The sequence below is a fragment of the Pongo abelii genome, chromosome 1, assembly GCF_028885655.2.
Source record: "Pongo abelii isolate AG06213 chromosome 1, NHGRI_mPonAbe1-v2.0_pri, whole genome shotgun sequence".
Classification (NCBI taxonomy): Eukaryota; Metazoa; Chordata; class Mammalia; order Primates; family Hominidae; genus Pongo; species Pongo abelii.
Genome location: NC_071985.2, coordinates 7,066,639 through 7,137,498, shown reverse-complemented (window position 1 = coordinate 7,137,498; position 70,860 = coordinate 7,066,639). Strand labels below are relative to the sequence as shown.

The 70,860-nt window shown below is 46.0% G+C and overlaps 3 protein-coding genes across 3 annotated transcripts; 2 read left to right on the top strand and 1 right to left on the bottom strand.

Moving 5' to 3' along the window:
- The first annotated feature begins 26,785 nt into the window (after positions 1–26,785).
- On the top strand, positions 26,786–28,081 carry BECN2 (beclin 2). Its single transcript, XM_002809250.2, has one exon. It carries the CDS (start codon positions 26,786–26,788, stop codon positions 28,079–28,081), a length of 1,296 nt encoding a protein of 431 aa, XP_002809296.2.
- Positions 28,082–38,408: 10,327 nt separating this feature from the next.
- Positions 38,409–63,152, top strand: LOC100457083 (cofilin-1-like). Its single transcript, XM_054542772.1, has 4 exons — positions 38,409–38,485; positions 48,126–48,300; positions 48,896–49,031; positions 62,662–63,152. Exons 1-4 carry the CDS (start codon positions 38,409–38,411, stop codon positions 63,150–63,152), a joined length of 879 nt encoding a protein of 292 aa, XP_054398747.1.
- Positions 63,153–64,671: 1,519 nt separating this feature from the next.
- MAP1LC3C (microtubule associated protein 1 light chain 3 gamma) lies at positions 64,672–68,552 on the bottom strand. Its single transcript, XM_024235353.3, has 4 exons — positions 68,398–68,552; positions 68,242–68,297; positions 67,979–68,085; positions 64,672–65,839 (listed from the first exon to the last, which is right to left on the bottom strand). The coding sequence occupies exons 1-4, from the start codon at positions 68,453–68,455 to the stop codon at positions 65,617–65,619; spliced, it is 444 nt and encodes a 147-aa protein (XP_024091121.1). The 5' UTR covers positions 68,456–68,552; the 3' UTR covers positions 64,672–65,616.
- Between the last annotated feature and the right edge of the window lie 2,308 nt (positions 68,553–70,860).

Below are 70,860 nucleotides of genomic sequence, written 5' to 3'. Positions count from 1 at the left end.
AGGAGATCGAGACCATCTTGGCTAACACGGTGAAACCCCATCTCTACTAAAAATACAAAAAATTAGCCGGGTGTGGTGGCAGGTGCCTGTAGTCCCAGCTACTTGGGAGGCTGAGGCAGGAGAATGGCGTGAACCCGGGAGGCGGAGGTTGCAGTGAGCCGAGATCACGCCACAGCACTCCAGCCTGGGTGACAGAGTGAGACTGTCTCAAAAAACAAGCCAAAACTAAAAAGCCATATGTACAAGCGCCTAGCACAGGGTAATGAAAAAAGTGAGGTGCTCCGTGGTGTGAATTCTGTCCACCTCTCCTCTCTTACAAATCAAAAGTTTCTGCCCTCTTGGAGACTGTTAGTTTTCTGGTTGTCCTACTTCCCCCGCCCCCATTTCTCCTTCCTGTTTTCTTTTGTATTAGTTGAATATCATGTATAATTCCATTTTAATTTATTTATTGACTTTTTAGCTACCTCTTGGAGTTATTCTTATTTATTGTTTAGTGGTTGCTAAAGGAATTAAAATATACATTCTTAGTCTCTCACAGTCTACTTAGGGGTTTTTTAAAATTTATTTAATTTTTTTTTTTTTTTGAGATGGCGTTTCCTTCTGTCGCCCAGGCCTGAGTGCAGCAGCGTGATCTTGACTCACTGCAGCCTCCACCTTCCGGGTTCAAGCAATTCTCCTGCTCTGGCTTCTGAGTAGCTGGGATTTCAAGCACCCGCCACCACACTCAGCTAATTTTTGTACTTTTAGTAGAGACGGGGTTTCACCATGTTGGCCAGGCTGGTCTCAAACTCCCGTCCTCAAGTGATTCACCCACCTTGGCCTTCCAAAGTGTTAGGATTACAGGTGTGAGCCACCTCGATCAGCCTCTACTTAGGGTTAATAATGTGCCATTTCACATAAAATATAAGAGCCCTGAAACTGTATAGGGCCATTTCCACTCCTTTTATGTACATCTGCCCATATCATACACCCCACAATACAAAATTATGAGTCTTTGCTTTAAATGGTCCTATGTATTTTGTGTAAACAAAGAGGAAAAAGTAGTCTTTTATACTTACCCACATACTTACAATTTCCAGTGCTCTTTCACAGGGGGTTATAATGTACCCTGAGAAAAAGGATATAGTGATAGAAAGCCAGAGAATAATAAAGTCAAGGCACAAGCATTGTAGAATGTGTAGATAGTGGAAAAAGTCCCCAGGAGTTAGTGGAATTGTCTGACTGATTCAGCTCCTAGCTTACACTTCTCCTGGATTAGATTTTATTTCTCTGGGGCCACGTGAGGTGGCTCATGCCTGTAATCCCAGCAGTTTGGGAGGCCGAGGTGGGAGGATCACCTGAGGTCAGGAGTTCGAGACCAACCTGGCCAACATGGTGAAACCCCGTCTCTACAAAAATACAAAAATTAGTTAGGCGTCGTGGCGGGTGCCTGTAATCTCAGCTACTCGGGAGGCTGAGGCAGGAGAATCACTTGAACCCAAGAGGCAGAGGTTGCAGCGAGCCAAGATTGTGCCATTACACTCCAGCCTAAGCAACAGAGCAAGACTCTTTCTCCAAAAATAAAAAAATAAAAAACCAGAATCCAAGAACTAGGAAGGAGGTAGGAGTTAGGGAAAGTAGAAATAGGAGGAAAAAAATGACAGGAATCCAGAGACACACAGATCTCCAAGCAATTATTTGAATTCAAATATAACGCAGTTGGAGAATGACTCCTGCTCTCTGCCAAGGCCTGTCCTCAAATAGATGTAGGCTAAAGCAACATCACCTTTAGACCTCGGCAAGATAAGCCCCTGCCCTGGGCCCTTGATTTAGAGGCCACTGCTCTGGGCCGCCCCAGCACACGCCTCTGTCTCCATCAAGCTGAGTGACAGGCCCACCCAGAGCCATGCCCCTTCTGAACAATGCCAGGGTACTGCGACCCCAGAATGACCTACCAAAATAGGCACAGCCCACTTCCAGGGCCTACATGGGCCCCTTCCCTGCCTGAGCAAGGCACATCAGGCTGTGCTACAGCTGAAAGCCAGAATGACAGGGCAGGTAGGGGGACCACATCTGTGAACTGGCAAGAGCTCCTCCCACAACCCACTACCATATCCCGATGCAGAACACCGAGGACTCTAAGAATTCTCAATTCAAACCTGGCCTTCCGGGTTTTTATGAAGGCATATTATTCAAAGCAGAATCATAGAACATTCTATTTAAATGTCTCTTTTGATTTAAAATATTAACTATAGTTATTAAATGCAGGCTGCTCTTGAATTCCTAGCTTCAAGTATTCCATCCCACTTCAGCCTCCTGAGTAGCTGGGATTATAGGCGTGAGCCACCAGGTGCTCATTCCTACTTTTTTTTTTTTTTTTTTTTTTTTTGTTGAGACAGAGTCTCGCTCTGTTGCCCAGGCTGGAGTACAGTGGTGGGATCTCGGCTCACTGCAACCTCTGCCTCCCGGGTTCAAGCAATTCTCATACCTCAGCCTCCCAAGTAGGGGGCGGACAACAGGTACCTGCTACCACGCCCGGCTAATTTTTGTATTTCTTTAGTAGAGTCAAGGTTCTACCAGTTGGCCAGGCTGGTCTCGAGCTCCCAACCTCAAATGATCCCCCAACCTTGGCCTCCCAAAGTGCTGGGATTATAGGCATGAGCCACCACTCCCAGCCTCATTCTTAATCTTAACCTGGGAATTATCATACTGGGATTGGGGCTAATGCTCTTAAAATCCTTATCTTGGTCAAACAGTAGAACATACAGGAACATCAGGACAGGTCTGAGAAAGAGCAGGCAGCCAGTCTTGGAAATCAGGAAGGGGTAGGCTCCAAAGTTCCCGGAGTTTCCAGCCTCACTCTTCCTAGAGTCACGGCAGCCATCTAGAAAGTTCCAACCAGTAACAGGAATCCAGAATTTTCTCCATGAGTAAACTACAGTGAACCAGGTGGTGCCCACCCAGCATTTGAGGGTCTAGACATGGGTCAGCTGTGGATTATTTGTCAATAAACATGTTAAAGCCCAAACAGCTTTAAAGCTCTGAATAAGTGTATCTGAATCTTCTGAAAAGCCAGCACGGAGGACAGGGGGTTAGGTAGAGATGTGGAGAGAAAAGTGGCTGGGAAAATTAAATGAGTCTCTTTGATGTGAATGCTAACCAAAAAGATCCCAAATCAATCACCCCAGAGGAAAGAGCTGCCGAGACCTTGAAAGCAACATTCCTCCGAACTCCTGGTGCTACCATGGCAACTGGAGGGCTGAATGAGGTCATCTCAAAGCGGGGCAAGTGGCCCAGGTGGCCCACAGGAGCAGAGACTGGGCGTGAGGACTCAAACCACCAGGAGGCAAATGAGAACCACGGCAGTGGAAAGGATGGAATTGCCGGTAACAGAATAAAATTATTCACAGCTGTGAAGCTACAGCCACAACATTTTAGCAGAGCTTTTGGCTGGAAAAGTCGGAAAAAGGCACTGAATTGATTTTACTGTTGCATGTGTCTTTCATCAGTGGATATGAAAACACTTTACTCACACCAAGCACCTTGTTCAGGGAGCAGTTGCCTTCATTTTTAGGAGTGTCACAGCGGAGTCAGTGATTCATGCTAATGAGGAACATGGAATATGTGAATAAAGACATTTCATGGGAAATGGCCCTGGTGCTAAACATTTGCAAACTCATTTGAGTCCCCGAAATCAAACCCTCTGTTTTACCAAATTTGTTTCTGACCTCATAAATAAAAATATAAGGTCAAAGAAAAATTACCTCTCAAAAGCCACATTGATTGTGCAAAACCAAAAAATTAAATTAAAACTGAAGAATCTTAGCAAGGGAACGGTTGGAAACCTGGCTTAGCTAAGGTAGAGGGGCGAAGGCAGGAACAACTGCAGACAAGCAGGCCATGTCCACTCTGCAGCTGAAATCACATGGTTTCTTGGAAGGCTCACAAGACTGAAGTTGCCTTCCCTGACAACTCGGTCAGTCTGCTCAAGGGCAAACGACTCTCCCGGACAGCATTCAGCCTGAAAATGAGGAAAGCAGCCCCTAATACCAAGAGCTGGCCTGGCACACACAACCAGGCTGTGGCATTCTCCCAGCAAACACAATAATTTCATAGAACACTGACAATCAGGTAAGACCACTCTGTGACAGAGGTGGATCAAGACAAAACCAAGACTACTCTGTCACCAAGTTGGAACACAGACAAAAGCAAGAATGTCATCCAGACCACAAATGATCAAGTAGCTTCTTATCCTGGCTAATGAGTGACTGCTCTGACTGGCTACAGCTTCAGCCACAATCTGTTATTCCCATCTTCCAGATAAGAATTATTATCATTATTATTATTATTATTTAAGATGGAGTTTCACTCTTGTTGCCCAGGCTGGAGTGCAATGGCACGATCTTGGCTCATCTCAACCTCTGCCTCCCGGGTTCAAGCTGTTCTACTGCCTCAGTCTCCCGAGTAGCTGGGATTACAGGCACGTGCCACCACGCCCGGCTAATTTTGTACTTTTAGTAGAGACGAGGTTTCTCCATGTTGGTCAGGCTAGTCTCGAACTCCTGACCTCACGTGATCTGCCTGCCTCGGCCTCCCAAAGTGCTGGGATTACAGGCATGAGCCACCACGCCCAGCAGATAAGAATTACTAAGATACCCACTTATAGGCCAGGCTCCTTGGCTCACTCCTATAATATCAGCACTTTGGGAGGCCAAGGTGGGCAGATCACCTGAGGTCAGGAGTTTGAGACCAGCCTGGCCAACATGGTGAAACCCCATCTCTATTAAAACTACAAAAATTAGCCGGGTGTGGTGGTGGGCACCTGTAATCCCAGCTACTCGGGAGACTGAGGCAGGAGAATCGCTTGAACCTGGGAGACAGAGGTTGCAGTGAGCCGAGATTGCACCATTGCACTCCAGCCTAAACCACAGAGTGAGACTCTGTCTCAAAAAAAAAAAAAAAAAAAAGCGAGGCGTGGTGGCTCACGTCTGTAATCCCAACACTTTGGGAGGCTGAGGCGGGTGGATCATGAGGTCAGGAGTTCAAGGCTAGCCTGACCAAGATGGTGAAACCCCGTCTCTACTAAAAATACAAAAATTAGCCGGGCATGGTGGTGGGTGCCTGTAGTCCCAGCTACTTGGGAGGCTGAGGCAGAGAATTGCTTGAACCCAGGAGGCAGAGGCTGCAGTGAGTCAAGATCACACCACTGCACTCCAGCCTGGGTGACAGAGCAAGACTCCATCTCAAAAAAAAAAAAAAAACAAAAAAACCATTACAGAATTTACAGAATTACTTCTACTTTCTGACAGCATCTAATCCAAAGCAAAGCCTTGCTTCCTTAAGCCCTCCCCAGATCATCTAACACAAACCCATATCCTTTAATAAGTCTTTTCTGACCCTTCTATTGCGATGCCTCATAGTTCTCCATGGTGTGTCTTCTCCCTTGTTGCAGGGAGAACAAAAACTCAATTTTGTTTAACTCCAGGTGTGTTCCTGGAGGGCATCGATAAGCTAATTATTTTACATAAGGGGCGGGAGGCGTGTCACTATTCCATAGACTCCAAATGTGCTTTTATAAATCCTGCCTTGCTTTGGTTCATAGACTAATGTTGCTTTATCGTCAAATGATTTGAACATTTATTATAATGGTATATCTTCCTTTACCTTTTATAATGCTCTTTGCCTTAAGGTCAGTTTTGTTGGATATTAATATAGCTATACAGATTTTAGAGAAATTAGTATTTGCTTGATACAGTATATATTTTTCCACCTTTTTTTTTTTTTGAGGCAGGGTCTCCCTCTGTTGCTTAAGCTGGAATACAATGGCACAATCTTGGCTCACTACAACCTCCACCTCCCAGGCTCAAGTGATCCTCCTGCCTCAGTCTCCCAGTCTCTGGGACTATAAGCGTGAGCCACTATACTAGACTATTTTTGTATTTTTGGTAGAGGTGGGGTTTTGCCATGTTGCCCAGGCTGGTCTCAATGCCCTGAGCTCAAGTGATCTGCCTGTCTCGGCCTCCCAAAATGCTGGGATTACAGGCATGAGCTACTGAACCCAGCAATGTGTCTCTTATTACTGAATAAAAATATAAATTTTTAAAAAGTTGTCCTTGAGTTATAGTCTATTCACATTTAGTATAAATAGGTAATATATTTTATCTTCTTTTAATTAATTAATTTTTTAATTGAGACAGGGCCTTGCTCTGTCACCAAGGCTGAAGTGCAGTGGCATGATCTCAGCTCACTGCAACCTCCACCTCCTGGGTTCAAGTGATCCTCCTGCCTCAGCCTCCCAAGTAGCTGGGATTACAAGTGGGCTGCACCACACTCCGCTAATTTATTGTATTTTTTGTAGAGATGGGTTTTCACCATGTTGCCCAGGCTGGTCTCAAACTCTTGGGCTCAAGCGATCCCCCTGCCTCGACCTCCCAAAGTGCTAGGATTACAGGCATGAACCACTGCACCCAACCTATTTTGATTTTATTGTATCATAAATTTACGAATTTTATTTTTCTGTTTTGTGATTTTTTCTTTTTATATATTTTTTACATCTCTTTATATTGTCTATTTACCATTTCTCACTCAAATAGTTTAGAAGTTTGTAGTCAATTTCCATTCTTTTTGTGATGATATTAGAAATTAAAACACATTGAGTATAGTTGTGAATAAATTATTTAAATTTTTTATTAAAAAATAAATTACAATATATTTTATTAACTTAGTATAAATTTCTTTAATTTATTTACTCTCATCCCAGATAAGAAATTTAGAATTTTAACTCCATTTATCAACTCCAGTGTTTCTTTATTATATGCCTTTTAGTTTTTGGTTTTTTTTTTTTTTTGAGATGGAGTTTCACTCTTGTTGCCCAGGCTGGAGTGCAATGGCGCAATTTCAGCTCACCGCAACCTCCGCCTCCCAGGTTCAAGTGATTCTCCTGCCTCAGCCTCCCAAGTAGCTGGGATTACAGGCATGCGCCACCACACCTGGCTAATTTTGTATTTTTAGTAGAGATGGGTTTTGCCATGTTGGTCAGGCTGGTCTCAAACTCCCAACCCCAGATGATCTGCCCACCTCCCAAAATGCTGGGATTACAGGCGTGATTTTCTTTTTCTTTTTCTTTTTCTTTTCTTTTTTTTTTTAAGCTCCATATGATTGATTTTGAGGAGGTCAGAGTCTGTACAGATTTCCCTATGTATATACCAATTCTTCTATTTATTTATTTATTTATTATTATACTTTAGGTTTTAGGGTACATGTGCGCAATGTGCAGGTTAGTTACATATGTATACATGTGCCATGCTGGTGCGCTGCACCCACTAACTTAGAATTTCCTTCACATGAGGGTCTACAGGTGATGAACTCTTTTAAGTTTTGTTTGTTCTGAAAATGTCTGTATTTGGCTCTCATTCTTTTTATGTTTGTTTGCTTTTGTTTTTGTTTTTTGAGATGGAGTCTTGCTCTGTTGCTGGGGCTGGAGTGCAGTGGCGCAATCTCAGCTCACTGCAACCTCTGTCTCCCGGGTTCAAGCAATTCTCCTGCCTCAGCCTCCTGAGTAGCTAGGATTATAGGTGTGCCCTACCATGCCTGGCATTTTTTTTTTTTTTTTGGTATGTTTAGTAGAGACAGGGTTTCACCATGTTGGCCAGGCTGGTCTTGAACTCCTGACCTCAAGTAATCCACCCGCCTCGGCCTCCCAAAGTGCTGGGATTACAGGCGTGCTGGGATTACAGGCCACTGTGCCCGACTGGCTCTCATTCTTGAAAAATCTTCCATTTAGCATAGGTTGGCAGTTATTTTTTTCCTAGCATATGAATGATTTTATACCATTATATCTTAAGGCAATAAGGAAGTCTGCTCTCACCCTAATTACAGCTACTCTAAAGAAGTTTGTTTCTTTTTCTCTGATTTAAAACATTCCCGATTAACTTCTGTTTTACAGTTTTACTATGACATACCTAGGTGTGCCTTTAAAAAATGTTATTCAACTGGAGATTTATTTATCTATGGATTAAAGTCTTTCATCTGTTATAGAGAATTTGCTGTCATTATTTCTTCATATATTGACTCTGTCAATTCTCTCTTTGCTTTATTGGAACTTTGATTTAATGTATGTTAGACTATCTTATTCTGTCACTGACATCTTTTAACCTAGCTACCATATTTTCCATGTTTTCATCTGTGTGGTATTATAGACAACTCCTTCTGACCTATCTTCTAAATCTGTAACTTTCTCTTCAACTATGTTCAATTGGTTTCCAAACTCATCCATTACATTGAAGTTTTAATTTCAGTTATTAAACTTTTCCTTCATAGAAATTCCTTTTTAGCTAGGTGTGGTGGCTCATGCCTGTAATCCCAGCGTTTTGGGAGGCCAAGGTTGGAGGACTGCTTGAGACCAGGCATTCAAAACCAGCCTGGCCAACAGAAAGAGACTCTGTCTCTACAAAAATAAAATAAGTTATTTTTTGTTTCCTTTTCAAATCTGCTATGATCCAATTTATAATATCTTTACTCATATTTTTGATTGTCTTATGTTTTAAAATACAATTATTCTTTATAATAATCTATGTCTGATAATTCCAATTTTCAAAGTCATTGGAGGTCAGTTATGTCATCTTTTATTTTGCCGGTTCTCATTCAAAATGTGATTAGCATCTTTGACTGTATGCTTTTAATTGCCTTTGAACAACTTTTAGGGTTCCCAAAAGCATAGGTTCTTTCCTCTACTGAGATTTTGCATTTGCATTTACTAAATTCCTGGGACACTGCTGGTATCAAACCACTTTAAATTCAGTTCCTAGCAAGGGTGGGCACTAGGTTTATAAAATCAAAGATGCCCTTTTTTTCTTCATGCCTCCTCCATCTCTCAACAACAAAGACAACTCTTCCTGCAATTCTAGAAAGATGGGAAATGGGGAATGGTTGACTTCTGGTTCCCTTCTGGTTCTGATTATGAGGGAAACATTTGTCATCTTTTCTCTATGTAGAGTGCCTTGGGCCTTCACCTCTGCTAGCCTCTCCCCACGTCTCAGCTCAGCAGCTGATTCATCCAGATCAGCAAATGCTCACAGGGCAAAAGTAAGCTGTGAAGTTTCTGCTCACCTTTCTGCGTTCTTGCCTTCTCCTAGACACTGGCCTTAACATTCCTCACAATATTTTAGTCCCTGTATACTTTAAGAAGTTTTTCACATTTCTTCCAGCATTTTTACCCATTATCAGGATGGTTACTAATATGAATAAAAATCTCCCTACTCCCACCTAAAATGAAAGTCCCTCAAATGATCTTTCTTCCTCTCTCCCCCTTCTTTTGTGTCCTGGCACATCTCAATACCAGCAGCTGCCAAAGTCACTGAGCTTCAATGGCTTCAGTTTCCTCAACTATAAAATAGGATTAATGATTTTCATGACCTCATAGAATCATTACGGAACTCAAAATTACTCAGATAAAAGTTCTCAACAAACTATAAAGTACCAATTTTATATACATATATTCACACATCTATAATAAATTATATAAATGATAAATACTATATTTATATATATGTGTATATGAACAACTATTTTAACAGCAGTAATGATAAACATAGCAGGAGACACATAAACAGAGAGCTTTGTTTTGTTTTGTTTTTGAGACAGGATCTTGCTCTATTGCCCGGGCTGGAAGGCAGCGGCGTGATCTCAGCTCACTACAACCTCGAACTCCTGGACTCAAGCGATCCTCCCACCTCAGCCTTCAGAGTAGCTGGAACTATAGGGATGTACCATCACGCATGGCTATTTTTACTTTTGTAGAAATAGGGTGTTGCTATGTTTCTCAGGCTAGCCTCAAACTCCTGGCTTTAAGCAATCCTTCCACCTCAGCTTCGCAAGTGCTGGGATTACAGGCATGAGCCACCACACCTGGCCCAATGATTTTTATGGTTACTTCCATTTCTAAAATTACAAGATTCTATGCCTGCACATGAGTAGATCCCATCTCTCATGTTCTCATGTTCTCACGTCCATTCAGAATATTTTATGTTCTGAATATTTCATGTTCTCATGTCCATTCAGAATATTTTGTCCCTCTTTTTTTTTTTTTTCTGTGTGAATCTACAGATATTTCAAGACCCAGTGCAAGGACATCTTCTATCTTCTGGTTCTCAATTCTGATTGTACTCTGGGTCACCTAGGGAGCTTAAGAAAATGCAGATTCAGTGTCTCAAACTAAAGAAATTGAATTAGAATCTAGCAAAGGCAGGGCACATTTTTGTTTTGTATTTCTGACGGAGTCTCGCTCTATCACCCAGGCTGAAGTGCAATGGCGTGATCTCCACTCACTGCAACCTCCACCTTCCAGGTTCAAGCGATTCTCCTGCCTCAGCCTCCCAAGTAGTTGGGATTACAGGCGTGCACCATCATGTCTGGCTAATTTTTATATTTTTAATAGAGACGGGGTTTCACCATGTTGGCCAGACTGGTCTTGAACTCCTTACTTCAGGTGATCTGCCTGCCTCAGCCTTCCAAAGTGCTGGGATTACAGGCGTAAGCCACTGTGCCCGGCCACATCTGTGTTTTTTTAAGTCCTCAGTGATGGGCAGCCAGAATTAAGAATCACTAGTCAGGCCGGGCGCGGTGGCTCCTGCGTGTAATCCCAGCATTTTGGGAGGCCGAGGCCGGCAGATCACCTGAAGTCAGGAGTTCGAGACCAGTCTGGCCAACATGGTGAAACCCCATCTCTATTAAAAATACCAAAATTAGCCGGGCGTAGTTGTGTGTGCCTGTAATCCCAGCTACTCGGAAGGCTGAGGCACGAGAATCGCTTGAACCCGGGAGATTGCCAAGATTGCACCACTGCACTTAAGCCTGGACAACAGAGCAAGACTCTGTCTCAAAAAAAAAAAAGAAAAGAAAAGAAAAAAAAAATCCCTAGTCATGTCTTTTTCCCATTTTCCTACTAAGTTACAGATTTTTCTAATTGACTTGTAGGAATTCATTATATATTTTGATACTAATCTTTTAATTATGTATGTGTTTACAAGGATACCCTATGCTGATGATGATGTCACAATTTAATAAAAGTTTTTGAGAGCAGCTATGAACACAGAGCATTTCTTTCCTTCTTTTTTCTTTTTCTTTCTTTTTTTTTTTGAGATGGAGTTTCACTCTGTCACCCAGGCTGGAGGGCAGTGGTGTGATATTGGCTCACTGCAACCTCCACCTCCCGGGTTCAAGCAGTTCTCCTGCCTCAGCCTCCCAAGTAGCTGGGACTACAGGCATGCGGCACCATGCCCGGCTAATTTTTGTATTTTTATTAGAGACTGAGTTTTGCCATGTTGGCCAGGCTGGTCTTGAACTCCTGACTACAAGTGACCTGCCCGCCTCAGCCTCCCAAAATGCTGTCATTACAGGCGTGAACCTCTGTGCCTGGCCAACACAGAGCATTTCAACAGAAATGTATTGCTTTTATAAACTCTCTTGCTGGATACTTACCCAAGAAAATATATACATATATACACACAAACGCATATGTACAAACCTAAATATGCAAAAAAATTAAAAACGACATAACACACAAACATCATGTACTTATTTTTGTGACCAACCAAGCAAACATTACTCTCCCATCATATAGTTATTAGATTGAAAAAGATCACTACAATTATGTGGCAATAGCAGAGGAAGCTCCTTTTGGCAAAACTAGTTTAAGCATTCACTCTTAGGCATAGAAACTATAATAAATATTTATTAAATAAAAATATATTTTTTGAAGTTTTATTTTTTCATCAGGAAGAAAAATCACACCCCTTACCATTTTTTTTAGAGTGGCCAAATTCATATAACTGTGGCTAGAGGGGAGACAGAAAATGTTTTAAAATAAAGCAACCATTAGTCAGCTGGGCGTGGCATGTGCCTGTAGTCCCAGCTACTTGGGAGGCTGAGGCAGGAGGATCACTTGGACCCAGGATGAGGCTGCAGTGAGCTATAATTGTGTCACTGCACTCTAGCCTGGTTGACAACACGAGCCTATCTCAAAACAAACAAAAAGCCTAGACAATATAGGGAGATCCCGTCTCTACAAAAATATTTTAAAAAATTAGTGAGGTGTGGTAGTGTGCACCCATAGTCTCAACTACTTGGCAGCTGAGATGTGAGAAGTGTTTGAGCCCAGGAGTTCAAGGATGCAGTGAGCTGTGATCATGCCACTGCATTCCAGCCTGGGTGACAGAGGGATACCTTGTCTCAAAAAAATAAAAATTGAAAATTAAAAAATAGAGGCCAGATCCGGTGGCTCACACCTGTAATCCCAGTACTTTGGGAGGCCAAGGCAGGTGGATCACCTGAGGTTGGGAGTTCGAGACCAGCCTGACAAACATGGAGAAAACCTGTCTCTACTAAAAATACAAAAATTAGCTGGGTGTGGTGGCACATGCCTGTAATCCCAGCTACTCAGGAGGCTGAGGCAGGAGAATTGCTTGAACCCGGGAGGTGGAGGTTGCAGGGAGCTGAGATCACGCCATTGCACTCCATGCTGGGCAACCAGAGCGAAACTCCGTCTCAAAAACAAACAAACAAAAAAAAAAACCCTAAAAAATAGAAAAAAACAAGAACCACCAGTGACATCATGACATAGTCAGAAAAATATGGGCCGGGCGCAGTGGCTCATGCCTGTAATCCCAGCACTTTGGGAGGCTGAGGCGGGCAGATCATGAGGTCAGGAGATGGAGACCATCTTGGCTAACACGGTGAAACCCCGTCTCTACTAAAAATACAAAAAATTAGCCAGGCATGGTGGCAGGTGCCTGTAGTCCCAGCTACTTGGGAGGCTGAGGCAGTAGAATGGTGTGAACCCGGGAGGTGGAGCTTGCAGTGAGCCAAGATCACGCCACTGCACTCCAGCCTGGGCGACAGAGCAAGACTCCGTCTCAAAAGAAAAAAAAAAAGAAAAATATGAATGCTTCAGGTTTAGCATTTCATTCATTCAATTATTATTTAATGGGAAACCTATTATCTATTAGGTACTATGATTAAGCATTCACAGAGGACAGGTGATTGAAAATTTTAGTCCTGTACTCAAATAGGACTCTCAAGGAAAAATCATGTGTTTTTGATAACATTCCTCACTGAAATCCTGCTAGCAAATTTATATAGGATGTGATCTAAGATTGGTGCTGGTCAGGACATCAGAGTAGAAAAAGAACTACTTGATGAATGAGCTTTTCAAAATATCCTTAAGTCAAAAGACACCCCAAGAAATGACAGAGGAAGAAAAAGACTGAAAGCACTTTTCGGGGCATTTTGTCTAAAGATTTGTGTTGGATTTGGCAAGTCGGAGTATCATTACCTTGCAGCAGAGGCAGTGAGTCTGCCCAGTGCTTCAATGCTCAGTGATCTCTCAGAAATAAACCAGAGAGGTCACAAAGACTCAGGATTAGGAAGATGTCAAAAATTTTTCTTGGCTGGGTGTGGTGGCTCAAGCCTGTAATCCCAACATCTTTGGGAGGCTGAGGTGGGAGGATGGCTTGAGTGCGGGAGTTTGAGGTTATAGTGAGCCATGATCACACTATTGCACTCCAGTCTGGACGACAGAGCAAGACCCTGTCCCTAAAACAAACAAACGAACAAACAAAAATGGTTTCTTACCATCTCTAGATCTCCCACTGTTTCAAATTCAGCTCGGCCTGTGTCAGCACTGGTTGGAGAGACTGAGGACTCCCAGCCTGAAACTGCTGATTAGTGCATTTATGAGCCCCAGGAGGTACAGAAGCACTGAAGTAGGCTTTTATTGAAGATGAATTTCCTCTATATTAAGGATTAAACACTTTGCTACATTGTGGAATTCTCAATCCTTAGAGTGAGTTTCTGATGAAAGAAAATTACAAAATAATAATACAGTAAAACGAACTTGTCCAAACCAGCTGCGGAAGCTAAAGCGACTCCATGTTGGATGCTAATCCGCCACTTGACTTCTGATTCACTCTCGTTCCGGGAATGCCTCTACGATTTCTACTTTCACTTTCACATACTTTAGGTAAATCTAACCCTTAGGCAAACTCCTTATGTATATGAGCCCTGGGTCTGGAGGTAAGTGTGGAGTTCCACCATCTTATCTTGCAACCACCTGAGGCATCATTTCTGTTTGTAAGTGCCTATTAAATGTTTCTTTCCCAGAAACTGGATTTGTCAGCCTCTTTCTTTCTTTCTTTTTTTTTTTTTTTTTTTTTTTTTTTTTTGAGACGGAGTATCGCTCTGTCGCCCAGGCTGGAGTGCAGTGGTGCGATCTTGGCTCACTCCAAGCTCCGCCTCCCGGGTTCACACCATTCTCCTGCCTCAGCCTCCTGAGTAGCTGGGACTACAGGCACCCGCCACCACGCCCGGCTAATTTTTTGTATTTTTAGTAGAGACGAGGTTTCACCGTGTTAGCTAGGATGGTCTTGATCTCCTGACCTCGTGATCCACCTGCCTCGGCCTCCCAAAGTGCTGGGATTACAAGCGTGAGCCACCGTGCCCGGCTATTGTCAGCCTCTTTCTTTGGCTTCTCAGCTTCCTTGGCCTTTGGGGGCAGATTTGCATAGACCTGCTCACTGTGGAACACCAGCTTCCATTACCCTTTATTCAGTGAACCAGCCAATCTTGGTAAATTCTGCTTTAGGATGACAGAGCTAATTGCAAAATATCAGAAAGAGATAAACCATAAATGCTTGCTTACCTTATGTTAGTTTTCCACCCAGAGAACATCGGTGGAAAAAATCGTGGTTCATCTGTAATAAGCACTATGAGAAGTGCTTACTACAGTAATGACTGGGAAGATTCCAGTCATTGTTAAAGAAAAATAAAACTCATTTATATTAAAGGATATCTTGTATGTACACAGATATGTAATAGCAGAGAAAGGAAAAGGCTAGAGAAAAGAGAATAAGAACATTTGTAAGTGGTTGCCTTTGGGGGCTGTTACTGTCTTCCATTTCTTTCTTTTTTTTTTTTTTTGCCCAGGCTGGTGTGCAGTGGCCCAATCTTGGCTTACTGCAAGCTCCGCCTCCTGGGTTCACGCCGTTCTCCTGCCTCAGCCTCCTGAGTAGCTGGGACTACAGGCGCCCGCCACCATGCCTGGCTAATTTTTTTTTTTTTTAAGTAGAAACGGGGTTTTACCATGTTAGCCAGGATGGTCTTGATTTCCTGACCTCGTGATCCGCCCGCCTCAGCCTCCCAAAGTGCTGGGATTATAGGCCTGAGCCACCGTGCCCGGCCCTGTCTTCTATTTCTTTAGAAGTGCTTCAATCTAGGCTGGGTACAGCGGCTCACGCCTGTAATCCTAGCACTTTGGGATGCCAAGGCAGGAGGATCACAAAGTCAGAAGTTCGAGACCAACCTGACCAACATGGTGAAACCCCATCTCTACTAAAAATTCAAAAATTAGCTGGGTGTGGTGGCATGTGTCTGTAGTCTCAGCTACTCAGGAGGCTGAGGCAGGAGAATTGCTTGAACCCAGGAAGCAGAGGTCACATTGAGCTGAGATGGCGTCACACTGCACTCCAGCCTGGGCGACAGAGAGAGACTCTGTCTCAAAAAAAAAAAGAAAAAAAAAAGTGCTTGAATCTTCTGCGGGAGCAAATCTTCATATATGGCTTATGTGATACAATTAAAGCAACATTTTAAAAGAAAAGTCTAGACGGATTTCAGCAGTTAATAGCAAAATTATACTTGCCTTTCAGAGTTGATACAAGGAGGCACGCATTCATTCATTCACATGTATTCATTCAAGTCACTCATTGTCAAGCTCATAAGGGGCCAGGCATAAAGGCCTGAGCAATGAATAAGACAAATGCAGTCCCTGGCTTGACAGAGCTCACATCCTAATGGAAAGACAGATGATAAACAGCTGAACAACAACTAGCGACAGATGGTGACTAGTTTGGTAAAGGTACTCTAACAGAGGGTACCTCAGAAGACCCACTTACACAGAATCGTCGGTTAAAGCCCCCTCAAGCAAGTGAAGTTTCAGCTGGGGCCTGAAGGGTGAGAAAGAGCCAATTGTGCTTGAAGAGCTTTCCAGGAAAAGGAAGAAACAGACTCAAAGAGAGATCTCCATATGTTCTAGAGAGGAGAAGAAACTCCCGAATTTTGCACAGCTAAGAACAAACATTCTGAGCCTACCAACCTGTGTGACTGGTCCAGGCTGGGTGAATTCTCAAGGCACCAGAGCAGCAGGGCACTGGTAGAGGCTGACCCTTCCTTCGCTCCCTGACCTATCAGAGAAGTTTCTCAGGAGGCTCCAGGGCCATGTTCCACTGCTCAAGGGTCCAGGCTGACCCTGATGCGGTAAATATGAAAAACCGAAAAATTACTCAGGATCTTTGAAAAAATATATTTGAACTACCTTTTCTGGCTGACTCCATGAAGGTCTGCTGTCCTTCCCAAACCAATTCGCAAACTGTCTTTCCATCCCGTTAGCTGTTTTTCCCTTTCCTACTTTCCGGTGTTAAGGGATTAGTAAGCCCTGCAGTGCTTCTCCATGCCAGAGCATCATTTTTCATCCCCGAGGGTCCCACACAAACACCTGCAAGGTTGACTCATGAAAGGACAGGAGCCAGGGCTTTCTGGCAGACGAGTGCAGGAGTGTGAGACAAGGTCATAGTTGTTTTTACTCTCACCAAAGCTATTGGCAGCAGCCTGATCATCTTCACTCTGGGATGCTGGTCTGTCACTAACTACACTATGTATGTGAAAGTACATAGGGAAAGAAGGAGCTCTCAGCAGCTGACCATTTGCATCCTGGGGGCATCTGAGGCTGATTTGTTGATGTAGAATTCCTATTATGAGATCTGTTCAGCAGGAGGGTCTGATAATTTTTTTTTTTTTTTTTTTTTTTGGAGACAGAGTTTTGCTCTGTCACCCAGGCTGGAGTGCAGTATCTCGATCTCGGCTCACTGCCACCTCTGCCTCTCGGGTTCAAGCAATTCTCCTGCCTCAGCCTCCCGAGTAGCTGGGACTACAGGCGTGCACCACAACGCCTGGCTAATTTTGTGTATTTTTAGTAGAGACGGGGGTTCACTGTTGGCCAGGCTGGTCTCAAACTCCTGACATCAGGTGATCCACCTGCCTCAGCCTCCCAAAGTGCTGGGATTACAGGCATGAGCCATGCGCCCGGCCAAGAATCATGTACCTAGGGCTACCCCAGTAATACTCAGTTAGCATTTCTCTAAGGTCACTGTTTTATTCTGTCAACTTTTGTTTTACTCATCAAATCCAAGAGTTGTCATGTTCTCATAGAAAGCACAAAACTTTCAATGTCAAATATACATGGGTTCAAATCCTAGAACCTGAGAGTTCCTGATATTCAGCATTCTGATATCCTTTTGCCTGTTTCAAAATTAAAATGAGAAAATATATGTAAGGTAATTGTATCTATTAGTCAGCCTTTGCTGTGATAATAACCCTCGGTTTTAGTGGTTTATGATCCAAGCATTTATTTCTCAGTTTTGCAGGCTGGCATTGGCTGCGCTGGGCCGGGCTGTAGGTGTCTTCTCATTTGGGGAATGAGGCTGAAGGAGCAGCTGCTACACGGAGTATGATACTCTCATGGAATACAGCAGGACAAGAGGACTAGATGAAAGGTGGCCTTGGAACTAGCATGCTGTCACCTCAGCCTAGTCCATTGTCCAAAATACGTTCCCATGTAGAGGGAAGGAAGGGTGAACATGTGCTTAATAATACAATTGTAACATTAAGGCCGGGAACATGTTATGTTAGGTGCTTAACAGATGTTAGCCTCCACTCCTTCCCCAATGCCTACAGTAGAATTTAATAAATGAATAGTAATGACCATAAGCCAACTCTGTTGCCAGCCCATATCTTTGCTTTAATGACAGTCTAAGTGCCTGGATTCACCTCCCTCAGCTTCCTCACCATTCTCAGATCCATTCCTGAATTCCTTATTCCAGACCCTTGCCTCACTTTCCTTTGCAGCACCTCACTTGGCCTTGTGCCCTGAGACCTGGTGATGTCCACACACTTTCCACCTTCGTGCTAACTCTAACAAGCCCCAGGACCACATGGCTTCCTGCTGTTCTAGTCCACCCTGGTCTCTGTTGGCTAGGCTCACTGTGACTTTGTCGATCGAGTATGGCATCAATCACCAACTTCTTTTTTTTTATATTTTATTTTACTTTAAGTTCCGGGATACATGTACAGAAAGTATTACATAGGTATACGTGTGCCATGGTGGTTTGCTGCACCTATTGACATGTCCTGTAAGTTCCCTCCCCTTGCCCCCAACCCCCCAACAGGCCTGGTGTGTGTTCTTCCCCTCCCTGTGTCCCTGTGTTCTCGTTGTTCACCTCCCACTTATGAGTGAGAACATGCAGTGTTTTGGTTTTCTGTTCCTGTGTTAGTTGTTTTTTTTTTTTTTTTTTTTTTTGTGAGATGGAGTTTCGCTCCTGTTGCTCATGCTGGAGTGCAATGGCACGATCTCGGCTCACCACAACCTCTGCCTCCTGGGTTCAAGCGATTCTCCTGCCTCAGCCTCCCGAGTAGCTGGGATTACAGGTGTGCACCACCACTCCCGGCTAATTTTTTGAGTGCAGTCATGGTGCCTAGAAGCCCCTCCATAGGAAGGAAGGGAAAAAAAAGAAAGAATGAAATAGATGTGGAGGATGCAAGATGGTTTTCAACAATGTCCTCAAGAGGTGCACAGGCTAGATAGAGTGGCTCACAGCTGTAATCCCAGTGCTTTGGGAGGCAGAGGTGGGAGGATAGCTTGAGCCCAGGAGTTCAAGTCCTCAGTAAACTCCGATCATGACACTGCACTCCAGCCTGGGTGACAGGGCAAGACCCTATCTCTAAAAAAAATGTTTTTAATAAAAAAAAAAAAAGGCACACAATCCAGCAGGTGGGTGGACATATGACAAGTACCATCTGCTGATATCAAGGGACACACGTGCAAGTGCATTGGTGAAAGTGGTGTCAACCCAGGGCTGGGCGCGGCAGCTCATGCCTGTAATCCCAGCACTTTGGGAGGCCGAGGTGGGCGGATCACGAGCTCAGGAGATCAAGACCATCCTGGCTAACACGGTGAAACCTTGTCTCTACTAAAAATACAAAAAATTAGCCGGGCGTGGTGGTGGGCACCTGTAGTCCCAGCTACTCGGGAGGCTGAGGCAGGAGAATGGTGTGAACCCAGGAGGCGGAGCTTGCAGTGAGCCGAGATTGCACCACTGCACTCCAGCCTGGGCGACAGAGTGAGACTCCATCTCAAAAAAAAAGAAAAGAAAGTGGTGTCAACCTTCACAGGTTTGATTGGCTTGCAAGAAGCTTCTGACCTTCAACTGGCATTAACTCCCAACATTTCAACATTGATTATAAATAGTTAATGATCTGGAATACATACTAATCAAAGATCCCTCTGTAGAAATTCTGTGAATCCTTTTGCAAATAGATCGTATTTGTTTTATGTGTATAATTTCCCTAAGTTAGCTCTGTTGTAAATTTATATTTTATTTTTATGGCATGGTATTAGCTAGAAATGAGTGCTCTGGGAAGAGGAGGGAGCTCCATGCCTTTAGGCTGAGTGCTTCTAAGCATTAGTCATGGCATGTGGAATCAATCAATCATTTACTGAACACTTACTTTACGCCACCCACTCTGCCAAATACTGAGGAGGCAACGTGTATGTGGCCTTGCCCACGTTTCTTACTATGAGCAACACCTAATTGCTAGCATTAAACCCATTTCACAGAGACTAACTAAGCAGACTGTGAGCTTAAATGACTTCCTACATCAGCAGCTGAGTTGGGACAAAAAGTCAGAATCTTGGCTCTTTTGACAGTTTGAGCCTTGAAAAAATACTCTCATTCCAGCTTGATCCAATTAACTCATCTACAGTCTTTTGGCAAAGAGAATCTGAAAGGATACCTGGTTAGCCTGAAACCAAACAAAATAAAACAATGCTTGACATTCCTTTTTCACTTTTTTTTTTTTTTTTTTTTTTGAGATGGAGTCTCGCTCTGTCTCCCAGGCTGGAGTGCAATGGCGTGAGCTTGGCTCACAGCAACCTCCACCTCCCGGGCTCAAGTGATTCTCGTGCCTCAACCTCCTGAGTAGCTGCGATTACAGGCTCCTGCCACCATGCCTAGCTAATTTTTGTATTTTTAGTGGAGACGGGGTTTCACCATGTTGGCCAGGCTAGTCTCTAACTCCTGAACTCAGGTGATCCACCCGCCTCGGCCTCCCAAAGTTCTGGGATTACAGGCATGAGCCACTGCACCGGGCCTCCTTTCTGACTTTTTTAAACATGAACCACAAAGCTGAGCATCTCTGTTTTTAGGAGCATTGTCTTCCCAAGCTGTGTGAGGCATGTCTGGCCTAGGTTTCTGGCCTCTGCAGCAGAAGAAGCTCTTCCTCAGATACCTGACATCTCTCACACTGAACTCTGTGAAGCCACAGGCAAAGTCTGCAAAGGTTTGTAAAAGAAATAGGGGATACTCTGAGGCCCAAAAGCCAGGGGAGCCTAGAGGTTTTTAAAAATTGTTGTATGAGGCCAGGTGCAGTGTCTCACACCTGTCATCTCAGCACTTTGGGAGGCTGAGGTGGGCGGATCACCTGAGGTCAGGAGTTTGAGACCAGCCTCACCAACATAGTGAAACCCTGTCTTTACTAAAAATACAAAAATAAGCCGGGTGTGGTGGTGCACGCCTGTGGTCCCAGCTACTTGGGAGGCTGACTGAGGAGAATTACTTGCACTCGGGAGGCAGAGGTTGCAGTAGGCTGAGATCACGCCACTGTACTCCAGCCTGGGTGACAGAGCGAGACTCTGTCTCAAAAATTAAATAAACAAATAAATAAAAATCGTTGTATGATATACATTGGCTGGGCACGGTGCCTCCCACCTATAATCCCAGCACTTTGGAAAGCTGACTTTGGCAGTCGGAGGCAGGAAGTTCACTTGAGCCCAGGAGTTTGAGGCCAGCCTGGGCAACATAGTGAGACCCCATCTCTAAAAAAAATTGTAGTATACATAAAATGTACCACTGTAACCATTTTTAAGTGTGCAGTTCCGTGGCATTAAGTGCCTTCACATTGTTGTGCAGCCACCCCACTATCTGTCCCCAGAACTCTTCATCTTCCCAAACTTCAACTCTGTACCCATTAAACATTAACTCCCACCCTCCCTTCACCCCAGCTCCTGGAAACTTCTGTCCTGCTTTCTGTCTCTGTGAATTTGATGAGGTACCTCATATAAGCGGAATGAGACAGTATTTGTCTTTTTGTGACTGGCATACTTCACTTAGCATAAGGTCCACCAGATTCATCCACTACCTATTATTGATCCATTCATGCATTGATGGGTACGTGGGTTGCTTCCATGTTTAAGATACTGTGTTTTTGTTTGTTTGTTTGTTTCTTTTTTGAGACAGAGTTTCGCTTTTGTTGCCCAGGCTGGAGTGCAATGGCATGATCTCAGCTCACTGCAACCTCCACCTCCCAGGTTCAAGCGATTTTCCTGTCTCAGCCTCCTGAGTAGCTGGGATTACAGGTGCATGCCACCACACCCAGCTGATTTTTGTATTTTTAGTAGAGATGGGGTTTCATCATATTGGTCAGGCTGGTCTCGAACTCCTGACCTCAGGTGATCCACCCACCTCGGCTTCCCAAAGTGCTGGGATTATAGGCATGAGCCACGGCGCCTGGCCAGATATTGTTGAATAATACTACTATGAGCATGGGAGTACACAGGCTTGAATTACCTTATTTATTTATTATTTTTAAATGTTATTTAATTTTTTATGCCTAAACTGCAAACAACGTAGCCTGACTTTTTAATGGAAGCTTTTATTCACATTTTGCAAGCTTCAGAAAAAGACAATTGTTCCAGCCTGGGCAACAGTGAAACCCTGTCTCTACTGAAAATACAAAAAGTAGCTGGGTGTGGTGGCCCACCTGTAATCCCAGCTACTAAGAAACTGAGTGGGGAGAATCACTTGAGCCCTGGAGGTCAAGGCTGCAATGAGCCAAGATCACGCCACTGCACTCCAGCCTGGGCAACAGAGCGACACCTTGTCAAAACAAAAACAAAAACAATTGTTCATATCAAAACTAGATTTTTGGGGGGCTGGGTGTGACGGCTTACATCTGTAATCCCAGTGCTTGAGGAGGCCAAGGTGGGAGAGTTGCTTGAGCCTAGGAGTTTGAGATCACCCTGGGCAACAAAGTGAGACCCCCATCTCTACAAAAAAAGAAAAAATTTAATTAGCCAGGTGTGGTGGCATGCACCTATAGTCTTAGCTACTCAGGGGGCTGAATCAGGAGGATTACTTGAGCCCAGGAGTTTTAGGTTGCAGTGAACTATAAGTGTGCCGCTGCACTCCAGCGTGGGTGACACTGCGTAACAGAGACAAGACCCTGTTTAAATCAATAAATTAAAAAAATCGATTTGAGAGTTTTTTTAAATGCATAATCTCTTGGCCAGATAAGGAGGGAGAGCCAGTGGGTCAAAATGGAAGCTCAGAGATCTAGAAGAATCTGAAGCAGCTATTCTCTGGAATCCAAATAAGAATGTCTCCCCTCCCCTCCCCTCCCTTCTCTTTTCTGAGACTTTATTTTGAGACAGGGTCTCGCTCTATGACGCAGGCCAGAGTGCAGTGGCACGATTCCACCTCACCTCAAGGCAGTCTTGACCTCCGGGCTCAAGCAGTCCTCCTACCTCAGCCTTGCAAGTAGCTGGGACTACAGGTCTGTGCCACCACACCCAGCTAATATGTTTGTTGTTGTATTTTTTGTAGAGACAGGGTTTCACCATGTTGCCCAAGCTCAGTCCTTGTCTTAATCGACTTTTCTTTCTTTTTTTTTTTTTTTTTTTTTTTGAGACAGAATCTCACTCTGTCACCCAGGCTGGAGTGCAGTGGCATGGTCTTGGCTCACTGCCAGCTCTGCCTCCTGGGTTCACACCATTCTCCTGCCTCAGCCTCCGAAGTAGCTGGGATTACAGGCGCCCGCCACGACGCCCAGCTAATTTTTTGTATTTTTTTAATAGAGACGGGGTTTCACTGTGTTAGTCAGGATGGTCTCGATCTCCTGACCTCGTGTTCCGGCACCCGCCCCCCCCCCGGCCCATCGGCCTCCCAAAGTGCTGGGATTACTGGCGTGAGCCACCGCACCCGGCTGGCTTTTCATTCTTAAACATTGTAAATGGTTGCCATTCTTGCCTCATTAAAAAAAAAGAAAAGAAGGCCGAGCCCAGTGGCTCACACCTGCAATCCCAGCACCTTGGGAGGCCGAGGTGGGCAGATCATGAGGTCAAGAGTTCGAGACCAGCCTGGCCAACATGGTGAAACCCCATCTCTACTAAAAATACAAAAATTAGCCAGGTGTGGTGGCGTGCACCTGTAATTCCAGCTACTGAGGAGGCTGAGGCAGAAGAATCACTTGGACCCGGGAGGTGGAGGTTGCAGTGAACCAAGATTACGCCACTGCACTCCAGCCTGCGGGACAAAGTGAGACTCCATCTCAAAACAAAAAAAAAAAAAAAAAAAAAAAAAAAAAGAGGAAATGTGCACAGAGGAATTGGAGACAGTGAGTATAGACAAATCCCTCCCAGGGTTTTGTGGCAAATGAACCCAAGGGAATAAGTAAAGTTTGGAAGGAGAGTTGAGGGTCAAGATAATTCACCTAAGTGCTGGCAACACAGTAGTGCACAAAAACCCTGGCCCACATACACTTCAATCCATAGGATTCTCCCTCTTGACTCCCCCAACCCATCAAGAATGAGATCTTGGGCTGGGCGCGGTGGCTTATGCCTGTAATCCCAGCACTTTAGGAGGCTGAGGGTGGGGGTGGATCACCTGAGGTCAGGAGTTCGAGACCAGCCTGGCCAACATGGTGAAACCCTGTCTCTACAAAAAATACCAAAATTAGCTGGGTGTGGTGGTGCATACCTGTAATCCCAGCTACTCAGGAGGCTGACACAGGAGAATCGCTTGAACCCAGCAGGCGGAGTTTGCAGTGAGCTGAGATTGCACCACTGCACTCCAGCCTGGACAGCAAGAGGGAAACTCCGTCAAAAAAAGAAAAAATATGAGATCTTGGAAACAGAAGGCAGGAATTGATGTCTATGGCCATACCACCCTGAGTGCACCCGATCTCGTGAGAAGGCAGGAACTGAAGGGGGAACTCTCCAGAAATAAGAAGGGATTTCCTTTCCAACTGAGAGCAACTCTTCATTCAGCTCCACTGATTCCCTTCTTCGAGAAGGACTCTACACATAGATTTTGGAGTATCCTGGAGGCATTATTCAGTTGGATAACTTAGGGTCAGAAAGAATTCCCACTTTCCTTCCCCACTATATTCCCTTAGCCTGTGGCATTGTCCCTCTGGGCTGACTCCAGCTCAAAAGCCATGTGGCTCCATTTTTGTTTGGTTTTCACGAAAGCATAATTAAAATAAGGCATAGCCATTACCAGCGAATTTACTTTGCCATTCTACTTCCGGAGAATGAGTCAGGACTCAGAACTGACCATGGCATTGAAAGCAGTTTCAGCCTCATTCTGCTGCTCCTCGACCCTGTAGAGAGAAGTGTCAGGGTGAGGAAAGACAGATTCTGTGAGGATCCCTTCCAACTGGGACCCCAGGGGCTGGGTGCGGTGGTTCACACCTGTAATCCCAGCACTCTGGGATGCCAAGGTGGGCAGAACATTTGAGGCCAGGAGTTCGAGACCAGCCTGGCCAACATGGTGAAACCCCGTCTCTACTGAAAATACAAAAATTAGCCAGTCATGGTGGCATGTGCCTGTAGTCCCAGATATTTGGGAGGCTGAGGCAGGAGAATCACTTGAACCCCAAAGTGGAGTTTGCAGTGAGCCTATAATTGCACCACTGCACTCCAGCCTGGGTGACAGAGGGAGACTCCACCAAAAACAAAAACAAAAACAAAACAAAACAAAAATGAAAGTTAACTGTGGCCAGGTGTGCAGTGGCTCATGCCTGTAATCCCAGCACTTTGGGAGGCCAAGGGAGGAGGATCACTTGAGGGCAACAGTTCAACCAGCCTGGGCAACATGGCAAAAGCCCAGCTCTACTAAAAATACAAAAATTTGCCGGGCGGGGTATTACACGCGGTTAGTCCCAGCTACTCAGGAGGCTGAGATACGACAATCACTTGAACCCTGGACACGAAGGTTACCGTGAGCTGAGATTGTGCCTCTGCACCCCAGCCTGGCTGACAGAGAGACTCCATCTGGAAAAAAAAATAAATAAATAAAAAGTTTGTCACAAGAGCAGACAGCCTTAAATTGGGGGCCAGGGAAGTTTCTTGGAGAAAATGGCCTCTCTGAAATATTCCTGAATCAATAACAGAAGCATCTTCTAGCAGTTGACTGCAGACTCCTGAATCAATAACAGAAGCATCCTCTAGCAGTTGACTGCAGAGCCCCTACCCCTTTTCAGGTCCTTCATTATTCCCTAGAACCTCCAAGTGCGCCAAACATGAGAGGCAACCACAGTTGATTAGGAGACAGATCAATCGTTCAAAAAACATAAAACAATAATCTACTGTTCACTGTGGATTTAGCAATTAATCAGCCCTAGAGGATGAGTGACTTGGCCAGGGGGAGAGGTGAAGGAAGAGTGTTCCAGTTAGAGGGAACAATGTTACGTGCTGGAAGAACCGAAATGTAACTAGCATGCATGTAGCTAGTAACACAGAGGAGCCCACGGCTCAGGAGAGCAGGAAATGGGCAGAGAAGAAGCCAGAAAAATGGGCCCCGGCCTTGGTGTTAGGTTAAAATGATTGAACTTTCCCTTTTTTTTTTTTGAGACGGAATTTCTCTCTGTCACCTAGGCTGGAGTAAAGTGGTGTGATCTCGGCTCACTGCAACCTCCACCTCCTGGGTTCCAGCGATTCTCCTGCCTCAGCCTCCTGAGTAGCTGGGATTACAAGCACCGGTCACCATGCCCGACTAATTTTTGTATTTTTAGTAGAGACGGGGTTTCATCCTGTTGGCCAGGATGGTCTCAAACTCCTGACTTCAGGTGATCCACCCACTTCGGCCTCCCAAAGTGCTGGGATTACAGGCGTGAGCCACCGCGCCCAGCCTGAACTTTTCTTTTTTAAAAAATCTGTGTGTGTGTGTGTGTGTGTGTGTGTGTGTGTGTGTGTGTGTGTGTAAAAGGGGCATGGGGATGAGAGGGTCGGGGTTGGAGACAGGGTCTCACTCTGTTGCCCAGGCAGGAGTGTAGTGGACCATAGCTCACTGCAACCTCAAGCTCTGAAGCGATCCTCCCACCTCACCCTTTTAAGTAGCTGGGACTGTAAGCGGCCACCCCACCTGGCTAATTTTTTCACTTTTTGTAGAGAAGGGGTCTGCCTGTGTAGCCCAGGGTATTCTGGGACTACTGGCCTCGAGCGATCCTTCCGCCTCGGCCGCCCAATGTACCGGGATTACAGGCGCGAGCCAACGCCCTGGGCCAAAGCTGATTGGACTCGATCTTAAGGTTAGATAAGGGTGTTAAACATTTTAAGGAGGGCAGTGCCATGATGAGATTTTAGTTTTAGCAAGATTACTCTTAAGGCGTGCGTTGGACGTGGTACAGGAGGAAGAGGAGATGATCAGATTTTCCTTGGAAATAATCCCTGGTCTGTGAGGAGCTGAAGGAGGTCTACAGGTACCGAGGGAGGGTACCATTGTAGGGTTTTCAGTAGGAGAGTGATAAGATGACATGTGCATTTTAAAAGAATCGCTCTTCTAGAAAGACCTGAAAAGGTACAAAATGATAAGTAACTGGGAGCCAGAGGAAACTTAGACTCAAGGCGGGAGTCAGGCCCTCAGCCATGTCTTCCATCCGCTTCCTGTGCCAGCGCTGCCACCAGGCCCTGAAGCTGAGCTGCTCCTCGGAGTCTGGGAGCCTCCCTGCAGCCCCGGCGCCCACCTCCGGGCAGGCTGAGCCCGGAGACACCCGGGAGCCCGGGGCCACCACCAGGGAGGTGACAGACGCTGGGGAGCAACAGGACGGTGCCTCTAGCAGACCCCTTCCAGGCGACGGCAGTGTGTCCAAGGACCATGCCAACATCTTCACCCTGCTCGGGGAGCTTGGCGCCATGCACATGCTCGGTAGCATCCAGAAGGCAGCTGGTGACATTTTTGACATAGTCTCTGGCCAAGAAGTTGTGGACCATCCCCTGTGTGAAGAATGCACCGACAGTCTTTTAGAGCACCTGGACATCCAGCTCGCTCTCACAGAAGCTGAGAGTCAGAACTACCAACGCTGCCTGGAGACCGGGGAGCTGGCGACCAGCGAGGACGAGCCGGCGGCGCTGTGGGCGGAGCTGCGGGACCTGAAGCTGGAGGAGGCCAGGCTGGTGCAGGAGCTGGAGGATGTGGACAGGAACAATGCAAGAGCAGCGGCGGATCTCGAGGCAGCCCAGGCAGAGGCTGCGGAGCTGGACCAGCAGGAGAGGCAGTACTACAGGGACTACAGTGCCTTGAAGTGGCAGCAGCTGGAACTGCTTGACCAGCTGGGGAACGTGGAGAACCAGCTGCAATATGCCAGGGTCCAGATGGACCGGCTGGAGGAAATCAACTGTTTCACCGCCACATTTGAGATCTGCGTGGAGGGCCCCTTGGGCGTCATCAATAACTTCAGGTTGGGCCGCCTCCCTACTGTCCGTGTGGGCTGGAATGAGATTAACACTGCCTGGGGACAGGCGGCTTTGCTGCTGCTTGCCCTGGCCAATACAATTGGACTGCAGTTTCAGAGGTATCGACTCATCCCCTGCGGAAACCATTCGTATCTGAAGTCTTTAACAGATGACCGCACTGAGCTGCCGTTGTTCTGTTATGGGGGGCAGGATGTTTTCCTCGATAACAAGTATGACCGCGCGATGGTGGCCTTCCTGGACTGCATGCAGCAGTTCAAGGAAGAGGCTGAGAAGGGTGAGCTGGGCCTCTGTCTGCCCTACAGGATCCAGGTGGGGACAGGCCTGATGGAGGACGTTGGAGGCCGAGGGGAGTGCTATTCCATCAGAACCCATCTGAACACGCAGGAGCTGTGGACAAAGGCACTCAAGTTCATGCTTATAAATTTCAAGTGGAGTCTCATCTGGGTTGCCTCAAGGTATCAAAAGTAGCTTTCTTGAGTCTTGCTCTGTCACCCATGCTGGAGTGCAGTGGCACCATCTCAGCTCACTGCAACCTCTGCCTCCTGGGTTCAAGCGATTCTCCTGCCTCAGCCTCCTGAGTAGCTGGGATTACAGGCACCTGCCGTCACACATGGCTAATATTTGTATTTTTTGTAGAGACGGGGTTTCGCCATGTTGACCAGGCTGGCCTTGAACTCCTGACCTCAGGTGATCCACCCGCCTCACGGCCTCCCAAAACGCTGGGATTACAGGCGTGAGCTACCACACCCGACCTTCTTTTTTTTTTTTCTTTTTTTTTTTTGAGACTGAGTCTCACTCTGTGGCCCAGGCTGGAGTGCAGTGGCACGATCTTGGCTCATTGCAACCTCCACCTCCTGGGATGAGGCAATTCTCCTGCCTCAGCCTCCTGAGTAGCTGGGATTTCAGGTGCGCACCACCACACCCAGCTAATTTTTGTATTTTTAGTAGAGACAGGGTTTCGCCATGTTGGCCAGGCTGGTCTCAACCTCCTGATCTCAGGTGATCCGCCCACTTCGGACTCCCAAAGTGCTGGCATTACAGGCATGAGCCACCCAGCCCAGCTCACTCTCTTTTTTTCTAAACTACTGCAAATATATTATCAGATAAGTCTTCCCCAACACACCTTTGTCCCTTCTTCCTTGTAACTTCCACTCCCCTTCTCCACCCGAACATTCAACATGACAGGAAAAATTAGATTACAAGAGGCTAAGATTACTCCTGCATAAAGGGATAAAGGGACACAGAGGGCAAGGACTAAGGGTGGGGATGAAAGACAGCATGGTGAGGAGCAAGGTGGAGGTTTTCAATTTTTTAATTTGAAAACATTTTGGGCCATGGATGTATGTGATGGAACATTGGAGTCGGGGGCAGGGGAGAGAATACTCAAAAATTTCGTTTTTGTTGTGATGTATAGTGTAAGCCCCTCCTCTTCATCCCTGAGAAACTTTCAATAAATTTCGACATGTTCAAAGTGAAAGGTGAATCTTACTGGACTGTGTCATGATGTTGAGATTAACTGTGAGGTGAGGGGCTGGGGTGGCCAGGAAGTGACTGGTAACATTGGCTGGTAGATAAATTAAGGGGTCTTGAGGTGAACCCTTCCAGAAAGCTGAAGATTGAATCCTAGCACTTTGAGAGGTGAAGGGAGAATTGCTTGAGCCCAGAAGTTCTGAGAGCAGCCTGGGCAACATAGGGCAACCCCATCTTAACGAAAATTTTTTTTAATTAATTTAATTTTTTTTCTTTTTGAGACAGAGTTTTGCTCTTGTCTCCCAGACTGGAGTGCACTGGCACGATCTCAGCTCACTGCAAACTCTGCCTCCCAGGTTCAAGCAATTCTCCTGCCTCAGCCTCCCTTGTAGCTGGGATTACAAACATCCACCACCACACATGGCTAATTTTTTTTTTTTTTTTTTTTTTTGAGACAATCTGACTCTGTCGCCCAGGCTGGAGTGCAGTGGCACAATCTCAGCTCACTGAAACCTCTGCCTCCCAGGTTCACAATTCTCCTGCCTCAGCCTCCCAAGTAGCAGGGATTACAGGCATGTGCCACCACAGCCAGCTAATCTTTGTATTATTTTAGTAGAGACGGGGTTTCACCATGTTGGCCAGGCTGGTCTCAAACTCCCAACCTCAGGTGACAGGCCCAACTTGGCCTCCCAAAATGCTGGGATTACAGGCATGAGCCACCTCGCCTGGCCTACAAAATATTTTTTAAAAATTAGTGGTGGCTCACGCCTGTAATCCCAGCACTTTGGGAGGCTGAGGCAGGCGGATCACGAGGTCAGGAGATCAAGACCATCCTGGCTAACACGGTGAAACCCTGTCTCTACTAAAAATGCAATAAAATTAGCCGGGAGTGGTGGCAGGTGCCTGTAGTCCCAGCTACTCAGGAGGCTGAGGCAGGAGAATGACGTGAACCCGGGAGGCAGAGCTGGCAGTGAGCTGAGATCATGCCACTGCACTCCAGCCTGGGCGACACAGCGAGACTCTGTCTTAAAAAATAAAAAAAAATTAGCCCGGCGTGGTGTGGTGTGCACCTGCAGTCCTAGCTACTCTGGAGGCTGAGGTAGGAGGATCACTTGAGGCTGGGAGGTCTAGGTTGCAGTGAGCTGTGACTGGGCCACTGCACTTGAGCCTGGGCAACAGAGTAAGACCCCATTTCTAAAAAATAAAAAGTAAAATAAGCCAACCAGAGAAAGTTTTTAAAATGCAAATTGTGTCATGCCATTCTCCAGCTTCTCCATTGCCCTCATAAAATCTCAAATCCTGACCATGGCTTTCAGCCCCAGAAGATCTGTTCCTGTTGCCTCTCCGGGCCCAGATTATACTTCTCCCAGTTCCTTTCTGTGCCAAAAGGTGCCAAGCCTATCACTCCACCTTTGCCTGTGCTCTTCCCTGTGTGTCAATGTCTTCTTTTTATTTATTTACTTATTTTTGAGACAGGGTCTTGCTCTGTCACCCAGGCTTGAATGCAATGGCTCAATCTAAACTCACTGCAACCTCCGCCTCCCAGGTTCATGTGATTCTCCTGCCTCAGCCTCCCGAGTAGCTGAGATTACAGGCGCCTGCCACCACGCCCAGCTAATACTTGTATTTTTAGTAGAGACGGGGTTTCGCCACTTTGGCCAGGCTGGTCTTGAGCTCCTGACCTCAGGTGATCGCCCGCCTTGGCGTCCCAAAGTGCTAGGATTACAGGCATGAGCCACTGCACCCGGCCTATGTCAATGTCTTCTAACCAAACTATAAACTACTTCTGGAGGGCTAATTTAATTCTGTCATGCAGATGTACCTAGAATAACCTCTACATATTCAGCATTCTATAATATGTAAAGTACAAAGATTAGATTATAAAATATGCAGTTTCAAAACTCAGAGAAGTATTTAGAAGGAAAATGGGCTGGGCGTGGTGGTTCACGCCTGTAATCCCAACACTTTGGGAGGCCGAGGCGGGCGGATCACGAGGTCAGGAGATCAAGACCATCTTGGCTAACACGGTGAAAGCCCGTCTCTACTAAAAACACAAAAAATTATCAGGGCATGGTGGCGGGCGCCTGTAGTCTCATCTACTCGGAAGGCTGAGGCAGGAGAATGGCGTGAACCCGGGAGGCGGAGCTTGCAGTGAGCCGAGATCGCGCCACTGCACTCCAGCCTGGGCGACAGAGTGAGACTCTGTCTCAAAAAAAAAAGAAGCAAAATGTTTCCAATAATATGTATTCCTTGGACATACATGACGGCATTTCATGAAAATTTTGTACTTAAAAATAAGCCAGGGTTGGGCACAGTGGCTCACACCTGTAATTTCAGCACATTGGGAGGCCGAGGTGGGAGGATTGCTTGAAACCAGGAGTTTGAGAACCCCCTGGGCAATATGGTAAGACCTAGTCTCTACAAAAAAATTTAAAATGTTAAAAAATTAGCCAGGAGTGATAGCATGTGCCTGGAGTCCCAGATATTCTGGAGGCTGAAGTGGGAGAATCGCTTAAGCCCAGGAAGTCAAGGTTTCAGTGAGGCCTGAGGGTGCCAGTGCACTGCAGCTGGGAAGACAAATACAGACCCTGTCTCAAAAAAAAAAAAAAAGTCAGGTGAGTTGGCACATGCCTGTAGTCCCAGCTACTTGGGAGGCAGATCACTTGAGACCAAGAATTCAAAGCTGTAGTGGGTAATTAATGTGCCTGTGAATAGCATTATAAAAAACTATACTCCAGTCTGAGCAACACAGTGAGACCCTGTCTCTAAAAAAATTGAAAAACAAATTAAAGCTTTCTGCCTGAGATTAGGAAAGAGACAAGATACCGGCTATCAGCATTTCTAGTTAATAATCCTAGCTAGTGCAATAAATAAAAAAATAAAAAGTATAATAATTAGAGGGGAATAATTAAAATTGTTATTTGCATATGACTTGATCATATAACAATATCCAAAAAATCCAAATAAAATGATTAGAATTAATAGATTATTTAAGAAAGATATTGGCTACAAGGTTAATATAAGAATCAAATGTATTTCTTTTTTTTTTTTTCAGCACAGAGTTTCGCTCTTGTTGTCCAGGCTGGAATGCAATGGTGTGATCTTGGCTCACTGCAACCTCTGCCTCCCGGGTTCAAGTGATTCTCCTGCCTCAGCCTCCCAAGTAGCTGGGATTACAGGCACCTGCCACCACGCCCGGCTAATTTTTGTATTTTTAGTAGTGATGGAGTTTCCCCATGTTTGCCAGGCTGGTATTGAACTCCTGACCTGAAGTGATCCACCTGCCTCAGCCTCCCAAAGTGTTGAGCCGCCATGCCCAGCCTCAAATATATTTCTTTATATAAACAGCCAACTAGACAAAAAAATTAAAATAGCTTATTTATTTTTATTTATTTATTTATTTATTTATTTTGAGACAGAGTCTTGCTCTGCCACCTAGGCTGGACTGTAGTGGTGTTATATCTCAGCTCATTGCAACCTCTGCCTCCCAGGTTCAAGCGATTCTCCTGCCTCAGCCTCCCAAGTAGCTGGGACTACAGGTGCATGCCACCACGCCATGTTAACTTTTGTATTTTTAGCAGAGATGGGGTTTCTCCATATTGGCCAGGCTGGTCTCAAACTCCTGGCCTCAAATGATCCACCCTCCTTGGCCCCCCAAAGTGCTGGGATTAAAGGCATGAGCCACTGGTGTCTGGCCTAAAATGGCTTGAATTACTAAATAACTAAGAATAATCTGACAAAATTAGTGACCAATTGCCTCTAAACAAGGGTTTGGCAAACTTTTTCAATAAAAGGCCAAATGGTAAATATTTTAGGATTTTGGGTCCATGTGGTCTCTGTTGCAACTACTCAATTGTGCCGTTATAGTGTAAAAAGCAGCCATTAGATTTACCAAAAGAGGTGGCAGGCTGGATTTGACCTGTGCGTCATAATTTGCAGACTCCTGCTTTAAATGATAGAATCTATAAGGTCATGGACTCTTGTTTGCAATTAGGTCCCTAACAGCCTGCACAGTGCCTCCTGCAGAGTAGACATTCAATGAATAGTTTAATGAATAAATCACTAAATTATACTGACTGGTGGGAATCTGGGAAATTTTATTGTCTTCCTTTTGGTTTATTAAATACTCTCTAGTATTTAATACTAGATTAGGAGTACTTAATTAAGAGTATTTAATATTATTAATTTCTTTTATCTTTTTTTTTTTTTTTTTTTTTGAGATGCAGTCTTCCTCCTCTTGTCGCCCAGGCTGGAGTGCAATGGCACGATCTCAGCTCACTGCAACCTCCACCTCCCGGGTTCAAGCAATTCTCCTGCCTCAGCCTCCCAAGTAGCTGGGATCACAGGCATGTGCCCCCACACCTGGGTAATTTTTTTGTATGTTTAGTAGAGACGGGGCTTTACCATGTTGGCCAGGCTGGTCTTGAACTCCTGACCTCAGGTGATCCACCCACCTTGGCCTCCCAAAGTGCTGGGATTACAGGTGTGAGCCACTGTGCCCAGCCTCTTTTATCTTAATAAAATATTTTTTTATTTAAATAAAAGAGATTAAGTGGTGTGAATAGACACCAAGTTAGGCAGCTGTTAGATCATTCTGTTTCATTTTAAGACTATCTACCTTCATCCCCTGCCCCATCCCCAAATTTCTCACACAGGCACACATTTTCCACTGAAATCACTTGAATGGCAGAAACTGCTGGGCCAAGATATTTTAGGTGCCTGAAATAAAAGAGATGTCAGCAATCAGTTTTACAAAAGCGAAGTTCAGCTGAGGCTGGAGTACTGTGGCGCAATCATGGCTCACTGCAGCCTTGAACTCCTGGGCTCAAGCAATCCTTCCACGTCAGCCTCCGGAGTAGCTAGGACCACAGGCATGCACCACCGCACCTAACTAATTTTTTATTTTTTATCTTGTACAGACAGGGTCTCCATATATTGCCTAGGCTGGCATCAAACTACTGGCCTTAAGTGATCCTCTGCCTAAGCCTCCCAAAAGGCTGAGATTGCAAGTATAAGCCGCCACACCCATGTAGAATTGTATTTCTTAGCACTAGGCCAGATGAGATCACGTGACTAGTTCTGGTCATTGTATTGTAAGCAGAAGTGATGTGTTACTTCCTGATCAGGGAATTTCATTGTTGATGTAAGACCCTCCAGTGATCTTGTTCCCCTCTGGCATGGTGAAAATACTGGTTACACTGGGTGCAGTGGCTCGCGCCTATAATCCCAGCACTTTGGGAGGCCGAGGTGGGCAGATCACCTGAGGTCGGCAGATCACCTGAGGTCAAGAGTTCGAGACCAGCCTGGCCAACATGATGAAATCCTGTCTCTACTAAAAAATACAAAATCAGCCGGGTGTGGTGGCACATGCCTGTAGTTTCAGCTACTTGGGAGGCTGAGGCAGGAGAATCACTCGAACCCGGGAGGTGGAGGTTGCGGTGAGCCGAGATTGCGCCATTGCACGTCAGCCTGGGCAACAAGAGTGAAACTTCATCTCAAAAAAAAAGAAAGAAAAAAGAAAAAGAAAATACTGGTTACTCTTTATGGAATAAGTGAATTAAAGAGAAGGGGGATCCCTGATTTTGGAAGTGGGGAACTGGAGCATTTGATCTCTAGTAGTCTTTCATTTGGTCTTCTTCAAACAGCAACCTGCAATAAGTAACATAAAACTCTTAGATCTCATTAAATATTTCTTTTTATAAAAAAAAGTTAGTATTAATTTTAATTGAACATGAGATACAGAGGGCATGAATCATTTTTCTGAGTTTTTTATTTTTATTTTTATTTATTTATTTTTGAGACAGATTTTTGCTCTTGTTGCCCAGGCTGCTATGCAATGGCATGATCTCAGCTCACTGAAACCTCTGCCTCCTCGGTTCAAGCGAGTCTTCTGCCTCAGTCTCCCGAGTAGCTGGGATTACAGGTGCCTGCCACCATGCCCAGTTAATTTTATTATTATTATTATTATTATTATTTGAGATGGAGTCTTGCTCTGTCACCCAGGCTAGAGTGCAGTGGTGTGATCTCAGCTCACTGCAATCTCTGCCTCCTGGGTTCAAGCGATTCTCCTGCCTCAGCCTCCTGAGTAGCTGGGATTACAGGTGCACACCACTGCACCTGGCTAATTTTTGTATTTTTAGTAGAGACGGGGTTTCACCATCTTGGCCAGGCTGGTCTCAAACTTCTGACCTTGTGATCCACCCACCTCGGCCTCCCGAAGTGCTGGGATTAGAGGCATGAGCCCTGATTTTTAAATTTTTAGTAGAGATGGGGTTTCACCATGTTGGCCAGGCTGGTCTTGAACTCCTGACCTCAGGTTATCCACCTGCCTCAGCCTCCCAAAGTGCTGAGTTTACAGGCGTGAGCCACCGCGCCCGGCCCTGAGTTTATTTTTTAGATGAGATCATGGAACATTGACCATATTTCTCTGGAATCTGTGTCTCTCCCAAATAAAAACTTGTTTTTTGTTTGTTTGTTTTGAGACAGCCTCACTTTGTCCCCCAGGCTGGAGTGCAGTGGTATGATCTCGGTTCACTACAACCTCCACCTCTCGGGTTCAAGCGATTCTCCTGCCTCAGCCTCCCGAGTAGCTGGGATTACAGACTCGCACCACCACACCGGGCTAATTTTTGTGTTTTTAGTAGAGATGGGGTTTCACCTTGTTGGCCAGGCTAGTCTCAAACTCCTGACCTCTGGTGATCCACCCGACTCAGCCTCCCAAAGTGCTGGGATTACAGGCATGAGCCATGGCGCCCGGCCCCAAATAAAAACTTTTAAAATGAGATTCTATATTCACTGAGATGAAAATCTAATACATAAACTTTTCCTCATTAAAAGGCATATTTCAATGACATGTTAAAACATGCTAAGTAATAGAAAAATAGTATATACAAGAAGCCTCAGTAAACCGTCACATAGATTGAACAGTTATTAAGATTTTTATTTTTTATTTTATTTATTTTATTTTATTTTTTGAGATAGAGTCTTACTCTGTCGCCCAGGCTGGAGTGCAGCAGCATGATCTTGGCTCACTGCAACCTCCGCCTCCCGCGTTCAAGAGATTCTCCTGCCTCAGCCCCCCAAGTAGCTGGGATTACAGGCTCATGCCACCACGCCTGGCTAATATTTTGTAATTTTAGTAGAGACGGGGTTTCACTGTGTTAGCCAGGATGGTCCAAAAATGTTAAAGGAGAGAAATAGTTGTTAACTTTTTGGTTCAGAGACTCCTTTAAGAATAGGATAATTGGCCGGGTGCGGGGGAAGGTAGATAAAAAACAAAACCATCTTAAACTGTGATGGAGTCGATAAAGAAAACTAACACAACAAACCAGAGGCCAGACGCTTTGCCTCACGCCTGTAATCCCAGCACTTCGGGAGGCTGTGGCGGGCGCATCACCTAAGGTTAGGAGTTCGAGACCTCATCTCCTCTAAAATTACAAGTTAGTCGGGCGTGGTGGCAGACACATCTAGTCCCAGTTACTTGGGAGGCTGAGGCATGAGAATCACTGGAACCTGAGAGGCAGAAGTTGTAGTGAGTAGAGATTGGGTGACTGAGCAAGACTCCATCTCAAACAACAACAACAAAACAAAACATAGGTTGGGGGAAAAGGAAGAGAATAGAACCAATTTTGTGACTTTTCTTTTTTCTTTTTCTTCTTTTTTTTTTTTTTTTTTGAGACATGGTCTCACTCTGTGGCCCAGGCTGGAATGCAGTGGCACAATCATAGCTCACTGTAACCTCAAGTGATCCTCCCACTTCAGCCTCCCCAAAGGGCTGGAATTACAGGCAGGCACCACCATGTCAGGTCTATTTTGTAAACTTTTATTATGGAGTATTTCAAACATACACAGAAGTTTCTAGAAGGATAATAAATATCCACCATGCATCTTCAACAGTCTTCAATAAGTAGCTAATTTTGTACTGTCTACAACCCACTAATTTACTCCTCTCCAATTATTTTGAAGCAAATCCATAACATTTCACCCATAAAGATTTTAGTATGGGCTGGGTGTGGTTGTTCACATCTGTAATCTCAGCACTTTGGGAGTCTGAGGCAAGAAGTTCGCTTGAGCCCAGGAGTTTGAGACCAGCCTGGGCAATATAGCAAGACTCTGTCTCTGTTTTTTAAAAAAGATTTTCGTACGTATATTCTAAGACCTAGACACAAAGTCATTATCATACCAGAAACAGAAACAAACTCCTCCTTTTCTAATCAGTGATTGAACCTGCTTTTGATATATTGGCTCAGGAACACCTCTTTAAGGAGGTGGCATTAGATCTTAGACATAGGGCAAGGCTTCCTAAATTATACGCTGTAAGGACTGGTTTTTCTGTTTTTTCAAATTTCTAATTTGATGTGAAATATGCAAAATGCAATAACAATTGCCTCAAGTAAAATTTTTAAACTTATACAGAGCAGATATTACATAACCAACTATGTCTCTGGACCCAAATCAAGTCTACAGTCTGATTGTTTATAGCTCAGAAGCTTAGAATGTTTTCACATTTTAATATGGTTGGTACAAAATAAAAAGATTTCATGACATGTAAAAATTATGTGAAACTCAGTCCGGGTGCAGTGGCTCACACCTCCAGCACTTTGGGAGGCTGAGGCAGGAGGATCACTTGAGCCCAGCAATTTGCTGCTGCAGTGAGCTGTGGTCACGCCACTGCACTCAAGCCTGGGCTGCAGAGAAAGACCCTGTCTCAAAAAAAAAAAAAAAAAAAAATCAAATATCAGTCATCATAAATAGTTTTATTGGAACATAGCCACACTTACTTGTTCATATTAGGCTCAATTTCATACGTTTCTCACTGTGACAGCAGAGTTGAATATGACAAAGACCGTGTGGCCCTCAAGCCTAAAATATTTGCTGTCTGATATTTTACAGAAAATTATTGTTGATTCATAATAAATCCAAGACCCAATTTTATATTATCATATTCAAGAGACAAAACTACTCTGTCAAATAACTATCAACTTTGCTCTCTTTTTTTTTTTTTTTTTTTTGAGAAGGAGTCTTGCTCTGTCACCCAGGCTGGAGTGCAGTGACATGATCTCTGCCTCCTGGGTTCATGCCATTCTCCTGCCTCAACCTCCCGAGTAGCTGGGACTACAGGCATAAGCCACCACACCTGGCTAATTTTTATATTTTTAATAGAGATGGGGTCTCATGTTGACCAGGCTGGTCTCAAACTCCTGACTTCAAATGATCCACCCGCCTTGGCCTCCCAAAGTGCTGGGATTACAGGCCTAAGCCACCACCTCTGGCCCTAAATTTCTGACTTCATCCACTGTCTTGTCGTTCACCGGTGTCATTTATGATGGGGAAATACTGGCAGAAGAAGAAGGCTGGAGATGATGCTCAGGAAGACGCCCAGAGTGCCATTGTGGACCCAGTGTGAACGGTCTGTGAAATTCAGCAGTGAAGCTGCTATGTGGGTAGTTGGCTAGAAGCATGTAAAGATTGGTAGAGATGAATTCCTCTCATCTAGTCTTAGAGGAGTAAACGTATGTCTTTCTAAAGATCACCAGGCCAGGTGCGGTGGCTCACGCCTGTAATCTGAGCACTTTGGGAGGCTGAGGTGGGCGGACCACAAGGTCAGGAGTTCGAGACCAGCCTGGCCAGCATGGTGAAACCCTGTCTCTACTAAAAATAAAAAAATTAGCCAGGCATGGTGGCGCATGCCTGTAGTCCCAGCTACTTGGGAGGCTGAGGCAAGAGAATCACTTGAACCCGGGAGGTGGAGGTTGCAGTGAGCCGAGATTGCACCACTGCACTCCAGCCTGGGCGACAGACTGAACTCCATCTCAAAAAAAAAAAATAAATAAATAAATAAATAAAGATCACCACCCTCTGCCCCTCACTGCCCCATCACCTTCAACACCCATGGCCACAAATGCAATAAACATTCATGGAAGACCCTCTTTCCATGAGGCAATCTCTGATGAGGTCCAAAAGATGCAAAGATCCCCATCCTTCCAAATCTCCCTGTCTGAGGAATGAATTCCAGGCTTTTAACCATGCATAGCATTATTCTGAGTATTGCAGCTCAACTAACTCCATTACACATAAATGGAAGCTATGCCCTAGGAGGATGGGAATTGTGTTGGAGGAGGGAAGTGTGTGTGTGTATATATATAATCTTTATATTAAACTGGAATATAAATAAAAAGTAATAGATGACATTAGTGTTTTTTTTTTTTTTTTTGAGATAGTCTCGCTCCATAGCCCAGGCTGGTTCAGTGGTGCAATCTCGGCTCACTGCAACTTCTGCCTCTCAGGTTCAAGCGATTCTCCTGTCTCAGCCTCCGGAGTAGCTGGGATTACAGGCACATACCACCATGGCCAGCTAATTTTTGTATTTTTAGTAGAGACGAGGTTTCACCTTGGTCAGGCTGGTCTCAAACTCCTGACCTCAGGAGTTTCCACCAGGCCCCATCTCCAACACTGAGGATCAGATTTCAACATGAGACTTGGCAGGGCCAAACAAACCATATCCAAACCCTAACACCAAGTCAAGACAAAAACAAGACCACTCCATAATCATGTCTGAACACAGACAGATACATGAACATTGTCCAAGCCACAAAAATGACCAGACAGCCCCCATCCTGGCTAGAATGAGTGACTGCTGCTTCTTTTCTTTTCTTTTTTTTTTTTTTTTTTTGAGACGGAGTCTCCCTCTGTCGCCCAGGCTGGAGTGCAGTGGCACGATCTCGGCTCACTGCAAGCTCCACCTCCCGGGTTCACGCCATTCTCCCGCCTCAGCCTCCCGTGTAGCTGGGACTACAGGTGTCTGCCACCACGCCCGGCTAATTTTGTTTTTGTATTTTTAGTAGAGACGGGGTTTCACCGTGTTAGCCAGGGTGGTCTCGATCTCCTGACCTCGTGATCCACCCGCCTCGGCCTCCCAAAGTGCTGGGATTACAGGCGTGAGCCACTGCACCCTCCCCTTTTTCTTTCTTTTACTTTTTTGAGAGGGAGTCTCGCTCTTGTTGCCCGGGCTGGAGTGCAGTGGTGAGATCTCGGCTCATTGTAACCTCCGCCTCCTAGGTTCAAGCAATTCTTCTGCCTCGGCCTCTCAGGTAGCTGGAACTACAGGCATACTCCACCACGCCCAGCTAATTTTTGTATTTTTTAGTAGAGACAGAGTTTTCCATGTTGGCCAGGCTGGTCTTGAACTCCTGACCTCAGGTGATCCACCTGCCTTGGCCTCCCAAAGTGCTGGGATTACAGGCATGAGCCACTGCACTTGGCCTGCTGCTTCTTTTCAATTGAAGCCTTTACCTCCCTTTATTCTTCTCTTATAGATAAGAATTATTAATATATCTAATTAACCCTGCTTCCTGACAGCATCCAATCCAGAGCAAGACCATTTCTCCAAACCCTCCCAAAATTACCTAATACAGACCCAAACCCTGTACCACCTTTCTATCACCCATTTCCTATAGCACCTTGTGTGTATTCTCCCTCACTGTAATGGGTAATAAACCCAACTTATTCAACTATAGGTGCATTGCTGGTGGCCTTTGGCAGGAGAGTATTAGCACATGTAGTTTTGTTTTTTCTTTAGAGACAGGGCCTCACTCTGTCACCCAGGCTGGATGCAGTGGGACGATCATAGCTCACTGCAGCATCAAACTCCAGGGCTAAAGCGATCCCCCCGCATCAGCCTTCCGATTAGCTGGGATTGCAGGTGCACACCACCACGTCTGGCTAATTTATTATATTTTTGTAAAGACAGGGTCTCGCCGTGTTGCCCAGGCTAGCCCCAACTCCTGGGTGCAAGTGGTCCTCCTACCTTCACTTCCCAAAGCACTGCAACTACAGGTGTGAGCCACCATGCCCAGCTGCAATAACACACTTCAAGCTAAACTATTCTTAGGAAAATGAACGAAATGGCCAATTGCAAATGCTTTTTGTCTCTCACCAAGACGCTTTCTTGAAGTAGAATGTAGTTACCTGGATACTTGTGCAAATGTAGATCATTTAACTCAGCATCTTAAAGTTTAGAGATTCCCTGTGTGTTGTCCAATACACATCATAAAGCCTAACATTTAAAAAAACCTAAACGAGTGATTCTGAATTGTCTGAAAAGACCTCCATCAGTCTGGGGATGGGCGTCGGGTTTGAGAGGGCAGCAGTGTGCAGCATACGAGAAAGTGGACTGCACAAGTCTGGAGGCTCCACTTCCACTGACCACAATGAGATTAGAAACTCCTGGGTTGGGCACGGTGGCTCACGCCTGTAATCCCAGCACTTTGGGAGGCCAAGGTGGGCAGATCACTTGAGGCCAGGAGTTCGAGACCAGCCTGGCCAACATGGTGAAACCCCATCTCTACTAAAAATGCAAAAATTAGCTGGGCATGGTGGCGGGCGCCTGTAGTCCCAGCTACTTGGGAGGCTGAGGCAGGAGAATCACTTGAATCTGGGAAACAGAGGTCGCAATGAGCCAAGATGGTGCCCCTGCACTCCAGCCTAGGTGACAGAGCGAGACTCCATCTCAAAAAAAAAAAAAAAGAAAAGAAAAGAAAAGAATAGAAACCTCATATTGTCTCTCCTAAATGAGACAAAAGAATTAGATTATACATGTCTGGTGCTTCATGAGGTGAGGGCTTTCCGGCCGTTGTGTCCCTTGCATTGTGCAACATGGCTCTCCTGAATGAGACAAAATGTTGGGGGAAAAAGTAGCTAGGCAAATTAAAAGAGTTCCAATAGGACACGAATATTAACCACAGGGCATCAAATTGTCGGTCAGTTCAGAATGCTGAACCGCTGAGATGAGGAATGCAGCCACCTTCATAGAGGAAAACAGCCACCAAACCCCTCATGCTGCCATGGCAACGGGAGCTCACAAATGATGCAATTGCAAAGGCAGCTGGACACATGCACATGTGACTGTTGGAAGCTGGGGCTGGGGTTGGAGGGGAGAGTGAGGGCAAGATCCCACCATGAGGGAAGTGGAAACCAGGCAAGGAAAATGTACGCTAATCCTAGTAATGAAAATAAAATTGGTCACAGCTGTGAGCTGTAGGAGAAGGGAAAAGGGAGCAAGCATATTTCATCTGTGCATGATGTCTTTCACCAAATATTATTAAAATACACTTCACTATCATTAATTCATTCCCCTAGCACCATGCTGAGGGTGCAGTCACCCCATTTTATAGGCAATATGGTCAGCTCAGTGACTCATAATTAGGAAGAAAAGGAATTGTATGAATAAAACATTCCACAGCAACTGGCCACAGTACTAAATATTGCTAACTCATTTAAATCCCCAAAGTTTTCTTTACCAAAATTTCTCTAAACTTGTGCATTAAAGTTTAACATTAGAAGGAAAACTTTCTCTCAAAATGGAGCAAAATGAAATTCATTTGTGAATCTTAGGGAAGGGCATGGGGAAGTTACTCGTACTAATCTTGCAGTTCACCTCTGAGTTGGAAATTCTATCAAAATGCAAAGTAACAACAAAGTAATTAGATTATAAATGCCTGGTGCTTCATGAGGTGAGAGCTTTCTGGCCATTGTGTCCATTGCTATGGCTAGCGCTGTTACAGGAACGGGGTCCTGATCCAGACCCCCAAGTGAGGGTTCTTGGATCTTGTGCAAAAAAGAATTCAGGGCGAGTCCATACAGAAAAGTGAAAGCAAGTTTATTAGGAAAGTAAAGGAATAAGAAAATGGCTACTCTATAGACAGAGCAGCCCCGAGGGCTGCTGGTTGCCCATTTTTATGGTTATTTCTTAATGATATGCTAAACAAAGGTGGATTATTCATGCTTCCCCTTTTTAGACCATATAGGGGAACTTCCTGATGTTGCCATGGCATTTGTGAACTGTCGTGGCGCTGGTTGGGAGTGTAGCACTGAGGATGACCAGAGGTCACTCTTGTGGCTATCTTGGTTTTGGTGGGTTTTGGCGAACTTCTTTACTGCAACCTGTTTTATCAGCAAGGTCTTTATGACCTGTATCTTGTGCCAACCTCCTATATCATCCTGTGACTTAGAATGTCTTCACTGTCTGGGAATACAGCCCAGTAGGTCTCAGCCTCATTTTACCCAGTCTCATTCAAGATGGAGTTGCTCTGGTTTACATGCCTCTGACAATACCAAGCTCAGGGGACTGACCACAGTAGGTGTTTAATCAATGCTTGTTGAGAGATAGCAGGCACAGTGAGTGGTAGGAACTATTAGTAAAGCCAGCTTGCCAATGCCTTCTCAGTAAAATACCAACTAAGCAACCTCAACAAGCCTGCAGTATGAGAAATTCTCCAATGACTTCTTTGGTCACTCATATTCTTTCATTCATTCTGCATGTGTTTTCCAAGTGCCTACAGGTGCTAGGAGCTGTGCCAGATGCTGGGTGTTCAGGATTGCTGAATATTCAGCACACACACTTGTTTATCTGGTAGAAGAAACAAAGGTCAAACAAACAGCTCACAAATTAAAATTGACCTACAGTGGTGATAAGGACTACAAGAAAGCCTGGGGCTGGGAAAAAGGAGAAGAGGAAGTACTGAGCAAAGCAGACAGTGGTGTAAGGTGATGCTAGAGGAGTGAATGGAATAGGCCATGCCAGGGCCTGTGGCTGGAGTCATGGATTTGAGCTATATTGTACGTATTTGAGGTACACAACATGATGCTTGTTATGCATATGCATAGTTTAAATGATTGCTACAGTAATTTACTCTCTTAGCAAATTTCCAGTATATAATGCAATGTTAACAATATTTCCTATGCTGTACACTAGATTCCTAGACATTCATCCGTCATAACTGCAACTTTGTACCCCTTGATCTACAGCTCCCCATTCTTCCACCAAATCCCAACCCTGCCGTTATACTGGTAACCACCATTCATTCTATTCTTTTTCTATGTATTAAACTTCTTTCACATGCCACGTATAAAAGAAATCATGCGGTATTTAATTTAATTAATTTATTTATTTATTAATTTATTAATTTATTTATTGAGACGGAGTCTCGCTCTATCGCCAGGCTGGAGTGGTGTGATCTCGGCTCACTGCAACCTCTGACTCCCTGATTCAAGTGATTCTCCTGCCTCAGCCTCCCGCGTAGCTGGGATTACAGGCACGCGCCACCACACCTTGCTAATTTTTGTATTTTTAGCAGAGACAGTGTTTTACCATGTTGGCCAGGATGGTCTCGATCTCCCGACCTCGTGTTCTGCCCGCCTTGGCCTCCCAAAGTGCTGGGGTTAAAGGCGTGAGCCACCGTGCCCGGCCAAATCATGCCGTATTTTTATTTTTGTGTCTGGCTTATTTAACTTAGCATAATGTCTTCTAGGTTCATTCATGTTACGCATGGCAGGATCTCCTTCTTTTTAAGGCTAATATTCCACTGTGTACATATAAAGAAAAAAGTCTATACATATACATATACACCCCACATTTTTAAAACTAATCTGTCAATGGGCACAAGTTTTCATATTTTGGCTATGTAAATAATGCTGCCATGAACGTGGGGGTACAGATATCTCTTTGAGATGCTGATTTCACTCCCTTTGAGTATATGATTTTTTAATTTATTTTTCTTTTTGATACAGAGTTTCACTCTTGTTGCCCAGGCTGGAGTACAATGACGTGATCTTGGCTCACTGCAACCTCTGCCTCCTGGGTTCAAACGATTCTCCTGCCTCAGCCTCCTGAGTAGCTGGGATTACAGGAGCCCACCACCACGCTCGGCTAATTTTTGTATTTTTACTAGAGACAGGGTTTCACTATGTTAGTCAGGCTGGTCTTGAACTCCTGACCTCAGGTGATCCACCCATCTCAACCTCCCAAAGTGCTGGGATTACAGGCATGAGCCACCACACCGGCTGAGTATATAATTTTTTTTTTGAGACAGTTTCACTCTGTTTCCCAGGCTGGAGTGCAATGGTGCGGTCTTGGCTCACTGCAACCTCCACATCCCGGGTTCAAGCAATTCTCCTCCCTCAGCCTCCCGAGTAGCTGGGACTATGAGCACGCACCACCATGCCTGGCTAATTTTTGTATTTTTGGTAGAGACAGGGTTTCACCATGTTGGCCAGGCTGGTCTCCAACTCCTGACCTCATCATCCACCCGCCTTGGTTTCCCAAAGTGCTGGGATTACAGACGTGAGCCACCGCGCCCGGCCAATAGGTGCTATTTTTACCTCTGTTCTTGCAGACGGGGGTTCTGAGGTAAACGAGATGTTAAGTAACTTTACCAAAGACACAGAGGGAGTGGGGGAAATAGTATTCATGTCCCAGCAGGCCGATTCCCAAACCAGTGATGATGGGAATGAAGGGGCTTAGGATACGTCACCCCAAATACACTGCCTCAGCATAAGGATTATTTTGGGTTGAAGGCACTTGAGAATCAACACATGGAGGAAGAGTTCTCCGCCCTTCCCTTATCTGCCTAAAAGCAGGGCATAAATTTCTCTGTGTGATGTGCTTTCCCCGCCCATCCCCAAAGAGCTACTCTCTCCACTGGAGAAAAAGAGTCAACACTGAGGTAAATTTGCATAAAGAGAAATACCTTGCTAGAATAGCCATTATCTTTCACTGGCCTCCCCATTTATTTCCTAGTCAATTCCCCGTAATTTATTTTCTGTCAAATCCCAAACCCCTTTTTCTTTTTCTTGTTTTTCCAGAGACGGACTTGCTCTGTCATCTAGGCTGGATTGCAGTGGTGTGATTATAGCTCACTGCAACCTCGAACTCCTGGGCTCAAGGGATCCTCCCACCTCAGCCTCCTGAGTAGCTGGGATTACAGGCACACTGACTGTGAGCTTGGTTAATTTCTTTTTCTTGTTTTTGGTAGATCTTGCTGTGCTGGTCGGCTGCGGTGGCTCACGCTTGTCATCACAGCACTTTGGGAGGCCAATGGAGCAGGGGTGGGTGGATCACGAGGTCAGGAGTTCGAGACCAGCCTGGCCAAAATGGTGAAACCCTGTCTACAGAAAATACAGAAAGTAGCCAGGTGTGCTGGCTTGTGCCTATAGTCCCAGCTACTTGGGAGGCTGAGGCACAAGAATTGAATCCAGGAGGCGGAGGTTGCAGTGAGCTGAGATCACACCACTGCACTCCAGCCTGGACAACAAAGCGAGACTCTGTCTCAAAAAAAAAGAGAGATCTTGCTGTGCTGTCCAGACTGATCTCAACCTCCTGGGCTCAAGCAGTTCTCTCACCTCAGCCTCCCAAAGTGCTGGGATTACAGGCATGAGCCACTGCGCCCAGATCGCCTTTATTTTGATAAAATGGCATATAAATTCCCAGAGCCTAACTGCTTTTTCAAGTTTCATTTCTTTTTGGTGAACTTTCATGCAGTACTTATAAACATTAACAAAATGATGTGATTTTTCTCCTGTTGAGCTGTTTTTTTGTTAATTTTATTTGCAGGCCCCCAGACACCGGACCTAAGAAAGCAGAGGAAAAGTTTCCCTGCCTAATAATAACAATGGGATCCTAGATCACAGAAGGATTGGTCAGGTCACACCGCCACATGGCTGCCCTGAGAATCAGACACACAGAGCTCTGGCTCCCATACCACTGTGAAAGCACTTTTGCAACACAAAATGATCGTGAAGTAAAGCACACATCAAACACAATTTACCTTTTATTTTTGTTTTTTGACAGAGTCTCGCTGTGTCACCCAGGCTGGAGTGCAATGGCAGGATTTTGGCTCACTGCAACCTCTGCTTCCCGGGTTCAAGTGATTCTCCTGCCTCAGCTTCTCAAGTAGCTGGGATTATAGGCGCCCGCCACCATGCCCGGCTAACTTTTTTTTTTTTTTTTTTTTTTTTTTTTTTTTACAACAAACACAATTTAAAAACAATCTCGGCTGGGTGCGGTGGCTCATGCCTGTAATCCCAGTACTTTGGGAGGCCGAGGTGGGCGGATCACCTGAGATCAGGATTTTGAGACCAGCCTGACCAACATGGAGAAACCCCATCTCTACTACAAATACAAAATTAGCCGGGTGTGGTGGCACATGCCTGTAATCCCACCTACTCGGAAAGCGGAGGCAGGAGAATCGCTTGAACCTAGGAGGCAGAGGTTCCAGTGAGCTGAGATCGCACCATTGCACTCTAGCCTGGGCAACAATAGCAAAACTCCACTTAGATTCTGTTTTCACAATCTTGGTTTTCCTTGTCTCTGGTGAAGAAAGTTTTTGCAAAATCATGGAGAGATTGTTCCTGGCCCCACACATATCCCAGGCCCCACCCTTACAGAGCCTGCTCCCGACCCTCCAGTGCATTGAGCTGAGGCTGCTGTGAACCCAGAGCTAGGACCCAATCCCAGGCCGGGGTTAGATGGTTGATTCACTGGCACTCCTAGAAGACTCAAGCTGCTCCAGCACCGACTTCTTATTCTCCTTCTGGACCTGCTGCTTGCCTGGATGGGAATACTTCTTTTTGTCTTGCTTCCCTTTTGCCCCAAGGCCCGTCTGGTGGAGGCCCAGCCCTGACTTTCTGTACCACAGCCACAGCTGATGAAAGAGCAGTCCTTATACAATGTGACTGTCATTGGGGTTGGAACCTCAAGCTGTTGAATGAAACAAGACAGCAGCCTTTGTAGAGGTCTAGGCCAGGCTGGGCATGGCGGCTCATGCCTATAATCCTAGCACTTTGGGAGGCCAAGCCGGGTGGATTGTCTGAGCTCAGGAGTTTGAGACCATCCTGGGCAACAAGGCGAAACCTCATCTCTACTAAGATACAAAAAATAAGCCGGGCATGGTGGCAGCTGCCTGTAGTTCCCCCTACCTGGGAGGCTGAGGCATGAGAATTGCTTGGGCCTGGGAGGTAGAAGCTGCAGTGAGCCAAGATCCCACCACTGTACTCCAGCCTGGGTGACAGAGAGTCTGTCTCAAAAAAAAAAAAACAAAAAAAAGAGTTCTAGGCCAGACCTGTAGCAACAGGTCACCTGGAAATGTGTTGAAAATGTTCAGGTTCTTGATGCTGTGAATGAAATGGTTATGGGGGGGTGGTAGGAATGTTGTTCCAGCTCCACCCTACACCCTAAATCAGTGATCCCCAACCATTTTGACACCAGGGACCAGTTTTGTGGAAGACAAAATCCGGTCCGAGGGCAGAGGTGGTGGGATGGGGGATGGTTTGGGGATGAAATTGCTCTCCCTGAGATCATCAGGCATCAGAGTCACGAGGAGCGTGTAACCTGGATCCCTCGCACACGCAGTTCACGACAGGATTCACACTCCCGTGAGAATGTAATGCCGCCCCTGGTCTGACCGGAGCTCTGGCCTTAGTGCTCACTTGCCTGCCACACACCTCCTGCGGTCCGGCCTGGTTCCTAACAGGCCTCTCACAGTTACAGGTCTGTGGCCTGGGGGTTGGGGACTTGTGTCTTAGACATTCTGACTCAGAAAGTCACCCTAAGTGTGAGGCCTGACAATCTTGCTTAAAATAAGTCCTCCAATTCTATGAGTTGTAGGCTTCAAATAAATAAATGAAATAAGCCCTCCACGTGGATGCTGATGAGTACTGATGTTTCAGAGCCATTGATCCAGCCGAGGTCAGCAAACTGTGGCCCAGGGACCAAATCCACCCTATTACATATTTCTGTACAGCTCTTTAAGAATGCTTTTTGCATTTTCAAATAATTGGGAAAAAACAAAAGAAAAATAACATTTCAGGACATGCGAAAAAGTTTAAATTCAACTTTCGGTATCCATAAAGATAATTTTATCCTACAGCCGTTTATTTACTTATTGTCTCTGGCTGCTTTTGAACTACAAGGGCAGAGTCGGTGAGTGGTGGCAGACAACTTTGAGTCTAAAATATTTATGATTTTGCCCTTTCCAGAAAAAGTTTGTGGACCTCTGCTCTGGGCAAAGCTGTTTTGAATTCTCAGTGTTTGCTGAGGTGCGGCAGCTGTCAGCTGCACCCCAAATACAGGCCAGCTCCACAGAGGGAAACCAGTCATCCCAGGCTCTGCCACGTAGAATCCATTTCTGTGCCACCAAGTTAAATTATTTTGCATCTCTAAAAGATGCTAAAAATGGCACTGAGGTTTAGAAAAATTTCCAAAGGCCCATCCTGTCCCATATCCAAATAAATAAATCTGGTTTTCACAACCCAAACTTGATTTTATTGCTGAAAATGTTGCCAGATATGCCCAGCTGGTGTTTACCTATTTCTCTACAGAGCAAATATGGGGCAGGGAGCTTAATTTTCTTAGGCTCATTGGGAATGTCCTTGGAAGAGGGCTAGTTAGAAGAGGAATTCTCAGGCTTTCATCTGAGGAATTTTTTTTTAAATTGTGACAAGGTCTCCATATGTTGTCCAGGCTGGTCTCCAGCTCCTGAACTCGAGGAATCCTCCCACCTCAGCCTCCCAAAGTGCTGAGATTACAGACGTGAGCCACCATGCCCAGCCTCTGAAGAATGTTAAGTACAAAAAAAGAAAAGAAAAGCCACATGAAGAAGCAGCAGTCACTAAAACATGCTACAGACACAAGGTGCCAGATGAACTTGAAGATAGTCCTTAAACACAAATAAAATCTGTCTGTAGCTTTGGCATTAGAAGTAGAGTCCCAAGAAATGAGGCCAGACAGGCAGTTCATTGAGGACCTCACATAACGTACCATGGATGCTAGTAATTATCCAGCGTACAACTGGGAATCATAAAAGAGTTTTGGCCGAGCATGGTAGCTCACACCTGGAATCCCGGCACTTTGGGAAACTGAGGTGAGAGGATCGCTTGAGCCCAAGAGTTCAAGACCTGACTGGGCAACAGCACAAAACCCCATCTCTTAAAAGAAAAAAAAAAAAGTGTTTCAGGAATAGGAGAGTAGTCTTTACTTACTTTTATTTTTTATTCATTTTTTTGAGACGGAGTCTCACTCTGTCACCCACGCTGGAGTGCAGTGGTGCAGTCTCGTCTCACTGCAACCTCCGCCTCCCAGGTTCAGGAGATTCTTGTGCCTCGGCCTCCTGAGTAGCTGGGATTACAGGCATGTGCCAGAACACCTGGCTAATTTTTATATTTTTAGTAGAGACAGAGTTTCACCATGTTGGCCAGGTTGGCCTTGAACTCCTGACCTCAGGTGATCCACCTGACTCAGCCTCTCAAAGTGCTAGGATTACAGGCATGAGCCACCATGCCAGGCCAAAGAAGCATGCTTCTGGTTTCCACTTAAACTCAACCTGCTTTGTTATCCATGTTGGGGATCACACAGTAAGGGGTAAAATTGTGTATTCTTCCATCTTTTGTCCTTGAGGACTAAAAGCTTTATGTTAAAAGTAAACCAGAGATCGGGTGCAGTGGCTTATGCCTGTAATCCCTGCACTTTGGGAGGCCGAGGTGGGTGGATCACCTAAGGTCAGGAGTTTGAGTCCAGCCTGGCCAACATGATGAAACACCATTTCTACTAAAAATACAAAAAATTAGCTGGGTGTGGTGGCGGGTGCCTGTAATCCCAGCTACTCAGGAGGCTGAGGCAAGAGAATCGCTTGAACCCGGGAGGCGGAGGTTGCAGTGAGCCGAGATCATGCCACTGCACTCCAACCTGGGCAACAAGAGCAAAACTCCATCTCAAAAAATAAACATATAAAACAAAAAAATAGAAAGGTAAACCAGATAGAGGGCCAAGCATGGTGGCTCATGCCTGTAATTCCAGTATTTTGGGCAGCTGAGGCAGGCGGATCACATGAGGCCAGGAGTTCAAAACCAGCCTGGCCAACATGGTGAAACCCCATCTCTACTATAATAAAAATACAAAAATTAGCCAGGTGTGGTGGTGCACTTCTGTAATTCCAACTACTTGGGAGGCTGAAACAGGAGAACCACTTGCATCTGGGAGGTGGAGGTTGCAGTGAGCTGAGATCATACTGCTGCACTCCAGCCTGGGCAACAGAGCAAGACCCTGTCTCAAAAGAAAAAAATTCAAAAAAAAGAAAATCTCTTTACATTTGTGCAAAAGCTTTATACTCTGAGATTTGGCTTCTCTTAAGTAAGGGATTTGGAGTTTACCAAATACCCAATTATAATGTAATTAGTCCTGAAAAAAAACAAAGTCGGCGGGGTGGGCCAGGCGCAGAGGCTCACACCTGTAATCCCAGCACTTTGGGAAGCCAAGGTGGTGGATCACGAGGTCAGGAGTTCAAGACCAGCCTGGCCAAGATGCTGAAATCCCGTCTCTACTAAAAACACAAACAATTAGCCTGGTGTCGTGGCAGGTGCCTGTCATCCCAGCTACTCAGAAGGCTGAGGCAGAGAATTGCTTGAACCCAGGAGGTGGAGGTTGCAGTGAGCTGAGATCATGCCCCTGCACTCGAGCCTGGGTGACAGAGGGAGAATCAGTCTCAAAAAAAAAAAAAAAAAAGGAAAGGCAGCTCTGCCTTCTTCTACTTCACTACACCCACACCCCTTCAGTCTCGGAGCCACACCCTTGCCCCACCCCACACTTGCATGGGTAATTTATTCATGTTCCAACCTGAAAGCCACTTTTTCTGAAAGATCTTCAGAACTGGCTCAGAAAATCTGAGCATGTTATCACCAAAAACATAGTTCTTAATCATTACTTTGCTCCTTTATTTGTTCTAATTTCTGTTTTATGTTTGTTGTCTGAAGGAGCTTTGATCCCAAGTCTTAGTCTATGAGTTATGACATCTGCATTGTTTTTTGATTTCTTCACCTGTGTTTTTCTATTTTAGCAAGCTCCTTGTTATCTGCATATAAATAAGAAGCTGTTTGGAAAAGTAGACATGAAGAAGTCAAGAAAAATATGTTTCCTATCTTTTGTTTTTGTTTTTGTTTTGAGACAGAGTCTCTCTCTGTCACCCAGGCCAGGCTACAGTGCAGTGGTGTGATCCCGGCTCACTGCATCCTCTGTCTCTCAGGTTCAAGCAATTATCCTGCCTCAGTCTCCCAAGTAGCTGGGATTACAGGCACGAGCCACCGTGCCTGACTAATTTTTGTATTTTTAGTAGAGATGGGGTTTCACCATGTTGGCCAGGCTGGTCTTGAACTCCAGGCCTCAAGTGATCTGCCCACCTCAGCCTCCCAAAGTGCTGAGATTACAGGCGTGAGCCACCACGCCCAGCCTGTTTGCTGTGTTATAATGATTATCTGCTGTTTATCTGAAATTTAAATAAGGACCCAAAAGTTAGGTGTATATTTTCTTTTCTTTTTTTTTGAGACAGAGTCTCACTCTGTTGCCCAGGCTAGAGGGCAATGGTGCAATCTCCGCTCACTGCAACCTCTGCCTCCCAGGTTCAAGTGATTCTTGTGCCTCAGCTTTCTGAGTAGCTGGGATTACAGGTGCCTGCCACCAGCCCAGCTAATTTTTGTATTTTTAGTAGAGACGGGGTTTTACCATGTTGGCCAGGCCAGGCTGGTCTTGAACTCCTGACCTCAAATGAACCACCCGCTTTAGCCTCCCAAAGTGCTGGGTTGACAGGCATGAGCCACCTTGCCCAGCAATTTCATTTGTTTAAAAATTTGTGTAAGGAAGAGTTAGACTCCTAAGGGACGGGGCCATCCACAGCCCATGCTTGGGCACACACAGAGTTGCTAGATTTAAAAAGTAAAAATACAGGACATCCTAGTTCAATTTAAATTTCAGATAAACAACAAATAATCTTTTTTGGTGTCTGGCCCACATGGCATTTGGCACACAGGATGATACAAATCTGAATCTGATTGGCAGGATTACTGATTTTGTGCCTTTAGGAAAATTACTTGATTTTTTTAAATCTCAGGTTTTTTCTCTTTAAAATTGAGAATACTAATAATATTAATAAATATTTTCGAGGCCAGGCATGGAGGCTCATGCCTATAATCTCAGCACTTTGAGAGGCTGAGGCAGAAGGATCTCTTGAGCCCAGGAGTTCAAGACCAGCCTGGGCAACAAAGTGAGGCCCCCATCTCTGTTCTTTTCTGTTTTGAGACTGAGTCTCGCTCTGTCGCCCAGGCTGGAGTGCAATGGCGTGATATCGGCTCACTGCAACCTCTGCCTCCTGGGTTCAAGCAATTCTCCTGCCTCAGCCTCCTATATAGCTAGGACTACAGGCATGTGCCACCACACCTGGCTAATTTTTGTATTTTTAGTAGAGGCAAGGTTTCACCATGTTGGCCAGGCTGGACCTCAAGTGATCCACCTGCTTCGGCCTCCCAAAGTGCTGGGATTACAGGCGTGGGCCACCGCGCCCAGCCCCCGTTTCTAAAAATACATACATACAAACATACATACATAAACTCTTTCAAGGACTTAGTGAATATTGACTAAGAGTTCTAGGGCCATTGTAGATCCTAAATAAATACTGAGTCAAATGGAAGGAGCACATAACCAAGCCAAGACATTGCCTTGAACCTTGAAAAATTAGTGGAAGGAGCTCATCCCTAGAGGGAGCACACTCTAGGCAAAAGAGGAAGCACCGTGAGCAATGACCTCAAAACGTTAGAGAAACAGGCCGTGGGCCGGACCCAATGAGCCACTGAGTAGGGCCAGTTCGTGAAATGTTAGGATGTGGCATGCAAAGCCATTGCAACATCTTTGAGGGCCAAAGCAAGGGGCTGTTCCCAGAAAATATGGCACTTAGAAGACCGTGTCATTTAAATCCACAGGACACTGTCCATTTTGTTTTACAATTGGGGCTGGTCGTTTTCAGCAATTGAAACCTTCTGTCTCCTATTGAGAGCATCCCTCTCCTTTAAAAATTTTTTTTAAATACTTTTTTTTTCTGTAGAGATGGGGTCTCACTGTGTTGCCCAGGCTGGTCTTGAACTCCTAGAATCAAGCAGTCCTCCTGCCTCTGCTCCCAAAGTGCTGGGATTACAGGCATGAGTCACCATGCCCGGCCTGCATCCTTCTCTTAATACCAAGTTACTTTATCTTTGAGATGGAGTTTCGCTCTTGTTGCCCAGGCTGGAGTGCAATGGTGTGATCTCGGCTCACTGCAACCTCTGCCTCCTGGGTTCAAGTGATTCTCCTGCCTCAGCCTCCTGAGTAGCTGGGATTACAGGCGTGTGCCACCACGCCCAGCTAATTTTGTATTTTTAGTAGAGACGGGGTTTCTGCATGTTGGTCAGGCCTGTCTCGAACTCCCGACCTCAGGTGATCTGCCTGCCTTGGCCTCCCAAAGTGCAGGGATTATAGGCGTGAGTCACTGCGTCCAGCCCCAGCTTTTTTTTTTTTTTTTTTTTTTTTTGTAGTTTTAGTAGAAACAGGATTTCACCATATTGGCCAGACTGGTCTCGAACTCCTGACATTGAGTGATCCACCTGCCTCAGCCTCCCAAAGTGCTGGGATTATACGCATGAGCCACTGCGCCCAGACTTAAGTTACTTTAGAACCAAGATCAATTCAAGGAAGAACCTTGCCCACCCCCACCCCCTGCCCCACCCACATTTAGACACTTATTTACCGTTGATTCTTATTTCCCGTTGATTCAGGAGCCTACACTGATGAGTTTGAGGTGTTAATATGGTTCTGGAACTGACAAGGCATTCTAATACCATAGCTTAGTGTATCAGTGGCATGGTGGTGGCTATGTTTTCTAGATTTTCAGGCAGTGTTTATCTTTTGGTAAAAGTGGCATATAAAGGTAAAATGAGTCCTGGCGCAGTGGCTCACGCCTGTAATCCCAGCACTTTGGGAGGCCAAGGCGGGTGGATCATTTGAGGTCAGGAGCTTGAGACCAGCCTGACCAACATGGTGAAACCTGTCTCTACTAAAAATACAAAAATTATCTAAGCGTGGTGGTGCGTGCCTATAATTCCTGCTACTCGGGAGGCTGAGGCAGGAGAATCACTTGAACCCAGGAGGCAGAGGTTGCAGTGAGCAGAGATGGTGCCACTGCACTCCAGCCTGGTCAACAGAGCGAGACTCCATCTAAAAATATATATATATATATTAATTGGAGAAAATTAATTAATTGGGGAGAATTTATTTTTATTGACCACAAACTGCTTGGCCATTTCCAAATCCAAAGAAGCCAAGCTGTTGCCACCTGCTGGTTTTTGTCAGCATTGACTTAAATGTCAAAGGAGACACTTCTGAACTAGCTGGAGCTTTCCTGACAGAGGAAGCTATTTCAGGTAGTACAGTCCTGTTGGTTGGAAACTTGGTGCGGTTGAGATCTCATCGCTTGTGAGGAACATATAAGTGATACGAAAACTCTGAAGCTAAAAGTGTACCAGCTCTTCATGATGGGCTGTTCGGAAGGACTTTCTATTCTGAAGCCTAGACTAGGGGTTTTCAGATGAAGAACCTGGTGCCGGGATTAAATGATCCCCCAGGACAGGGCAAGGCAGGGCAGACCCTCCTTTTGAACCCAGGTCTGTCTGATGACAAAGCTCCAGCACTTCCCAGGACACTATGCTGTCTCTAAATGCAGTATTGGGCCAAGGAATGTGCTCAATATGTTGTCTTGTATTTGAACCGGAATCAGGATGAATATAGATGTAGCATAATGATGGCCTTTTTCCAGCGGGCAGGAGGAGAAAGCAGCCGCGGTGTTACCACCCAACACTGTTCGGCCCTGTGCTTTTCAAACACAAAATCTGCAACTGATCAAGCTCCCCAGGTGATTCCTAATGTGCACAGGAATCATAGGCTTCAGATGCAGAATTCCTATGCACATTAGCAATCACCTGGGCAGCTTGATAAGTTGCAGATTCTGATTCAGTAGTTTGAAAGAACTTGAGATTCTGCATTTTTAACTTCATATCAGGTGATGTTGATGCTGCTAGTCTATAGACCACCCTCGGGGTCTAGAGTGAAGTCTAGACCAGTGGTTCTCAGCCGGCGGCAATTTGCCCTCCCCCAACATCTGGAAACATCTAGGAGCATTTTTGATATCACTATGGGGGGAGCAGTGCTATTGGCATCTAGTAAATAGAGGCCAGGCAGGGATGCTGCTGAACATCTTACAATGCACACGGCAGCCTCCCATAACAAAGAATTATTTTCCCAAATGTCAATTGCACAGAAGTTGGGAGACTCTGTCCTAGATGATGACTTGGGTTCACCTGCTGTGAGAAGCTCAGGTCTTCTAACCTGGAGTTTGCTGAGAAATAAGTGTGAACTAGCTATTTTTTTTTTTGGCAGCCAGGTCTCACTCTGTTGTCCAGGCTGGAGTGCAGTGGCACGATCTCGGCTCACTGCAACCTCCACCCTCCAGGGTTCAAGCGATTCTCCTGCCTCAGGCTCCCAAGTAGCTGGGATTACAGGTATGCATCACCATGCCTGGCTAATTTTTGTATTTTTGGTAGAGACAGGTTTCACCATGTTGGCTAGGCTGGTCTGGAACTCCTGACCTCAAGTAACTGGCCATCGTTGGCCTCCCAAAGTGCTGGAATTACAGGTGTGAGCCACTGGGCCCGGCTTGAACTAGCTTCTTTTGTTTGTGGAAGAAAACAATACACACTTATAAATCTCCCATACAGGCAAGGTGTGGTGGCTCATGCCTGTAATCTCAGCACTTTGGGAGGCAGATCAGGATTGCTTGAGGCCAGGAGTTCAAGACAAACCTGGGCAATATAGCAAGACCTCAACTCTGTACTTTATTATTATTTTTTTAATTAGCTGGGCATAGTTGCACACACTCGTAGTCCTAGCTATTCAGGAGGCTGAGGTGGGAGAATCACCTGAGCCCAGGAATCTGAGGCTGCAGCAAGCTATGATTGTGCTACTGCATTCCAACCTGGATGACAAAGTGAGACCTTGTCTCTAAAAATAATAATAATAATAAACAAAAATTTTAAAAACTTGGCCAAGTGCAGTGGCTCATGCCTGTAATCTTAGCACTTTGGGAGCCCGAGGTGGCCAGATTGCCTGAGCTCAGGAGATCGAGACCATCCTGGCTAACACGGTGAAACCCCATCTCTACTAAAAATACAAAAAATTGGCTGGGCGTGGTGGTGCGTGCCTGTAATCACATACTCAGGAGACTGAGGCATGAGAATCACTTGAAACCAGGAAGCGGAGGTTGCAGTGAGCCGAGATCGTGCCACTGCACTCCCTGGGTGACAGAGTGAGAGTCTGGCTCTAAAAAAAATTTTTTTAGATTAAAAAAAATAAAAAATAGAAAACCTCCCGCCAGGTGCAGTGGCTCATGCCTGTAATCCTGGCACTTTGGGAGGCCAAGGTAGGAGAATCACTTGAGCCCAGGAGTTCAAGACCAGCCTGGGCACATGGCAAAACCTTGTCTATACAAAAAAAAGAATTAGCTGGGCATTGTGGCATGCACCTGTAGTCCCAGCAGGGAGCTGTGATCCCACCACTGCACTGCAGCCTGGGCGACAGTGTGACTGAGACCCTGTCTCAAAAGAGAAAAAAGAAAGATTAAATACAATGCAGCCAATATAACTAACACATCAACTTATAAAAAAACCACTTACAGCCAGGCATGGTGGCTCACACCTGTAATCCCAGCACTTTAGGAGGCCGAGGCAGGTGGATCACGAGGTCAGGAAATCGAGACCATCCTGGCTAACATGGTGAAACCCCGCCTTTACTAAAAAATACAAAAAATTAGCTAGGCGTGGTGGTGGGGACCTGTAGTCCCAGCTACTCGGGAGGCTGAGGCAGGAGAATGGCATAAACCCGGGAGGCAGAGCTTGCAGTGAGCCAAGATCACGCCACTGCACTCCAGCCTGGGCGACAGAGCAAGACTCCATGTCCGTGTCAAAAACAAAAAACAAAAAATAACACCTACATAAAAGACCCTCCTGTATGTAGTTTAGCAGCAAAGGAAAGGTGAGGGGATATTGAAGAGACTTGTAAGACTAAGAAGGCCTTTTGAGTTGTGAAGAACTCTGCCTGTATTAACTCCTCCAGGCAAGGGCTTGGCAGTACAGAAATCAGCAAGCCCAGTAGACTTGGCAATGCTTTTCTTCTTATCTCATGCGAGACCAAAACAACAACAAAAAGACCCTTTCTTTCTTTCCTTCCTCCCTCCCTCCCTCCTTTCTCTCTCTCTCTCTTTCTTTCTTTCGAGACAGTGTCTCGCTCTGTCACCCAGGCTGGAGTGCAGTGGCGCGATCTCAGCTCACTGCAACCTCCACCTCCCAGGTTCAAGTGATTCTCCTGCCTCAGCTTCCAAGTAGTTGAGATTACAGGCACGTGCCACCATGCCTGGTTAATTTTTGTATTTTTAATAGAGACAGAGTTTTGCCACGTTGGCCAGGCTAATCTCGAACTCCTGACCTCAGGTGATCCACCCGCCTCAGCCTCCCAAAGTGCTGGGATTACAGGCATGAGTCACCGCGCCCAGCCCTAAAAGACCCTTTCTATTGTGATTTATTCCCCAGGATATCTTGATAGAACTATTACTGTAAACCTAGAACAGAGGTTAGCAAACTTTTTCTGTAAAAGGTCAGATAGTAAATATCTTAGGCTTTGCAGATGTTATGGCCTCTTTGGCAATGACTCAACTCTGTCACTGTAGCACAGAAGCAGCCAGAGACAATAATTACCCAGTGGGTCTGGCTGCATCCCAATAATACTTTATTTGTAAAAATAGACCCCAAAGCAAACGGTCCATGGGCAGTAGTTTGCTGACCTCCAGTCTAGGCACTGAAGTGAATCTCGGGCCGGCAGTAGATCCCATGTTAGCAGTGACATAAGCAGCTGGGCCCCATTTATTTTAGGGGGTGGGGAGAGAGTGACTAATACATTGCAACAAGCCAACTGCCCGCAAAAAAAATAATGGTTTCCCAGCTTGACCCAATGACTAAAAGCAGCCACTCACACCACTGAAATTCAATATAAGTAGTTCTATTTTCTCCCTCTGAAGTTGACACTGCAGGTGCTCTAATTTATCACAAAGTATTAATTAACTACCTAAGATGTACTTAGCATTTCTGGGAGCCATGAGGAATGAAAAAAACATGTCACAGTCCATATTCTTAAGCAGTTTCCTTGGGGTTACTATGGTGCTAAGACGTAGACACACAATCACAGCCCTTTCAAACACCCATGGAGAGATTATTCAGTAAATGTGCATGAGAAATTGGTTAGGCATTTGGAAAAAGATGAAACCTGGTTGGGAGGCCGAGGCGGGTGGATCACGACATTAGGAGTTCAAGATCAGCCTGGCCAACATGGTGAAACCCTATCTCTACTAAAAATACAAAAATTAGCCAGGCATGGTGGCGTATGCCTGTAATCCCAGCTACTCAGGAGACTGAGGCAGGAGAATTGATTGAACCCGGGAGGCAGAAGGCTGCAGTGAGCCAAGATCGCACCACTGCACTCCAGCCTGGGTGACAGAGTGAGACTCTGTCTCAAAAAAAAGTAAAATAAAATAAAAACAACTACATGAGAAAATTTGTATAAACAAGGTCATAATAAATGGAGCCATTCTTTTTAATATATGTGACACATAATGAGTTAATCACTCAACTACAACAATCAATATAAAATTATGAAAAGCCTAAAGAAAAGTGATACTTCACAGAAGTACAAATCACTGATTAATTTTAAGTACCTGAGTAGGTGCTTAAAAAAAAAAAATCCAGACCGAAAACAATTGAAATCCATCCCTTAGGGACAGATCAGCATCTGTCTTGGTTTTTGGGTCATGTGCTCTCTGGCCACTCCTCCTGAGCATGCTCCCTCCTGGAACCCAGCCACCTGCTGAGAGGCCACTTGGAGTCACTCCAGTCTTCAATCCAGCTGGCCCCAGCCTTGAGTCATCCCAGCCCAGGGGCTGGACTTGCGAATGAAGAAGCCTCTGGATGATTTCAGCTCCCAGCCACTTTTTTTTTTTTTTTTTTTTTTCCTGACATGTCTTGCTCCGTCGCCCAGGCTGGAGTGCAGTGGCGTGATCTCGGCTTACTGCAACCTCCGCCTCCCGGGTTCAAGCAATCCTCCTGCCTCAGCCTCCTGAGTAGCTGAGAATACAGGCTCCTGCCACTATGCCTAGCTAATTTTTTGTATTTTTAGTAGAGACGGGGTTTCACCGTGTTAGCCAGGATGGTCTCGATCGCCTGACCTCATGATCTGCCCACCTCGGCCTCCCACAGTGCTGGGATTACAGGTGTGAGCCACTGTGCCCTCGGCTCCCAGCGATTTAAGTCACTCCCAGCCTTCAGGTGTTTCTGGCTGAGTCCCCAGGCACCGTGGAGCATAGACAAGCTGTCACCGTGTACGTTTTCTGAAATCCCCTTACCCACAGACTCCATGAGCATAAAAAACAGAACAAGACTCCACCTCAAAAAAAAAAAAAAAAAAAAAAAATCACTCCAGAAAGTAGATTTATTTGGGAAGAATACTCATTGATCCAGGCTAAGCAATAAGAGTATGTCTGGAGAAGGAACCTAGGAGTCAGGGTTTTTACTTGGCATATGGCACAGATGACTTGAAGGACATATTAGAGGAACTGACTACAGCAGACAAGCCAGGGAGGGCAAGGACAGCCACAGGTGGGAGAGAGGGTGAGCAGCCACCTGGGAGCGGGGAAAGCAGCCCAGAGGAGGAAACAGCAGGCCCCGGAGGGAGGGAGCCCAGGAGATCTGCCAGGCCCAGCACTGTTGAGGGACTTCAGGGAGCTGACATCTTCTCTGAGTTCCAGCTTCTTGAACAAATACTCTCTCTCAGCCGGGCACGGTGGCTCATGCCTGTCATCCCAGCACTCTGGGAGGCTGAGGCGGGTGAATCCCTTGAAGCCAGGAGTTCAAGACCAGCCTGGCCAACATGGTTAAACCCCGTCTCTACTAAAAATACAAAAATCAGCCAGGTGTGGTGGTACACATCTGTAATCCCAGCTACTCGGGAGGTTGAGGCACGAGAATCGCTTGAACCTGGGAGGTAGAGGTTGCAATGAGCCAAGATTATGCCACCGCACTCCAGCCTGGTCGACAGAGCAAGACTCTGCCTCAAAAAAGACAAAACAAAACAAAACCAAAAAACCTCTCTCTCTCCCATTAGAATGCTTCCTCTTTCCCATCATTCGTCTTTTAATAGAAGTCCAAACACCTGAACAAAATTTACAGGGCCCTGAAGACCTGCCTAGTTCCTTCTCCCTGTCACTGGCTGCAGCCACCCTGGAATCTTGTTTGTAAAACTCTTAGACAGTAGGACCCTTTTCTCAATCACGCCTTCCTCTGCCTGGTGTGTTCCGTCTCCACCACTGGCTCCGGTTCATCACTCTGGCCCAAGTGAAAATTATTCTCTCTCTGATCACCTGGAAAATGCATTCCATCTGCCAATCACTGAGTTTTTTTCTTCTTTCTTATTGTACTTATAAATATCTGAATGCTATCTTCCTTCCCTTGCTAGCATTAAACTGGGCTCCATGAGGGCCAGGACCTTGCCTACCTTGTTCAATGAGGTATTTTCAGGACCCAAAATAGTGCTGGTAGATAGTCAGTAAATGCTCAATAAATGTTTGCTGAAAATCAATAAAACTCCTTCCTAGATAAACTCTCATCCACACTTCAAAACCCAGTTCACAAACCCAGGAATTTGAGGCTGCAGTATCTCCTGTGACCATACTCTCCAAGCACCTGTTCTGGTTGTACTGTTGATGAATGAAGCACCCTATTTTTTGTTGTTGTTTTTGAGACAGGGTCTCATTTTGTCACCCAGGCTGGAGTGCAGTGGCGAGATCTCAGCTCACTGCAACCTCTGTCTCTGAGGCTCAAGCGATCCTCCTGCCTCAGCCATGTAGCTGGAACTACAGGTGTGCACACCACCACCCACCTAATGTTTGTATTTTTTGTAGAAACGGAGTTTTGCCATGTTGCTCAGGCTGGTCTGAAACTCCTGAGCTTAAGCAATCCACCTGCCTCGGCCTCCCAAAATGCTGGGATTACAGGTGTGAGCCACAACGCCCGGCCTTGAAACACCCTAGTGTTAATGCATTCATGGGGCTCCACTGTACCTCCTGTCCCCTCTGTAGGTTGTGTTAGTGTCACTCAGCATTGTAGCTCAAGGATCCCGTACTTGTCAAGTAAAGTAACTTCAACTTAGATAGGGATCCCAGCAGAGAGCTAGCAGCAGAGGTTGTAAATGTGGCTCCCTAACCTCAAGTCCTGATGAGACTACGTTGTGTGAAAATGGAAAATATTCTTGGTCTTTCTGGGCCTCAGTTTCCTTATCTGTAAAATGACAGTAATATAACCCAGGGTCGCTAGTTTGTTGGGTATGCACTGTGAAAACGTATCCACTTGTGACCTGCTGCACCTTAAGTTCTTGTTTCCAAAAGTACCAGGAAGAAGCTCAGCCCCAGGACAACACAAAAACCAGTTGGATTCAGAGATGCATGAGTTGGAGATGAACTTTGGAGAACTCTAGACCACACTAAAAATCCCCTCCCTGGCCTGTGCGGTGACTCATGCCTGTAATCCTAGCACTTTAGGAGGCCAAGACAGGCGGATCACTTGAGCCTAGGAGTTTGAGAGCAGCCTGGGTGACATAGTGAGGCCCTGTATCAACAAAAAATTTAAAAAATTGACTGGGCGTGGTGGTGCACACCCCCCTAGTCCCAGCTACTCTGGAAGCTGAGGCATGAGAATCGCTTGAGCTGGGAGGTAGAGGTTGCAGTGAGCCAAGATTGCACTACTGCATTCCAGCCTGGGAGACAGAGTGAGACCCTATCTCAAAAACAAACAAAAAAAAGGTTCAGTCATCTCTGATGGTGTCATCAAGGTGTTCAACAACATGAAGGTGTGTAAGTCTTTGACGCCAGAGAAGGTGAAGCAGCACAAGAAGACGGTGCTCTTCTGCCTGAGCGAGGACAAGGAGAACATCATCCTGGGGGAAGGCAATGAGATCCTGGTGGGTGACATGGGCCAGACCGTCCATGACCCCTACACCACCTTTGTCAAGATGCTGCCAGATAAGAACTACCGCTATGCCCTCTATGACACAATCTATGAGACCATGGAGAGCAAGAAGGAGGACCTGGAGTTTGTCTTCTGGGCCCCTGAATGGGCACCCCTTACGAGCAAAATGATCTATGCCAGCTCCAAAAATGCCATCAAGAAGAAGCTGACAGGGATCAAGCATGAATTACAAGCAAACTGCTATGAGGAGGTCAAGGATCACTGCACCCTGGCAGAGAAGCTGGGGGGCAGTGCCTTCATCCCCCTGGAGGGCAAGCCTTTCTGAGCCCTTTCTGGCTCCCTGCCTGGAGCATCTGACAGCCCCACCCTTTCCCTCAGGGGTTGCAGGCTGCCCCCTTCCTACCAGACCAGAGGGGCTGGGGGGACCCCAGTAGGGGGAGGACAATCCCTTCACCCCAGTTGCCAAACAGACCCCCCACCCTTGGGTTTTCCTCCTCCCTCCATCCCTAACGGTTCTGGCCTTCTCAAACTGCTTTGGATCTGATTCCTCTTGGGTTGAAGCAGATCAAGTTCCCCGCAGGCACCCCAGTTGTGAGGGAGACTGTATTTTTTTTAACAACACCCCCACTCCCCACCTGTTCCTCCCCCTTCCCATGCTGCCAACTTTTTTTTTTTTTGAGACAGAGTCTCACTCTGTTGCCCAGGCTGGAGTGCAGTGGTGCGATCACAGCTCACTGCAACCTCCACCTCCTAGGTTCAAGCAATTTTCCTGCTTCAGCCTCCCCAGTAGCTGGGACTACAGATGTGCACTGCCACGCCTGGCTAATTTTTTGTATTTAAGTAGAGATGGGGTTTCATCGTGTTGCCCAGGCTGGTCTCGAACTCCTGAGTTCAGGCAATCTGCCCACCTCAGCCTCCCAAAGTGCTAGGATTACAGGAATGAGCCACTGTGCCTGTCCCCATGCTGCCAACTTCTAATCACAATAGTGACTCTGTGCTTGTCTATTTCTGTGTATAAATGGAATGTTGTGGAGATGACCCCTCCCTGTGCCAGCTGGTTCCTCTTCCTTTTCCCCTGGTCACAGCCACTCATGGAAGCAGGACCAGTAAGAAACCTACAATTAAAAAAAAAAAAAAAAAAAAGCCGAGCGCAGTGGATCATGCCTGTAATCCTAGCACTTTGGGAGGCCGAGGTGGGTGGATCACCTGAGGTTTGGGGTTCAAGACCAGCCTGACCAACATGGAAAAACCCTACTAAAAATACAAAAACTCTACTAAAAATACAAAATTAGCTGGGCGTGGTAGCACATGCCTGTAATCCCAGCTACTCGGGAGGCTGAGGCAGGAGAATCGCTTGAAGCCAGGAGGCGGAGGTTGCAGTGAGCTGAGATAGCACCACTGCACTCCAGCCTGGGTGACAGAGCAAGACTCTGTCTCAAAAAAAAAAAAAAAAAAAAAAAGACAATAAGAGAAAGGCTTATTAATGGGGGAAAAAAAAATCCCCCCTAGGGAGAAGCTTATTCGCCATTTTCTACACACGCGACCTATGTGGAAACATGGCTGGTGACTACCTGTACTTCTTGACTCTACCTCTGCATACAATGACTCAGCTAATCAGCCCAATAAGTGCCCTGTGTTCATTTTTGTTCAGGGAGGCACTGCTTTGGGAACTATTCCCAGTGTCCTCCTTACTTGTTAGAATTAATAAAATCCCCTTTTTAAATCCTCCTTGGGAGTAGTGATTGGACCGTCACCCACCAAGCAATCAAACCCACCCACTGTGTGGGTTAACTGTAACAGTAGTTAGCCATAGAGAGTTGTGAAAAGAAGCCAAAGAATAAAGCTCCTTTAAAATAAAGAATATTTATTTTAGAATACAGCTTGGCACATAGTAAACATGCACATGGTTTAAATGACTTTATGTTGAGAAGTTACAGCTTTGGCATAAATATGTATGGTATAGAAGGACAAAAAGAGAGTGACAGAAAATAACCAAATAGAGTGAATGCTGGGGAAATCGAATAATCTCTCTAATGACCCAGATAAGAGCACCTCCAGATGAACTTACCATGGTTCACGCTGGCTTCACTGGGTTCCAAAGAGACAGCCTACAGGCCAGAGGTTCTCTAGGACGAGCCCTAGATGGGACACCTGCCCACATACAGGGAGTGAAACCCACTCCTCAATGGCCCTCCCGCATATACCACAGAAGACACTTAAAATATTATCTCCAGCTCATCACACAAGCCAACCATTTCTTATTTAGAATACGGTTATATGGCTGGATGCAGTGGCTCATGCCTGTAATCCCAGCACTTTGGGTGGATCACCTGAGGTCAGGAGTTCGAGACCAGCCTGGCCAACATGGTGAAACCCTGTCTCTACTAAAAATACAAAAATTAGCCTGGTGTGGTGGCATGTGCTTGTAATACCAGCCACTCGGGGGTGGAGGCAGAAGAATCACTTGAACCCGGGAGGCAGACGTTGCAGTGAGCCAAGATCACGCCACTGCGCTCCAGCCTGGGCAATAGAGCAAGACCCTGTCTCAAAAAAAAAAAAGATAATTATATAACTTTCAAGAGCAGCCCACATTTTTCTTAGAAGGACACAAGAGCACAGAGCACAAAAAGTAAACTAGGAAGAGCCACCACTCTGCTGCCACTGGTTGGAGCTGATCACCCCAGGCATCCCTGCTTCTCAGACTCCTCCACTGTATACACAGGAGAAAACCAATCCCTTCTGCCAGCATCTGACGCATCTGTCAGAGCACACATCCTTCCCGACATGGGCTAGAGAGGATTGCAGGGTCTGTCCTCAAGGCTGCTCCCATCCCTGGGGGCTGCTGACTCCAGGCAGCCAAACGTCTCCTGGGAGGCGTAGGTCATGTACACGAAGCCATCCTCATCCTTGTAGTCTCTGTAGATCTCTGCCATGGTTGCGCTCATGCTGACCAGGCTCTTGTTGTTCACCAGCAAGTAAAAGGCTTCCGTGGCTCTCAGGACCATGCGGCTCCTGGGATAGGCAGGAGGGTGGTGAGGGGGTGGCCTGCGAGACAGCCCAGGGATCTGCAGCCTCATGACACTCAAGAAGACTGAATTGCTCCCTTCCTCTTCCCTGAGATTTAGGAACTACAAGGCTTCCCAGTTGGGTCAAAAGGGTGAGGCCATTCCATGGATGAAATATGACAACACAAACAGGATGAGGAAACATGACAACACAAAAACGCTAAGCAAATAACTTCTATTTGCTATGAAATGAAAGCTATTGGGCTGGGTGCAGTGGCTCATGCCTCTAATCCCAGCACTTTGGGAAGCCAAGGCAGGCAGATCACGAGGTCAAGAGATCGAGGCCATCCTGGCCAACATGGTGAAACCTGGTTTCTACTAAAAATACAAAAATTAGCTGGGTGTGGTGGCGTGCACCTGTAGTTCTAGCTACTCGGGAGGCTGAGGCAGGAGAACCAGGAGGCGGAGGTTGCAGTGAGCCGAAATTGCGCCACTGCACTCCAGCCTGGTGACAGAGCAAGACTGCATCTCAAAAAAAAAAAAAAAAAAAAAGAAAAGAAATTAAAGCTATTTCCCTAGAGGTACAAAGGTGATGCACAGTCTCTCTGACATTTCATTTTTTTTTTTTTTTATTCCCCTGCCTCAGCCTCCCAAGTAGCTGGGATGACAGGCACGCAACACCACACCTGGGTAATTTTTGTATTTTTAGTAGAGACGGGGTTTCACCATGTTGGCCAGGTTGGTCTGGAACTCCTGACCTCAGGTAATCCGCCTGCCTTGGCTTCCCAAAGTGCTGGGATCACAGTGTGAGCCCGGCTCTAACCCTAACTTTCATTCTCCCCTTGGCCATCTTCAGTTCACACTGAACTAACTTTAACACGTAAGCTTGCCTAGAGGGAGGAAATCAGAATGCTCTTAACTCAGTAAAACAAAATAAAAAGAGGCCTGGGCAACATCGTGAGACCCCCATCTCTACAAAACATTTTTAAAATTAGCCGGGCGCGGTGGTGCTTTCCTGTAGTCCCAGCTACTCAGGAGGCTGAGATGGGAGGATCGCCTGAGCCCAGGAGGTCAAGGCTGCAGTGAACTAGGATCACACCACTGCACTCCAGCCTAGGCGACAGAGCTAAACAAAGCAAAATAAAAAGACACTCATTCATCGTGTGTTCTCAAAAAAACAGGCTGCAACAGCGACGCAGCTTCCAAGCACTTTTCAACCCTGTTGAAAACTTACTCATCGGGTCTATTTACCTTACTCCCAAATCATTTTTTACTGAATCCATGTGTCAAGTGACTTCCTTTAAGCTTTAAGAATAGCTGCCTGTTCTTTGCTGTATGTACCTCTGGCTTAACCAAGGGAGGAGTGTGTTTGGGGGATGCTTTTCTCTCTCAGTGTTCTGAGCAGGGAATGTTTCCTTTGGGGAGAAGTCCCCACCCCCAGGCGCACATACACTTGGAAAAGGTGCTGGTCTCTGCAACGGACGCGCAGACTCAGTTTCACACAAGATCTGAAAGAAAGGTTATCTCCCGGACTAGCTTGAGAGCCAAGACTAACCACTTTAGGAAATTCTTAGAAATGTTGGCAGGTCTTTTTTGTTGTTGTTGTTGTTGTTGTTGTCTGAGGGATTCTCCTTACCTGTTTAAAATAGAGTAATTTCTTTTTTTTTTTTTTTTTTTTGAGACAGAGTTTCACTCTTGTTGCCCAGGCTGGAGTGCAGTGGCACAATCTCGGCTCACTGTAACCTCCGCCTCCCAGGTTCAAGCGATTCTCCTGCCTCAGCCTCCCAAGTAGCTAGGATTACAGGCACCCACCACCACGCCTAGCTAATTTTTGTATTTTTAGTAGAGACAGCGTTTCACCACGTTGGCCAGGCTGGTCTCGAACTCCTAACCTCTGCGATCCACCTGCCTCAGCCTCCCAAAGTGCTGGGATTACAGGCATGAGCGCCCGGGTTTAAAATAGAGTAATTCTAAGAGCATCTTTTCAGGGTACTAGTGAATCTAAAAGATGACTTCAGAAAAATCTCTTTCCTCTCTTCTCCTGACATGCCCCCATCCCCAAAATAAAACCGCCACAACGAAGAAAGCCGAACAGCCGCGGCGCACCCAGCGCATCTTCCTCCCGGGCATGCTCTGCGCCACCTACCGGATGATGCTGAGGAACTGGGTCATGGTCAGCTCCTGCGGGACCAGGAACTTGGTTTTGTCCAGCAGGGGCAGGAACGTCTCCCTGGGGTAGCGCTCCACTATCACCTGTCAAGAGTGTCAGTCCTTAAGAATGTGACTCAGCGTGAGTCTTAGGAACTCGGAACAGAGAGAGGGAAGCTGTTGGCTGCTCCTGGTGTTTTCAAAGAACAGGATCAGAACCCCACCCCCACGCCCCCCAGCGGAAGTCCAGTGGTGTCTTACCGGGATTTTGTTGGGGAACTTTGCCCGGATTCCAGCAACTTCCTCTTGTCTGATTGCTGTGAATATTTCAAGCACAAGAGAAAAAGCAAAGATCAAGAGAAGGCCAGATCCTCTCCTCTCTTTAGATAATCCAGAAAGCTACCCCAAGAAATTTACCCAAGCTTTTCCTCTGCTTGAAAGGTCTGACGCTTGGGATTTTCTGTGGAGGCGGCATTGCACTCAACAGCTGTGTCTGTTTTAAAAAAGAAAAAAAACTGTCCCGCAACCAGGAACCTAACTCATTCCTCCAGCTGCTTCCAAACTGCCTGCAGGAGCCTGAAGGAGGCCCTTATGTAGGGCTGAGTGACATCAGGCCTCTCCTCTCCCTCCCCTCTCCCCACTCCCCCTCCCTGGGCAGCAGGAGGTCAGTTCTGATGGAAATGGAATCGCCACCTGCTTGCTGGTCAGAGAAAGCCACTTTGTTCATGACCAGTTCAAGATGTTTCTTTGCAAAAGAAATTAGGGTTTGTAATAAAATCATTGGCTGGGCAGCAGACTGTGGAGAGGTAAAACTGCCTTGTGCTGGGATGTTTTTATCCTTCAGTAGCAAGTGGGGGTCCAAGCTGGATCCACCTCAGCCTGAAGTGTGCTGTGTGGTTCTCACAATGGTCCATGCCCTTTTTCACAGAAAGAAACCTATACTAAGAAAGGTGAAGTGATTTGCCCGAGGGCACACAGCTAGTAAGAGAAGCGGTATGGATTAAAACCTAGAGTTGTACACTGGGTGCAGTGGCCCACGCCTGTAATCCCAGCACTTGGGAGGCCGAGGCGGGTGGATCACCTGGCCAACATGCTGAAACCCCATCTCTACTAAAAATGAGCCGGGCGTGGTAGCGGGCACCTGTAATCCCAGCTACTCAGGAGGCTGAGGCAAGAGAATCGCTTGAACCCAGGAGGCGGAGGTTGTAGTGAGCTTAGGTCACACCATTGCACTCCAGCCTCGGCAACAAGAGCGAAACTTCATCTCAAAAAAAAAAAAAAAAAAAAAAAAAAAAACCCAGAGTTGTTACAAGGAAGTCCAAGTACTACACTCCGGTATATTCTGTCACTTAGTTTTCTCTGGGATAAAAGAAGGAAGGAAGGACAATTGTCCCCAAGATCTCACTTTTAGAGTTAAGAAATTGGGCCTCTGGTCATACACAGGGGAAACCAAACTCCATTTCTCCTATATTCTCACAACACAGATCACTTTTGACACTAGATGTGTGTGTGTGGGGGGGGGGGGGGGGTGGGGGCTCCCCATACATGGAGCAATCAGTTCTACAGTGGACACCAGCTAGGTGTCCTCCAATCCAACTCTGACACTGTCTACCTGGAGACAGCATCAGATCGGGCTGAGGGCTCTGTCCCACAAGACTGTCTCCCACTTTCAATGCCAACTGCAAGCCCCAAGTTGTGTTTGTTGTTTGTTTGCTTGTTTGAAACAGAGTCTTGCTCTGTTGCCCAGGCTGGAGTGTAGTGGCACGATCTCAGCTCACTGCACAATCTCAGCTCACTGCAATCTCTGCCTCCTGAGTTCAAGCGATTTCTCCCGAGTAGCTGGGATTACAGGCCCATGACACCACGCCTGGCTAATTTTTGTATTTTTAGTAGAGACGGGGTTTCGCCATGTTGGCTAGGCTGGTCTCAAACTCCCGACCTTGTGATCCTCCTGCCTTGGCCTCCCAAAGAGCTGGGATCACATGCGTGAGCCACTGTGCCCGGCCCCTGGCTTGTTTTCCCTGTGCCTCTGAACTATGGGACATAAGTCAGGCTTCCCGCAGCCCCTGCCTTGGGTTTCATTAATTGGCTAGAATGACTCACAGAACTCAGGGAAACACATTTACCCGTTTATTACAGAGGTTATCACAAAGGATACAGATGAAGAGATGCATAGTGAGGTATGGGGGAAGGGCATGCCACCCTCCAGGAACCTCCATGTGTTCAGCTATCAGAACCTAGGCCTTTTGGGTTTTTATGAAAGCTTCATTATGCAAGCAAGATTGATTAAACCATTGGCCACTGGTAATCAATTTAACTTTCAACCCCTCTACCCTCCCCAGAGGCTGGAGGTGGGGCTAAAAATTCCAACCCTCTAATCTTACCTTTGTCTTTCTGGCGACCAGCCCCCATCCAGAAGCTACCAAGGGGCTGTCAGCCATCAGTCAACTGATGAACTAAAAAAAGACACTTATTGCCGGGCACAGTGGCTCACGCCTGTAATCCCAGCACTTTGGGAGACCAAGGTGGGCGGATCACTTGAGGTCAGGAGTTCGAGACCAGCTTGGCCAACATCATGAAACCCTGTCTCTACTAAAATACAAAAAAATTAGCTGGGCGTGGTGGTGGGTGCCTGTAATCCCAGCTACTAGGGAGACTGAGGTAGGAGAATGGCTTGAATCTGGGAGGTGGAGCTTGCAGTGAGCCGAGATTGTGCCACTGCACTCCAGCCTGGGCAACGGAGTGAGACTCAACCTCAGAAAAAAATAAAAATAAAAAAAGACACTTATCACTTTGAAAATCCAAGGATTCCACCGGGTGCAGTGGCTCACACCTGTAATCCCAGCACTTTAGGAGGCAGAGGTGGGCAGATCACCTGAG

What these genes read in the sequence shown, in the direction of transcription:
- BECN2 (XM_002809250.2), top strand. Translation starts at nt 26,786, where the DNA reads ATGTCTTCCATCCGCTTCCTGTGCCAGCGCTGCCACCAGGCCCTGAAG.
- LOC100457083 (XM_054542772.1), top strand. Translation starts at nt 38,409, where the DNA reads ATGGGGAAATACTGGCAGAAGAAGAAGGCTGGAGATGATGCTCAGGAA. An exon ending in AGTGCCATTGTGGACCCAGT is followed by an intron (nt 38,486 to 48,125) that starts GTGAACGGTCTG and finishes TTTTGACACCAG; the next exon opens with GGACCAGTTTTGTGGAAGAC. An exon ending in ATTCACACTCCCGTGAGAAT is followed by an intron (nt 48,301 to 48,895) that starts GTAATGCCGCCC and finishes TGCCCTTTCCAG; the next exon opens with AAAAAGTTTGTGGACCTCTG.
- MAP1LC3C (XM_024235353.3), bottom strand. Translation starts at nt 68,455, where the DNA reads ATGCCGCCTCCACAGAAAATCCCAAGCGTCAGACCTTTCAAGCAGAGG. An exon ending in CAAGCAGAGGAAAAGCTTGG is followed by an intron (nt 68,298 to 68,397) that starts GTAAATTTCTTG and finishes AAATATTCACAG; the next exon opens with CAATCAGACAAGAGGAAGTT. An exon ending in CAGTTCCTCAGCATCATCCG is followed by an intron (nt 65,840 to 67,978) that starts GTAGGTGGCGCA and finishes TGCCTATCCCAG; the next exon opens with GAGCCGCATGGTCCTGAGAG.